At 40.9% G+C, this 72089-nt stretch overlaps 1 protein-coding gene and 1 pseudogene across 1 annotated transcript; both read right to left on the bottom strand.

Moving 5' to 3' along the window:
• Positions 1-1158: 1158 nt before the first annotated feature.
• Positions 1159-6387, bottom strand: LOC129036073 (solute carrier family 2, facilitated glucose transporter member 3-like; annotated as a pseudogene).
• Positions 1159-31487, bottom strand: PANK3 (pantothenate kinase 3). The gene is made up of 7 exons (XM_054486979.2): positions 31131-31487; positions 21312-21664; positions 18722-18975; positions 16568-16744; positions 14066-14189; positions 11719-11844; positions 1159-10322 (listed from the first exon to the last, which is right to left on the bottom strand). The coding sequence occupies exons 1-7, from the start codon at positions 31156-31158 to the stop codon at positions 10272-10274; spliced, it is 1113 nt and encodes a 370-aa protein (XP_054342954.1). The 5' UTR covers positions 31159-31487; the 3' UTR covers positions 1159-10271.
• Positions 31488-72089: the final 40602 nt, after the last annotated feature.

Genomic DNA, 72089 nt, shown 5'->3' on the forward strand with positions numbered 1-72089 from the left:
GCCTCAAGTGATCCACCTGCCTCGGTTTCCCAAAGTGCTGGGATTGTAGGTGTGAGCTACTGCTCCTGGCCACTTTCAAAATTTATATAGCACTGTATATTGACTCCAGTACAGACTTTTCCCTCCTTGGAAAGTTTATTTAACTGAAAGACTTAAGTGTGTAGCCTTGAATGTATGCTCTTTAGGAGCTTATTTCTAAGTGCTTGCGACAGCAGTACTTCCTACATTTGAATAGCTAACCTACACCTCAAATCTCTTCCATACTGCATCATGTTCTCCTTTAGTCCAGATCTTAAGATTTTTTTCATCCTAGTTCTTGCTAATTTTTTTTTTTTAAATAAAGGATATGTACTTCACATGTCACATGGTAGTCATGTTCATGTTTTCAACCATTCCTCTACGCTCCAAGTAAAGACAATAATATGATTTGAAAACTATGCCTGGAGCCACGACAATCATACAATTTGAAAACACAGCCGTCAAGTTTCCAACTTACTGCCTCACATATTAAGATGATTTTTTTAAACAAACTTAACAGGTGATGGATACCCCATTCTCCATGATGTTCTTATTTCACACGCATGCTTGTATCAAAACATCTCACATACTCCATAAAGCCTGTAATCCCAACACTTTGGGATGCCAAGGTGGGTGGATCACTTGAGCCCAGGAGTTTGAGAAGAGCCTGGACAACATGGTGAAACCCCATTTACACACACACACACCACACACAAACAAAAAGAAACAAACACCTAACCAACAAACAAAACCATAGCCAGGCATGGTGGTGCATGCCTGTAGTCTCAGCTAGTTGGGAGGCTGAGGCTGCAGTGAGCTATGACTGCACCAACTACAAGCCAGCTCAGTCAACAAAGAGACTATATAAAAAAAACAAACAAACAAACAAACCCAAAACCAAAAAGCCAACAATATTCATTTCTGATGCAGGATAACATGGTCTCAGGGGGGCAAGTTTTCACATCTTAATATATCCAAGTCCTGAATTTCATCAATGCCTTCTCTGTGCCAGGTACTGGGGATCTAGAGGTGAACAAGACTTTACAAAGTTCCTGCTCTCACAGAACTAATCACAACCTTGCATTTAATCGAAGTGAAAATGTGGGAATACATAAGGTAAATAATAAAAAGGTACACATAGTAAACAACTTAGATAATTTATTTAGAAAGTAGAAAATAAAAAGTATGATTCGAACATCTATTTAGAATATGAACAAAATTAGAAATGGTTAAACTACAGAAAAAAAGGCAGAGAAACTGAAGTTGGCTTAATGGTTATCCAATACAAACAAGCAAAACCCAAGTTACCTTCATGCAAATAAGCATTAAGGAAAAGAATACGGGAATGTTTACAGAATGCGCCATGGCAAACATTTTTCAAATTTACATAAGATACTGTACATAAATGAAAAAATAAATTAGGTAATTTACAAGAAATGTTTTACAGATTACAATAGGCTATAACTTAGTTTATTATGAATAAAATTTATGGCACATCATACATTTTTACATCACAGATTCAGTGTTAATTCAGACATGATAAAGCTTAGACTTGACAAGAATGATGTAATAGAATGAGGCAACTTAAACTGAAATGGCATGTGTAAGTAAAATTAATCCCCAAATTAAAGGATTCCTTAGATTGGGACATAATAACATCTTCTGAGTACGATTTGGTCAATAACTGGTCATTAAGATAAACGCCATTCAATTTTAGTTAAAAAATCAGTTTTTCGCTGTAGTTTAAATAAAAAGTAAAAGCACACAGTGTACAAAAAATAGTAAAAACCATCTTAACATCACTTACATCCTAATACTATTAATTATATTCGGGGCAAGCAGACTAGGATACCGGTGTTACTTCTATAAAGTTACCTTCTATTTCTAAGTGCTGTAAACTAAACTAAAACAGGTTACCCAGAAAAAAGTGGCAAATTCCAAAATGGCTTAATACCTGTGACAACTATTGACTGAGCCAGGTACAACATCGATGAAATTCAGACATACAATATAAAGTTGAGATAATCCCAAATTATTTTACATTATTTATGTATACTTTACAAATAACACAAACATGGAAATGTTTTCTTGGAAAGCTGTTGGAACTGTAAGCACTGCAATGTATTAAAGAAACATATTTAGAAATAAAAAACTCAGTAATATCCTACAACTGAATTAGTTGCTATTTATACCATTCAAAATCTTGATTTTAACCTCATTGACTCCTTTGAAAAATACATTCCTCTTTTGTTCTTTTAAATGCAAAATTAGTGGTAGGTGCAGCAAAAACACCGAAATTCTGTAAGAAAAAAACTGATTTACCCCAAACATATCATTCAGCACAAACTGTGGTACCTGAAATCCCAGTATCAGCTCATAGCACATTCATTCATTCATTCATTCATTTTTGAGACAGTCTCGAAAATTCATTCATTTTTGAGATAGAGTCTTACTCTGTTGCCCAGGCTGGAATAGTGGCATGATCTGCCCTCTGCCTCCCGGTTCAAGCAATTCTCCTGCCTCAGTCTCCCGAGTAGCCGGGACTATAGGTGTGTGCCAACAAGCCTGGCTATTTTTTGTATTTTTAGTAGAGACATGATTCTTCCCACATCTATCCCCCCTCACAATGATCAGAAATAAGAAACAGCTTTTTAAAAAGGGCCACTAAATATATGTAACACAAACAGTCCGACTTAAAAATGGTTTGACTTATGGTTTTTCAACTTTATAATGGGGCAAAAGCAATACACATTCAGTTAAAAATTGTACTTCAAATTTCGTATTCTGATATTATCCTGGGCTAACGATATGTGGTACAATACTCTTATTTGAGATATTAAACACTTCATTATAAAATAGGTTTTGTATTAGATGATTTTGCCTGGCTAAAGGCCAATATTAAGTGTTCAGAACACATTTAAGATAGGTAGGCTAAGCTGGGATGTTCAATAGGTTAGGCGTATTAAATGTATTTTCAACTTACGGTATTTTCAATTTACAATGGGTCTACTGGAACATAACCCTATCGTAAGTCAAGGAACACCTGTATTTCAACATTTATGAATAATTTTTTTTGTACAATGAAAAAGTCATAATGCCCATATAATTCTGAAGTTAACACAGTAAAAATTCCAGATAACCTTTACAGATTTAAAAGTATAAACATTTTAATATACATATAAAACCTTTCATATTACTTTAAGGTATATCTACCTGGCCATTACAGGCAATGACATATTAAGAGAGAATACCATTCTACTGGTTTGGTGAGAATCCAATACCTAGTACCTACAAAATATATACCAATAAAAATTATGTAATAACTTAAAAATTATATAAGCACGAAATATTAACTCCAAAACATGACACCAAATACCTGAAAAAAAAAATTACCTTAGTTATCCCAAACACAGCCATGAATGAAGCAGCTTTCTCAGGACCCTGAAAACTGACTCATTTCCCATCATAACAAACCAACTCCCTCATTTTACAAATGAAAATAATGTTCAAAGAGGCAAGACCAGTGACCAACACTACTTCTAATACGATACCAAATATGACCTCACATTCACTGAATATACAGGACTAACGCAAATAGTAGTGACTGCTCTGAGAAAACACCTGAATTTTTTGGAAGTGGAAATTAATTATTCAAAATTTAGATATGTCAGAAAAGCTGGGATGATTCATTTTCATACCGCCATTATCGTGAATGGGCTATCCAAATACTCTTAACAGAAGGAAAGAATTACTCACTTTTTTAGGTCTTTAGTGATTACTACCAGGCTCAGTAGAAACCAGAAGACAATTATTCTCTTAAATATTGAAAAGAGGCAGTAACATAGATAAAACACACTATTTTCTGAGATTATCTGATGATAGAAACAAAGTTGGCTGAATTCCTTAGGTATTAGAATAAACATAAACTTGATCATGGATACCTCATGGCAGATCACTTTAAGTGAGGTCACAGAGTATTATCACAAAAAGATAATATATTTCTAATGTTTTGTTTACACCCACCATAAAACAGTTAAGTTAAATTCAAAATAATGTACACTCATTTTCATTATCCTCTATCAGTTTTCACATGGCTTTAAACAGTGAAAGAATTTCTAAACTACGTTCTCAAATGCAATAGACTAAAATGCATAAAGTGCTCAACAGAAAAGGATACAATAAAATATGAAAAAACTTTGCTTATAATATACAGAGTGGTTATAAAGAACATATGGAAATTACTATCCAGCTAAGCTTTCCATCCAAGAAAACAACCTTAAAAATCAAGGCAAGATGTAATGGACTACTCTTTGAAGGCAAGAATACTGCTGGAATAAGAGGAAAACCTTTTCACTTTGTGCTACATCATTCTGATTATAAAAACAGTCTTGAAGGGACTGGTATTTACATTATAGCAATCACATGTACACTCAAAGGTAAAAGAAAAAAAAACCTCAGAAATTTTTATAGAGTCTAATATTTGGCAAATAATCTGAACCACTTTAAGGGCTTTCAATTACCATGTATATTACTGGCAATAGTACTGACTTTACCCAAACTAAGAGACCACCTAATTTCCAACTTTATTAGAGTAGCTGAGGAAGGAACTGCCATGTCAAATTACATGGCAAGTTTACTAATAGTCTTTGGAAAAGATGAGTGTAGAACTTAAAAGGCACTAGTTCTACAAGTCTCTAATTAAAAGGCAATCTTCTCGTGGGGTCAGGGTGGTGGTGATGGGAAATTCTGTATCTTGTGTTGTTTGCCTAGCCTCACAGCAAACTGACAGTGCTCCTTGCATTTGAAAAAGTTACCAGATTTTTTAAGAATGAAAATTAAGCCCAAAAGTTACAAAGATTTTTCTGTGTACAGAGGTCTACAATGCATTAAAGTTTCTTTTTAATCCTTAGAAATTGGCTGCTCAAAGTCCAATTTTAGAAATGAAGTCAATGGAATCATGAGATCTGCTTCAGTGAAGTACGTATGTATTTTGGGTTGTTGGGAACTGTGCCCAGTTGATTCATACTATTTCAAATGTGGTCTACTGGAAAGATTCAGGTCCCCTAAGAGAACTTGGCATAGTACCATGGTCAGATGGTAACAGAAATACATAAGCATGCCATGACCCTAAAGCAACAACACATTTAAACTAGATAATAATTGTTCAGGAAGAGCAATCCAACTAGAAAGTTGGAGGTCCAGTTGGAGCAACCAGCCACTGCTATTGCAAACTGAAGAGTGTGGCCACAGTATTCCAGGGAATGGAGCCTGGTCCAACTTCAGAGAAGGCCACAAAGACCAAGATAGCCCCACTACAGACAAAGCTCATCCCACCATACTCATCCTTTAATAACAAAGAAACAATCATGAGGACAGAACAAAACGCCATGCCTCAAGACCTATCATATGTAAAGTTTTTCCTGCCCTTTCAACCAGTAACAGTGAGACTACAGTCAAGAAGATATTAACCACTCCTGCACGAATCTATAGATTGGCTTCTCAACATCTGCATCCTTGAAGATTCTCATTGAGTAATAGAAGACAACATTGATTCCAGAGAGCTACTGAGAGAGCTGGAGCATGATGGAAATGACAGTGGGTTGTTGGTAGCTGGGTACTCTAAAGAGCGCCAGTGTAGTGACTTGTTTTTCTTGTATCATCCTAGCACTCTTATCTCCTAGATGTCCTGGGACACATCCTGAGTCCCGTACAATTGCTGAAGGATCTCATTAGTACTCTTCCTTTCTGTTAATGAGCAAAAACTTATGACTTTCAGGGCAAAACGGAAGGGCTACACTTTATAGGACAGCTGGAAGGATGGTAAAGCCCAGTATCACTGGGCATAGCTCTTCAGACCCCAAGATGAACTCCAGACCAAAGATCTGGATCTCCAGAATACCAACAATGATGCCCAGCTGGTTGAGAGCACTAAAGGTACTCCAAAGGGGAGTAGGCGAGATCTCTCCAATGTACATGGGCACAAAACTTGTGCAGAGTCCGCATTATAAACCAGTAATCTAGTGGCCCAGGATCAGCATTTCAACCAACTCAGCTTTTTTGCAGAATCCCGTAAGGCAACCAGTGATAGCCAACAAATTATAAGCATTGAATTGCACCTGCCAAAGTGGTCGACAAAGAGTGCAACAGAAAGGAGTCAATCATATCACCATTGGGGAAGATGGCCACAGACAAGGGCCAGGGGGACATGAGCAACACCTCAGAGGGAGAGTCTTCTGGCCTCTCTTTCAAAGTGTAACTGAGAAAGTCCGGTATGACTGTCTCAGGAGCACTGATGACACCAATGTTGTAGCCAAACTGAAAAGAAGAGGTGGGGTGACCTGGGTCCCCATGGCCCTTATCTAATTCTTTTCAAATATTCAAGAAGAGCTAGGAGTGGGATTCCAGAGACACTTCTTCCGGCCAACAAAACCTTCAAAGAATCCTTGGCAGCGAGTTTTCAGGTCCTCAGTAATGCTATAAAACTCACTCACCATTACAGCATCTCTGCGTTCTTGCTTTACCACATTTATCTCAGGCCCAAACTTAGTTATTTCTTTGTATTACATCTGAACCATCAAAGCTAAATATTTTATTCTATTATGAACAGCAGCAACAAAACCATGTTTATCCCAAATAAATGTTACAGGAATCTAATAGATGAACTATTTTGAAACTTTGTGGGAGTCTGAGGCAATATTGCAGAATTACTACAAGGATCAATGTTTAGTAAACAAAAGCATAATAGTTCCAAAATTTGTAAAGCCTTTTACCTGGGAATTTATTCTCTCTTTTGTATTTTTGATAGTGATTACAATGTTTTTCAGATTTTTATGTTGGCAAGTTAACACTGGAGGTCTAAGTTGTTTTGAGTCTCTTGCTAATGGTTTAGGAAGTAGAAATGCTTGGGGATAAAACTGACTTCTATACATTACCAGTAAATCTAGATGTACTTTAAAGAGCTTAAAAAATTGTTTACATTACACAAGGTAAGTATCACTATGGGTTTTTTTTTTTTTTTTTTACAGACCACAGGTTTACTTAATAGAGAGTCTTCAGTAGACTATCAAGAGATGCATGATAAAGACATTTCCCTATGTAGTTTTCAAATTTTATACTCAAGTTCTTATATTCGATTACAGGCATGAACCACTGCACCCAGCCTCAAGTATTTAAAATTCAGTTTTCTTTACCTAAAGACATGAACGTATGAATTATTAGAGTGGTTATTTAGGAGGAAAAGCATGTAAAGTTTTTATAATTTAGACTGTTTGAAACTCTGAATTCATGTCAGTCAGTAGTCATTTTAAAACCCTACAATGACTTCATGCTCCTTGCTTTAATATTTCCATTGTAGTGACTAAATATTTGAGCCAAAATTCCATTAGTTCAATTTATTTTAAAAGTTTCTGATTTATATATCTGTACAGATAAGAATCTTAATTGAATGATAGTAACTACAAGTTTTATACCTGTGGCAAATACTGTATTAACATCTATAGATTTATGGCAATCTTTAAGAAAAAATGGAATGGTCAGAGTCTAAGTTATTTCATCACTGTACTTTGGTTAATGTGAACTATGATTCATTATATTTTATCCTTTCAAACTGAAATTACCCGCTAGAGTGAGCAACCATCTCACCACTGTGGCTCTTAGCTTTTCCCATATGTAATCTAGAATTACTGGAATAATAAGAACACAAAATCATAATGAAGGCTGCCAAAGATTATAATTTTTTATTAAGATCTCAAGTAACTCCCTGTAAGCTCACTGTGGTAAATAGATTTGGTTCTAATACCACAATGCCTCAAAGCTCTATGTTCTTAACGGTGCTATCTTAATAGAAATAAAATGTGAACCATGTGTGATTTTTATCTTTTCTAGTAAGCACATTTAAAAATAATTGGAAACAGATGATACATTTTTTTTTTTTTTTGAGACAGACTCTTACTCTGTCACCCAGGCTGGAGTGCAGTGGCAAAATCTCAGCTCACTGCAGCCTCCTCCTCCTGGGTTCAAGCAATTTTCCTGCCTCAGCCTCCCGAGTAGCTGGGACTACAGGTGCACACCACCATGCCTGGCTAATTTTTGTATTTTTAGTAGACAGGGTTTTGCCACACTGGCCAGGCTGGTCTCAAACTCCTGACCTCAGGTGACCTGCCCACCTTGGCCTCTCAAAGTGCTGGGATTACAGGCGTGAGCCACCACGCCTGGCCAAGATTCATTTTAATTGTATATTTTTCCTTAACCCAATATTTCCAATGTTAACATTTCAACATGTAATCAATACAAAAAATTGGGAGATATTTAACCTTTTATTGTCCCTTAGAGCACATCTCAATTTGGACTAACCACATTTCAAATGCTCAACAGCTACATATGGGTAGTGGCTACTGCACTGGACATCGAGGTTCTAGAACTATCTCTTACAAATGAACACTATCACTGTCGTTGAAAACTTTCTTATTTGAGCTAGTTTATTTTATACAAACAAACTGTATTTCTTATTATTCCTGAAAGATCTCATATTGGCATCCTGCCATTTCATTGTAGTGCCTATCATTTTTCCATTGATACTGATAAAGTTGTCCAAGACACATCTTCCTACATAGAGGAAATATGAGGAACAAACCCCTTTTGGATAGAATCTATTAAAACTCATTCCACTATCCCTATATACATAAATAACAATGCCTCTGCTGAGTGGAATTTGCATTCGTTACTTCAAAATTCAGACTCATCTACCTTTCCAAGTTAGACAGTTGGGGAAAGAACTTCCTAAATCTTAAGGTTGAAGGCAGAGGGCTCAACCCCACTCCAGATTCAGGCAAGTGGAATAGGAAAGAAAGTGCGAGATCAGAGCATGGTGGCCTCTTGGGGTCCCTTGATGGGGGCTGTTGGGAAGTGGAAGGCATTCTTTTAAGGGGATAACAAGCAAATGGAAGACTTGCTCCAACTCTAGAGTTTTCAGAGAGTTAGAGGAGGTGGACAGATTTACTCCTGCCATGGATCATGTGCACTTCTACCATCAACTCCTGGTTTTGCAGTATTTTTATAAATGGAGATTGAACGTTGGTGACACTCAGCCTCTCTTCCCCTTTTCCTATGTTGCTCAATCTTCCTTTCCCTCCTAGGTTCTTATACATTTCAAACCCTTGCCAATAACAGTATTTTAGTTATCAGTTCTCATCATTCCCTCTAGTTGTTGAGCCTTTGGATAAAAATCCACATGGCTATGGAGTGGGTTTTATTGGAAAAAGTGACCTTCCTCTAACTGCACCTCTATTTCTGGCTCCTCAAACAGCAAAGGGTAATAATAAGGCATGGTAGAGGTTTTCCCATTTTTCAGTGACTAGATTGTCAATATTTCCAGATGAATTTTCTATTATTAATGTTATTGTGGTTGTTTTAAAATAAAAGTTCTGAATGTATATATGACCAAAACAAACAAACAAACAAAAAGAGCACAGTGAACTCAAATCATATTCCATTACAATAGTCCCAGGACTTCATTGGACAGATTCCCAGTAATTAAGCCTCCAATCTTAAAATATTAAACATTTCAATATGTATTGACTAATTCCTGTAAAATACAGAAAGTGCAACATCACCAAATGTGCATTTCCCAGGATTCATTTTAGAATTCTCATGAAAATTTAATAATAGTATTTCAGTTAATTATGGCATTTGAGAAAAAGATACTAATGGGGAAGGATCACATACATGCTTTGGGTGATACGTTAAAAAAAACCTACAATAATTAGTAGTATTGCCTTAACATTTCTAAAATCACATAAAAATGATCATCTTTGATTGCCATTTCAGTAATTTTGAATACAGGGTATGTTATTTTCTGCTCACTAGTAATCAAAACACATAAAACAGACTTGTAACAAATATTCAGAGTCGATTATTTTCATAAGCTAAACATTTCTGAGACGTTAAGATTTGTGTTTGAGCATACAGTACTGCAATGTTGGCTACATAAAATAAAAAAATCTTTTTAAGAGGAAGCTCAATAATCAGAGGCTGTATTGCATTTAAGGATTTAACACTGGCTATATACAAAAGGGAAAGCATTTCAATGAGAAATACTTCACGTTACCAAGTTCTCTCCTTTAATATGGCAACATTCAGCAGCTTATGCTACTCTTTTATCCTTTGGTTCCCAGTGACAAACAATGCAGTAATAATGCCTCTGGTTTTAGTTCCTCTTGGATGACATTTATTAGCAGAGAGAGAGACCTGATGCTTTAGCTGAAATTTGGCAGCCCAAGAAGTGCACCAACTGCTCCAAAGTATCCCTGTATAATTTAAAAATAACTGTTATGTAGTACAGCTTTTAAGTTAGCATATAATATTAACCACTTGAGAACACACAACTATGCACAATCTATTTGTTTAATAATATTTGGAAACCTACCCATTTCTGCGTTGTTAGCTATTATAAAAAATTTTTTGAATCTGTATTCTTGATATCTACACACCTTTGAAATATGTATTTTTATTTATTATTATTATTTTTAGAGACATGGTCTCACTATTTTGCCCAGGCTGGCCTTGAATTCCTCGGCTCATGTAGTTCTCCCATCTCAGCCTCTTGAGTAGCTGGGACTACAGGCTCACACTGAAATATGTATTCTAAAAGTGTGGCCTTTAGACACTAAAGCTTCCAGGACTGTAACAGCAATTCTGCACCCTCTCCCCTTTACTTAATAAACAAACTAACTTCCTGTGGCTGTGCCTGACACTCTCACTGCATGCCATGTGGAATTGCACAAGGGCACACCATTCTGATTTGTATTGTGTGAGCAACGACAATGAGACATGGAAGCTTTTTTTTTTTTTTTTGAGACAGAGTCTCGCTGTCGCCCAGGCTGGAGTGCTGGAGTGCAGTGGTGCGATCCTGGCTCACTGCAGGCTCTGCCCCCCAGGGTTCACACAATTCTCCTGCCTCAGTCCCCCGAGTAGCTGGGATTACAGGCGCCTGCCACCTCGCCCGGCTAATTTTTTTTGTATTTTTAGTAGAGACGGGGTTTCACCGTGTTAGCCAGGATAGTCTTGATCTCCTGACCTCGTGATCCGCCCGCCTCGGCCTCCCAAAGTGCTGGGATTACAGGCGTGAGCCACCGCGCCCGGCCAAGACATGGAAGCTTTTAAGAGCAGAATAATTTGAATCTCTGTTACTAATTTGTAATAATACAGCCATTTGACTTTGATCACAAAATGATTCAAGTTAAGTTAATCCAAAACATTATGTGGACTGATAATTGCTCAGATCAGAATTTAACTGCATGTAGTAAATGAATACAAAAAAATGTGGGGGTGCCTAACAGGTTATTGTAATTCTCTTCCCCACAACTGAAACTGACGTGAAGGAACCAATATTCTACTACTAAGGCTGGGCACGGTGGCTCACACCTACAAAGGATTGCTTGAGGCCAGGAGTTCCAGACCAGCCTGGGCAACAAAGAGTGATCCTGTCTCCACAAAAAATATTAATAAAAATAAATTAGCTGGGCACAGTTGTGCATACCTGTGGTCCCAGCTACTTGGGAGGCTGAGGTGGGAGGACCCAGGAGGAAGAGGCTGCAGTAAGCCATCATTGTGCGACTAAACTCAAGCCTGAGTGACAGAGCAAGACCCTGTCTCTTAAAAAACATGCTATTAAAATTCACAAAAAACATTTTCCTACCATACCTCATGTTCTAGAAACAATGCTTTTAGTTGACCTTTTGACCAGTAATCCAGTGCATATGCCAAAAGTTTCATTGAGAGGGTATTGACACGTAAAAAGTTTCCAACAAAGACAACTCTGTTTATCTTCTAAAAGAAAAGAACAAAGAAAAAACTTGTAAAAATAATAGATTTTACAATATAAAAGGCTTCTAAATATTTATTTAAAAATGAAAAAAAAAAAAAACCAACTACCCTTTATTAGTATAATACCTACTACATTCCTGGCATATAGCTGTATAATCCTGAGTATTTAAAAATTAGTTCTGCACACATCATCCAAAATCCACAAAACGTGTAACACCAAGAAAGAACCCTAAATTATGGACTTTGGGTGATGATGATGTGTGCACACGGTTATGGACTGTAACACATGATCACTCTAGTATGGGATGCTGAGGATGGAAGTGGGCTGTGTGTGTATGGAAGGTGGTATATGGGAACTCACACTGAGCTTTCCACTTAATTTTATTTGAACCTGAAACTGATCTAAAAAATAAACTCTACTTTTAAAAAAAGGTTCCAGAAAGACCCTAGCAGATGATTTCAGGTGAGATCTGTTTTGGAAAATGGCCAATAAATAGCCCCCTTACAAAGTCATTTGGAGACACATTATTGATGTGATAAAAAAAAAAAAATCAAAACATGGTAAGTACTATAAAATGCATTTAGTTGATAAGTAGCAAACTTGGCCCACACATTGCAATGCATGTTGAACAATGACATGCAAGTGTGGATTCTATAGAATTGGAGAGTAATACTGACTGGGGTACTGGCATGTGCATTCCCCTAGGATTCTAGCATTCTTTATCTGTCCCCTGCCTGATTCATCAAATCATTCTCTCTCTGCAAAGATTCCACACTAATTTGGTTTCTTAGATCATCTCTATGATTAGGAAATCTTAGACAGGGGAACTGGTGTTTGAATCACCAGAAAACTTATTTCGACTCTCACAATATATTGACTTTTGAGTAGAAATCTTTGTACATAAGTTGGGATACTGTAAACCATGGCCTAAATTATTGTTAACTCAATTGGTCAGTGGAAATTTAGACATAAAGGGCTAAGAATAAAGGTCTCAAATTGTTGTCAGCTCCCAACATGGCCTACTAGTAACTCCATCAACCAACTAACACTTAAGTTTCTAAAACTGATGAGATCAAGTTCTGGATTTAAATAAAGAATAATTCAGAGGATTTGCATATTTGTTCTCTCTGCTGGAAGCTTTCTCCCCAAAATGTCTACATGCACAGTTTCCCCCTCACCTCCTTCAAACCTCTGCCTAAGAATCACATTTTCAATAAAGCTTTCCTTTAACCACTCAATTACTTGGCAATTTGTCCTCTACCACTCTCTGCCCTATTCCCAATCCTCTTTATCCTGTTTGATGGTCTCTTTTTAAAAAAATAGCATTTATCACCTAATACACAATACACAATTTACTTAATATGTCACTAGAATGAATGCAAGCTCCACAAAGCCAGATCTTTGTTTTCTTCATTAATATGTTCCAAATACCCAGAACAATGTCTGGCATCTGGTAATCAGTAAATATTTACTCAATGAATAAATGAATGAATGAACAAATGAAGGGTTCCTTCGAAAAGCATACTTCCCAATCCTTTTAAAGTATTTGATATTTATAAAAATTAAATGGGCAAATATATCTATTATTATATAAGGAAGCTAGAATTAAATATATATATTCTCTTCGAAACAAAGAATCCCAACTATATGGTCAATCTAACAGTATATGCTTTTCACACTTTTCTTGGAACAATAAACACCACTCAAATATCATGAAGAACAGGTCTCAATGCCTTCATAGCCCTGTACAATGCTGCTTGATCCATATGCAACAAGGCAGCACTGTAAAGAAGCCGAGGGCAGTAAGAAAACTTCCAAGAATTTCACTAATCAAATGCAACATTAAGCACTGGTGGTATAGTGGTGAGCATAGCTGCCTTCCAAATGCAAAATTAAGACTAAAAAAAATGCTTTCACAAAGTATCTCAAAATGTCTTCTGCTTAGAACTTTCTTTTACATCCTCAAGGGATTTAGGTTGTGTTTTTCTGAAAAAAATTTCTGAATAAATTTCTCCTATTTCAATTTGAATTATCTGCTACTTTCTTTAAAAGTAATGTAGCAACTGGGTACGTGACATATATACCTAATGAGTCTTGGCATTTAATGGGGTACATCTCAATCCCAGAGGCCTCCTTAGGGAAAGTGAAGAAGCCCTGCTAGGTGTATATAGGACTCCAATTCACATTTTTGATAATTCATGTTTTGTTTTTGTTTTTTTTTACCTCATTAACAGCACACATTCGTGCCACAGAACCAATGTTATTGGTGATAGTAACTAAAGTAGCTCTTGCCAGATCTTCTTTACTAACAGATTCTCGCTTCTCCTTATAAATCATATTCCCAAAACTGCAGAAAAATGAAAAATAAAGTCAAATCTGCTGATAACAAGCAACATTTTACGTATTAACAGACATATCTACAACCTGGATATTTTTAAAAAATTAGGACCAAAAAGTAGGAACACATAGGGATAAGATCAAAACAAACAAACAAAAAATCTATGCAAGAGTAAAGTAATACCTTTCAAAGAATTAAGGTTAAAATGACGTCTCAAAAAAGGCATAGTTAGTTATTATAAGAAAGCAAAGATTACTAAAATATCTTCATTTAAACCTGATTCAAAACAAATTAACGAAGCCAAAATTACAAAATGTTTCCAAAAGTATCTCAGCTTTAACTTCAAATTCTTTTTCATTCAGTCACAAGAAACATTTATGACATACCAAGCTTTGTGCTGGAGACAGATAGTCCCTCAAACAGTGAATTAGTCTAGTGCAGCACTGTCCAATAGAAATAAAATACGAGTAATATATAATTTCATATATGTTCTATTAGCCACATTAAAAAGGTAAAAATAAACAAGTGAAATTAATTTTAATTGCACATTTCATTTAAGCCAATATATCCAAATATCGTCAATTCAACATGTGGCACTCATATGCCAAGTGCCTTACGTGGCTAGAGGCTACCGTAATGGACAATGCAGGCCTAGATACAAAAGACAGCAACAGAAGCGCTAACAGTAACAGGGAAAAAAACAAACAAAGGCTAACCCCAAACAAAGGCTAATCTTGGAAATACAAAGAAAAAAATATCTTTTATTACAGTGGTGGGAGAAAGAAGTTAAGAAGGTATGAGGCAGGGCTTTTCAGAGCAAAAGGACCAGAAAAAGCCAGAAAACAAGAGAAGGAAAATCTTAGGCAGAGGCAACTAAAGGTTAAAGGCAAACAGAAATGAGAAATGAAAACATCTATGAAATCACAAGATGTTTGGTCAGAGTGAAGCGTCTATGTGAGGGAGAGGCAGGAGATGTTATTGAAGAGAGACAAAGTCCACTATCAAAGGGCACTGGATTCCCTGACAAAGAACTTGGGGTGCACAAGCAACAATGGTTAGGAAGCATAATGGGAGACAAGACTGATAAACAACAGAACAGTCAATTTAAAATATTTAGGAATCAATTTAAAAAGCCAAGTATGGACATATTTGGAGAGGCCTTTTTAAATGTGTGAAAGGCACAAAAGTAGCCTTAAACAAACAGACAAGCTGAGTTCTTCAACAGCAAGACTTACTATAAAGATAACATTTGTCCCTAAGTTAATATGTAAACTTACTGAGATTCCAAAAAAACTTTTTGTAATAGAGAAAATGCTTGCCAAGTTCATACAGAAAATCAAGCAAAGGGGTGAAACTAGCCCTTCTAGAGATTAAAACATAGTTTTTATGCCTCTATAAAGCCGAAAGTATAATGCTGGTACATCAACAGAATGAAAAGCCAGCATATGTAAAAAAAGCCATCTCAAATCAGTGAAATAAAGATGGATTATTAGACATATAGGGCTTTCTGAAAAAAAAAAAACAACCTGAAAAATGAAAGCATGATCTGTAACTCACAAAATACCCCAAGATAAACTATAAGTAAATCAAAGATTTAAGTATAAAAATACCACCATTAACATATCAGAAGAAAACAAGGGTTTATTCCTTTATATATTTGGAATGTAGAAGACTTACTTACTATGAATCAATATCCAGAAGCCATAAAAGAAAAGACTGATAAATTCAACTGTATAACAATCCAACAGAAAAGTAGAACATGAACAATAACTCACAGAAAATAAAATATGCAAGGCTCTTAACCCCAGTGTTGGTAGGAGAAATGTAAATTAAAATTACATAAAGATACCATTTCTCCATCTGATTAGCAAAAATGCAAAAGTTAGCACTCTACTGGTGAAACAGGCACTTTCATTTACTGCTGGTGAGAGTGAAAAACAGTACCGCTCTTTTGCATAATTAACAATATCTCAAAAATGCATCTGCAATCCAACTTTTGGGAATTTATCCTACACCTGTATAAAATAAGGTCAACAACATGTAAAAATTTCTATACGGATACTTTAGAGTATATATAGTATGCCATATAATGGCAGATAACCTTTTGTATATGGGGAGAAAAGTAAAAATACGTATTTGTATTTGCATAGAGAAACACTGGAAGGACACTCAAAAATTAAAAAAAAAAAAAGTTTCTTATAAGGGCACTCAGGGTAAACTTCTTAATGGATACTTAATTTTTAAATGACATCAATGTTCAAAACTTGGAACCTAAACTGGGTAAGAGAAAGCACCCTTACAACTTTCTGTTACATTGCTTTCCAAAAACATAAGCAACTTGAATTACTTAAGTTCTGTAACTTAAATAACACAAATGTTAAACTTACCTAGATGCTACAGCCCAACCTGGCAAACCAAATCTTTCATAATCTCCTCCATAAATATCACGGACCAGCTTGTCAGCTTGTGTGCTATCACCTTTGGATGCCATTTCAAGAGCCTCTTCGAAACTTTCACAGCCAGTCAATAAACTGCATAAACCCAGAAAGGTACCCCCTCCAAGGCTAAAGAAAATAAAGAAACTTGCTAAGTTGCATTTATACATTATATTCTTTCTCTAAAGTAAAAGGGTGGATCGTTCATGTATTCAATGAACACACAGAAAAAAAACCTATGACTAATGCTAAGTGCTGAAATAACATAATGAAGGCAACAAAAATTGTTTAGTAAAACCAAACTTGTTAGATCAAAGAATAAACCAAAGAAAAAAATCACTTGGTGGAAACATGAGGAAAGGAAAGACCTATTAAATATCTCCCAAAGTTCTCACCTAATACCTTACACTCCGTAGTTACCAAAAATAAATTGTTGTGTGTGCATTAAAAAGGAATAAATGTTAAAAATCAGTACCATATTAATTACAAAGAGAAAATATGTAATTTTTCTTTTGAGACAAGGTCTCACTCTGTCCCTCAGGCTGGAGTGCAGTGACCATGATCATAGCTTACTGCATCCTTGAACTCCTGGGCTCAAGCAATCTTCCTGTTCCAGCCTCCACAGCAGCTAGACTACAGATACACACTACCACACTGGACTAATATATAGGTATATATTTTTGTAGAGATGGGGGAGTCTCACTATGTTTCCCAGGCTGGTCTTCAACTCCTGGTCTCAAGCAATCCTCCACTTTGGCCTCCCAAAGTGTGAGAATTACAGGCATGAACTACCATGCCCAGCTTTGTAATTTTAAATGGTTTCCAAGAAATGATTTTGGGAAAAGCTTCTTTACTTGGCCTGACATGGGTGAAATCAATTCAATGTGATACATTAACATTTCACATGACCTACATATAAATACAATGAGTAAATTTATGTCCAGCTGGCCAACATGTCAATTACAGAAATTTATTTGCTTCTATTATTCTTCTGGATATGCTCACAGAATGAAATCATATCTAATTCCTAAACTCTAAACCTTTGCTTCCTAGTCTCATCTAAATTTCTAGCAAGTTCTACCCCTGAAACACTGTTGGATTTAGTTAACAGACTGAACTTCTTTTAGAGTTAACCGAAGAAGGTAATAGTAGTGTATAATTCTTTGGCATAGAGAATTACAACAGAGGTGAACTTTTAACCACCATAAAAATAAAGTACTAATTAAATTTAAGTATAATTTAAACAGAATTACTACTTTAAAATTAAAATGAGTTTTTTTCACAAATTAATCTAAAGTATTTGAAAATCTTTCTTCCTTAAACTGGAATCTTCACCTCTCTGTAAAAGTTGATAAAATACATAGAAGAATCATGAGTTTTAAATCTTATTTCTCATTCGTATTTCAGGTATTACAGAAAAGTATGTGGGCTACTTGGGAACATTAATGTTATCACAAAAAGAAATCACATTAATTCATCCTATAAGAATAAATTACAATGTTCCCCAATACTGCAGTTTAAATGGTAATCTATTCAGCACATGGCAAGCTAGAGGTTTACATATATTAATATCTATTAAAAAGTCAAAAAATAGGTAAAGAAGAAAAATGCTTTGGAAAAAAGAACAAAATATAAACATAATAAAGTTTTAAAATAAATAGAACACTGTTGCTTCCAAGTAAATGCTCCAGTTAAATTCTAGAAAAAATGTTACTAGACTCATTCTAGATAAAAATTCACTTTACCATTATGGAAATTTTGATCCCAACTGACGCTGACTAATAAACATTTAATAATTTCAGTTTGAGTCTTGACATACACATCTTATAAAAATACATTATCTGTTGGCTGGCGAATGCCTGTAATCCCAGCACTTTGGGAGGCCGAGACAGGCAGATTGCTTGAGCTCACAAGTTCAAGACCAGCCTGGGCAACATGGCACCCTCTTTCACTTTAAAAAAAAAAAAAAAAAAAAAAATTTTTTTTTGCTGTTGTGCAAATACATGCACATGGCGTGCATGGCGAAAATGGCGTTATTATACTGATTTCATAACTTCTGTGTATAAAACAATGTGAATGCAGCAATACAACCAAAAAAGTCACTACCTTGTCCCAGTCACTCGTTTATAGTTGTCTTTGGAATGGACTGCTAAAATACTGACTCCTGAGCCAATGTTCACTACAAGCAGTGGATAGGGATCATCCAGGTTAAAAGGCATCTTTTGGCATCGCTCAGGTTCTGAGGCATTAGCAAAATAATAGCACTCGGCTTGTCCATTGAAACTGACAGAGTCTATATACAGCAAGCCCTTTACAAGGCAGTCAAGTTCATCCAGTTTGTGCAGGTGGAGGTTTCCAATCTGTTAAAACAAACAAACAAACAAAAACAAAAAAGGATGACATTCAAAAACACTCGACTCAACTATATGATTTTCCTGTATTACTTCACAAAAATTAAAAATGATCTATGACCCCCACATTTTCATTTTGTTTCATGTCAAAATCTCTTTAGGGATTTCATCTAGTCCACTGGTCCTCAGTGAGGGTGGTATCACCTCACTGCTAGTTTTCTAAATGATGGGGAGGAAGGAAGGACCAAACTGACATTTAGTGGGCAGGGACTTGTGATGCCAGACATCCTTAATGGATGGGACATTTCTGCAAACCAAAAAATTATCCCATGTATGCATTATCTTTGAATGTTCTGCCAGTCATCTTTATAGTGGCAGTAGCAAAATTATTTAATAATTATCTGAGGCTAGAGAAGAACAGTTATTTTAGCTATCTGTCTGTGTATACAAATACAAAAGTATTCGTTCCATGGATTCACTCACTCATTCATTCATTCATTTTTGAGACGGAGTCTAGCTCTGTCACTCAGGCTGGAGTACAGTGGCATGATCTCGGCTCACTGCAACCTCCACCTCGTGGGTTCAAGCGATTCTCCGCCTCAGCCTCTCAAGTAGGTGGGATTACAGGCGCCCACCACCACGCCTGGCTAATTGGCCAGGCTGGTCTCCAGCTCCTAACCTCAGGTGATCTGCCCACCTTGGCTTCCCAAAGTGCTGGGATTACAGGCGTGAGCCACTGTGCCCAACCCACGTAGTTTTAAATATATACTAAATTTGCTAGGAATTGAACCACCATATAAAGCAAGGGAATATTGTACTTCTCACTGTTTGGAATTTTACCAAGTGTTTGTTTAGCATGTTGGAGGGTCATGTCACTAACAGCAATGCCATTTATGGTATCTGATTTTCCAATAGAACATACCATATCTATTTGGCATGTGCAGCTTTGGTATTCATGATCAATCTATGCATAGGTGTAAGCATATAACTACTTCATGATGTCCTCTGGAATGATCATACTGTTTGTTAATCTACCCACGGATAGATTAATTTCTGATTAATCACTGATACCTTAATCTCCTGTCTTTATATTATAGTTTGAGTACTAGTTTGAAATGATTAAATTCATCATTTCAGGTTAGTAAAAAGTGTATAATAAGATATCTTTTATAATACATTGCAGCTTAGATATCACTTCCTCTGGGAACCTCTTCAACTCTCTAGCTGTTGTTACTCCTCTGTGTTCCCAAGGCACCTCTTTTCATACAGTACTACAGATCTTTACCTCAAATTATAAGGTTCTCCCTTCTATGAGCCATTTAAGTTATTTATATTCCTTCTGAGACAGGGTCTCATTGTCACCCAGGCTGGAGTGCAATGGCTCAATCACAGCTCACTGCAGCCTCAATCTAAAGAGCTCAAGCAATCCTCCCACTTCATCAGCCTCTTGAGTGGCTGGGACTACAGGCACAGGCCACTATGCTGAGCTAATTTTTTTATTTTTTATAGAGACGGGGTCCCACTATGTTGCCCAGGCTGGTCTCAAACGCCTAGCCTCAAGTGATCCTCCCACGTCAGCCTTTATATTCCATTAACAGTATTTTCTTATGATTTTCAGAAATTATTCACATTTACATTTTCAAGAAAAACAAATTTCAGTGGTCCTAAATAGAGCCATTCTTTATTCTAATAGAAAAGACTAGAAGCTTGGCAAACCACTCTTTGAACTCTCATTCTAATGGAAAAGACTAGAAGATGGCAAACTGCTAACAGCACATAACTCAAACCAATACTCATAGTTTTCCTGCCAGATCCATTCAAATCACCCCATTTGACACAGGACCACGGCAGGATTAACCGTGTAAAAACAGAAAAAAAAGGGTAACAGATTTTCATTCAGGTGTCCATTATACTAACCAAAAGACATTGGTTTCCAAACTTAGGGTTTGGGAAGGAGATGGCCCTGGAAGATTAATATTATTTGAATAAGTAATATTCCAAAAACCATGTAAATGTAGGACAATAGTGAAAATAATTCAAGCTTCATTTATATCTGGCTTTGTACACTGCCAAATTCATTAAAGTCCTCAAATTCCCTTTTTATTGTAGCTTTGTAATACAGCCCTAAACAAGTTTTACCAAATATTATGTGCAACAACATGACCAAATCTGGGCAATTTTTAGTCATCTCATAAACGTGTTTAAAATGCCCCAAGTGAAAGGCAACCATGGATACATATTTCCCACTGCATGTGCAGGGAGAATTAAGGAACATGCTAGATGGAAACCTACTCTCATATTTAAAAACAGGTATCAATTTTCAGTTTTGAGTAAAAGATACCTACTGTGCGAAAATCTTTTTCAAACTTGTAAGCACCACCTCCTGTAGCACATAGCACCGTTTGCAATGTTGAAAAGTTTTTATCTCTTCCCATTTGGATAAAAGTAGGCAGGTCCTGGGTTGGAAACCTGATAAAGTGCAAGTTCCCTCTTCGGCCAAAAAGTGTTAAATCTTTCAGTTCAAGGTGTACATCCCGAATGCCAGTGGATCCATATGCCACGTTAGAAGTCAAATATTTCCGAATACTTTTTAAACTCTCAACTTCTTCTTGTTCTTCCTCTGCTGTAATATCAATAGGTTCAAAGTACGAGAGCTTTACTAGAGTTCCCCCAATGTCCATGCCAAACCATGGGAAAGCTATGGGAGGAAAAAAAACAAAACAAAACAAAACAAAACAAACAAACAAAAATATATATATATATATCCATTTTAGAAACACAAATTAGAAACTAGTTAGCCACAAACTTCATTTACTCTGAATCATGCATTCAGGCAATAATACGTACTGGGTAAGACACATGTTCCATGTGGAACTTACCTTTTTCCCTTCAATTTTTTTTTTTTTTTTTTGAGACGGAGTCTCGCTCTGTCGCCCAGGCTGGAGTGCAGTGGCACGATCTTGGCTGACTGCAAACTCCACCTCCCGGGTTCACACCATTCTCCAGCCTCCCAAGTAGCTGGGACTACAGGCGCCCGCCACCACGCCCAGCTAATTTTTTTTTTTTTTTGTATTTTTAGTAGAGACGGGGTTTCACCATGTTAGCCAGGATGGTCTCGATCTCCTGACCTCGTGATCTGCCTGCCTCTGCCTCCCAAAGTGCTGGGATTGCAGGCGTGAGCCACCACGCCCGGACCTTCAAAGTTTTATTAATATATTTTCTAAAAATGTATAGGGTGCTTAGAGTTGACATAGGATCTTTTAATTCCTGGCCTGGTAGGCAACTCCTTTTCATTTACTAAATACCATGTGCTCCAGGGATGAGAAAAAATTCAGATCATTTTTTTTTTTCAATAAATAGGTCATCACTAAGGGCATGAAAACCTTTGTTTCTATAAACATTTTAGTACAATAAAACTGGCCTATAATCACTTCAAGTAACCCAGGAGAAAAGCACCTCCTTAAAAAGCAATTCCTGCCGGGTACGGTGCTCACACCTGAAATCCCAATACTTTGGGAGGCTGAGGTAGGGGGGATTGCTTGAAGACCGGAGTTTGAAACCAGCCTTGGCAATATAACAAGATCCTGTCTCTGCAAAAAATTTAAAAATTAGCTGGGTGTGGCAGCATGCACCTGTAGTCCCAGTTACAGGAGGCTGAGGCAGGAGGATCACTTGAGTCCAGGAGGCTGGGGCTGTGGTGAGCCATGTTTGCACCACTACTACACTGCAGATTAGTTTAACAGAGTGAGATCCTGTCATAAAAAACAAACCCAAAAAGCAATTCCCTTCAGTAAATAATCATTATCTCCAGGCCAGGCGCGGTGGCTCACACCTGTAATCCCAGCACTTTGGGAGGCCGAGACCGGCAGATCACGAGGTCAGGAGATCGAGACCGTCCTGGCTAACACAGTGAAACCCCGTCTCTACTAAAAAAAATACAAAAAATTTAGTCGGTCGTGGTGGTGGGCGCCTGTAGTCCCAGCTACTCTGGAGGCTGAGGCAGGAGAATGGCGTGAACCCGGGAGGCGGAGCTTGCAGTGAGCAGAGATTGCGCCACTGCACTCCAGCCTGGGCGACAGAGACTCCGTCTCAAAAAAAAAAAAAAAATCATTATTTCCTCTACACCAGGAAATAGGAATGCATATGAATAAGATAAAATACCTGCCCTGAAGGAGTGCTCAATGTAGCAGGGGAATATACATAAAACACATTAAGAACAAGATATACAAAATAAAATTTTATACAAGTATAGATTAATAGAAGGAATGATAAACCCTATGCTTGTGTTTGACCGTAGAAAATACTAAAACAACAAAAAACCCCATCCAAAGGCAAAGAGGCATACGTCAATACGGTTAAGGAACTAGAAAAAGGGGGAAGTCTGAGGAAATAGATAGAGGACCTTGTACACTTAGCTAAAGAGCTTAGACTTGAACTTCTTAGACAATGGGAACACTACTGACGTTCTAAGTAAGAGAGTGGCACAGTCTACCTTCATATTAGAAAGCAAACAAACTTTCTACTTTGGCAGTGTACAGGATGATATAAATGAGCTGCTTAAGATGTGCCTGTAAAGTAAGGCCAGCAATAGAGGCCATCTTAAGTAACACCCTCTTGAAAAAAATGGTATAGACCATTTACAAAAACCGTATCATTTAAAAACAGATTCCTGACCTCTTACCTCAGAGGCACTGGACAATAATCTTTAAGAGTGAGATATGGGATGCTATTAAAAATTATATACTGTATATATTCGGAAGATTATACTATAGTCAGATCTAAACGGCATTTGAAAATAACTGGCTTTGGTCACCTGATTCCTTCAGGTTATGAAATTCAGTTTTACAACGTGATTTCCTTATATTTATTGGCCACAATCCTTATACTGACACAAAGGAGTATTTTCCAATTGTTCCCAAGGAAGTCAGTATTATAATATTACGAATTACAAAATTCAAATTTTTAGAATTAGTTTAAAGCACAACTGATTCAGTTCTCCACAGAATTACAGCTAACATTTACTGAGTGCTCACTACCTGTCAGATACAGGCTCATTTAATCCTCAGTACCCCCACTATAAGATTGCTCTATTAGGTGTACCACTTAGACAAGGAGGCAAAGCAATTACAAACTTGCCTGAGGTCAAACTGTTAAGTGACAGTGCCAAGATTCCATCCTAAAAATACATATTTCTGTTCTCTGGGATCTTAACTATTATGACAGAGACTCAAAAAGAGTTTAATACTCAAGATACATGGATTAAAATGTCTGGCAACAAAATATATTTAACAGTTTTTATGTAAAAGTTGTCAATAAAAATTATTTCTAAAATTCTACTTTCTTACTCATTTTACTTGATGTGTGTGTGCCATTACAAAACCAGGAACATATAATTCAATGAGAAAGAAGTCTATACATTTCTCCATTTTATAATTTACACATTTACTAAAATTAGTATATAATTTTGAATATGAGGAAGGAGTAATCCTCATTATCTTCTTTTGGAGAAACAGCTCGTTTGTCTTTATATTTGAAACTCAAATTACAGACCTGGAGCTACATTACAGATAATCTTAAGAAACACTATTCTGTATTCTGGAAAGGTACTTCCAGTGTAGGAAAAAAAGTTTTTTAAAAAAGTAAAATGATATTAGAACATAATTTGGGAAGCCAGGGGCAGCTTAGAGCTCAAACGCAATACTTTCATCATGTCACCTATAAACAGGTATAAATAACTAAGCAACATAAGCAGAAGAAAGTGACTAAATTTTCTCAGTTTTGTCGAGTGCCTAGCAACATAGGCCATCTTTTTTTTTTTGAGATGGAGTCTTGCTCTGTCGCCCAGACTGGAGTGCAGTGGCATGATCTCTGCTAACTGTAGCCTCCACCTCCTGGATTCATGCAATTCTCCTGCCTCAGCCTCCCAAGTAGCTGGGACTACAGGTGTGCACTGCCACGACCAACTAATTTTTTTATTTTTAGTAGAGAAGGGGTTTCACCATGTTGACTAGGATGGTTTTGATCTCCTAACCGTGTGTGTGTGTGTGTGTGTGTGTGTGTGTGTGTGTGTGTGTGTGTGTGTGTGTGTGTGTGTAACAAGGCTGTTTATTTCACCTGGGTGCAGGCGGGCTGAGTCCGAAAAGACAGCAAAGGGTGGTGGGATTATCATTAGTTATAGGTTCTGGGATAGGCAGTGGAGTTAGGAGCAATGTTTTGTGGGCAGGGGGTGGATCTCACAAAGTACATTCTCAAGGGTGGGGAGAATTACAAAGAACCTTCTCAAGGGTGGGGAGAATTACAAAGAAGCTTCTTAAGGGTAGGGAGAATTACAAAGAACCTTCTTAAGGGTGGGGGAGATTACAAACTACATTGATCAGTTAGGGTGGGGCAGAAACAAATCACAATGGTGGTATGTCATCAGTTAAGGCTATTTTCACTTCTTTTGAGAATCTTCAGTTGCTTCAGGCCATCTGGATGTATATGTGCAGGTCACAGGGGATATGATGGCTTAGCTTGGGCTCAGAGGCATGACATTCCTATCTTCTTATATTAATAAGAAAATCAAAACAAAATAGTGGTGAAGTGTTAGAGCAGCAAAAAACTTTGGGGGTGGTATGGAGAGATAATGGGCGGTGTTTCTCAGGGCTGCTTCGAGCGGGATTAGGGGTGGCGTGGGAACGTAGTGTGGGAGAGATTCAACTGAAGAAAGATTTTGTGGTAAAGGGTGATATTGTGGGGTTGTTAGAAGGAGCATTTGTCCTACAGAATGATTGGTGATGGCCTGGATACGGTTTTGGATGAATTGAGAAACTAAATGGAAGACACAAGGTCCAAATCTAGTCTACTAGAAATGTGTTCGTTCCTTGAGTGCTGTTTTTAAAGAAAGGTAAACTAGAGAAGCTATCCTGCAGATGATGACTTCATAGGAACCATAATATGCAAACCAGAAAACTGCAGGCTCCTTCTATTATTTCTAGCATATATCAGTTATGACAATTTTCTCCTTAAAATCAACAAAGCAGGGACTGAAAGAGAAAACTCAGCCCTGCTATAACTTCAATTAAGAAAAAAGAAAAGTTGGTGGCTGGTAATGGCCACCTTTTACACTGAAATCCTTTCAATTCAATAGACTTCAGAAATTAATTTCTTTATGCCAGAAAAATAATCACTATTAAAAAGCACGAGATGCAGAACCTCAGCAAGCCAAAAAAAAGAAAAAAAAAAGGCACAAAGAAGGCAGCACAAACAGAAGAGACATAAATTCTCAATTATGATACACTCCTATCATTTAGTAAGTGGTCTAATTACCAACATATATTTTCCAGTATTATCTACAAAATACTTATGATTGATATATGTCACCAAAATAAGGGGAGGGCCTGAAGCTCAAACTTTATTTATTTGCAATGAAAATATGAATAAATATACAGATATTAAGTACAACCACAGGTCCACCTAATAGTTCCATGAGGTAAGAAAAACACCAGTTTCCTGGCCGGGCGTGGTAGCTCACATCTGTAATCCTAGCACTGTGGGAGGCCGAGGTGGGTGGATCACCTGAGGTCGGGAGTTCGAGACCAGCCTGGCCAACATGGTGAAACCAAGTCTCTACTAAAAATACAAAAATTAGCCAGGCTTGGTGGCATGTGCCTGTAATCTCAGCTACTTGGGAGGCTGAGGCAGGAGAATCGCTTGAACCCAGGAGGCAGAGGTTGCAGTGAGCTGAGATCACACCACTGCACTCCAGCCTGGGCGACAAAAGCGAGACTCCATCTCAAAAAAAAAAGAGAAAAATATCAGTTTCCTAGGAAATCAAGCACGTATCTACATATTTATAGCTCTGTTGCTTCTAGCCAAGGGACCCTTGAAAAGTAGGTCACCAGTGCATAAGCAGCCTACTTAACGGCATATAACCTAAACATTTTTTTTTTCCCAGAATAAAACATTCCTTGCTAAGGTGAAAAAAAAAGAACCAAAATACACATTTAAAAAGCAAAACAAAACACACATTACACAAATATAAGCACTTTGATGATGGTCAATATACAGTCCCAGACTGTGAGAATTATTAGAATCTCTCATAACCTGTTCATTATGCCTTTAATAAAATAACAGCTCTTATTCTATGTCTCAAGTGGTCTTATGAGAGTTGACGTTAGTTCCCCATATGTAGCAAAAATATCTCAAACTACTACAAGGATGAAGTGCTATGTCTTACCAGACACATTATATATGCAAAAGGAGAAATCTTCTTGTCCAATCACCTTTTAAAATACTAAACAGCAGAAGCTATCTAGCCACAAGAGCAGACTGTTAATTTCTAACAAGGTGTGATAAACTTGGTATCCTACTAAGTGTTTGCGAAGGAAGCAGAGAACAACACTAAAATAACTATTTAATTGCTACTGGTACCATGCAGATTTCAGACTAAAGGGATCCCGGCCAGGAACGTGGCTCATGCCTGTAATCCCAGCGGGAGGGTCACTTGAGCTCAGGAGTTCAAGACCAGCCTGGCAAGGGCAACATGGCAAAACCCCATCTCTGCCAAAAACACACAAAAAAAAGCTGGGCATGGTGGCAAGCACCTGTAGTTCTAGCTACTGGGGAGGCTGATGGGGGAGGACTGCTTGAGCCTGGCATGCCAAGGTTGCAGTGAGCTGAGATCGTGCCACTGCACTCCAGCCTGGGTGACAGAGTGAGATTGCGTCTCAAAAGAAAAAAAAAAAAAAGAAATAGGGGAGGGGGGAGATACTAAACTAAATCAGTACTTAATTGTTCTTTAGGCATAAAGGGAAACCAACATGAAAAATGCTCGAAACATAGGGTATTTTAAAAGAACAAAATTATAAAGTGAGCATGTACGCTGGTATATTCTAGATAACGCTTCAACATCCTGGATAAGACATTTCACTATTCTCAATAATCAGTCCAAACAAAAATGGTTTTTGTTCTGAAATAGACTAAGAAAACAATCATCTTCACACCTTCAGTACTGATTCCTTAGGACAGCTTCAGGTAAGTGGTTTTTTCTTTAGTAAATTAGTTATTTCTAAGGGGAGCTATATTAGAAACTACTACCCCAACTATCTACTGGGAGTGATGACTCTTACATTACAACTGAGTTTACAACAGGCCAATCAAATTACACAGACACAAACTACAAATACATGCTATACCATTTTCTCTGGTCTTAAAAATTTCAAGTACCTTACTACTTGAGTTAATAAAGCACAAACTCAAAACCTACATCACACCACACTTAAAATACATGTATCACCTTTTACTATCACCTTGTTAATCCAGTTACATGCTATACAGGTAACCCAAACACAATCTTAAAAATCTGTACCCTAAGAAATCATGGCAGGCAGGGAAGAGTAACACAGGATTGACTTTCTCCTTCCTTCCCCTGGCGTTGAATTAACACATAATTTCAAATGCTAATCTTCCAGTTACACAATTTAGAGGATGAAACTAATTCCTTTTTAAATTTTCTGGTTAATATATGCATTCGGGTTTATAACCTGTTAAGATATTGGTAATATATTTAGAAGAAATATTTTCTAACACTTAGGTAAATAATGTAAGAACACATGTGAAGCCAAGGTCACTTGTTTAGCCAATATAATATACAGCTTCTTCTAGTATGCAGTTAAATGATGCAATGCACATAGAAAATGCCATACACATACTATGTGATCAATAAATGTTATGCCAAAAAAAAAAAAACCCATACAGGTATTCAAAAACAAAACAAATATATCTTTTGTTAACCTGAGTGATTTAAAGTTAAAATAATATTAATATTATTATTTTTTGAGACGGAGTCTCGCTCTGTTGCCCAGGCTGGAGTGCAGTGGCGTGATCTCGGCTCACTGCAACCTCCGCCTCCTGGGTTCCAGCAATTCTCCTGCCTCAAGCCTCCCGAACAGCTGGGACTACAGGCGGGTGCCACCATGCCCGGCTAATTTTTCTATTTTTAGTAGAGATGGGGTTTCACCATGTTGGTCAGGCTGGTCTCGAACTCCTGACCTCGTGATCCGCCCAACTCAGCCTCCCAAAGTGCTGGGAGTACAGGCGTAAGCCACCGTGTCCAGCGTTATTTTTTATTATCCGGGACAGTTCGTGGTTGAAATACCTTCTTTCCCACACACAAAACGTCATGTTCCTTACTTTTACTACAAACAACAGACAGTAAAGTTACCTTTTACATATAAAAATGTTAGGCTTCTACATCATAGTAACTGGCCAGATTTTCAGCATGATTCAATTTTAAGATTAATAATGGTCTCACAACGTACCACAATGTTGTAATAATCAACTTATTTGGGGAAAAACGGGGGGTATTCTCTAATTTCTCAACCTAATGTGTATTTTTAAGACTTTAGCTGGGACTACAAGCGTGTGCCACCATGCCAGGCTAATCTTTTTATTTATTTATTTGTAGAGATGAGGTCTCACTATAGTGCCTAGGTTGGTCTCGAACTCCTGGCCTCCAGCGATTCTCCCGCCTCGGCCTCTCAAAGTGCTGGGATTTCAGGTGTGACCCACCGTGCCTGGCCCTATTTTATAAACTTCTCATAATAATCTTCATAATTTTTCCTAAAACCTTTAAAGGAGGTAGTACTCATACCTGATTATCAGTTTGTTCAAATCTAAGTAATCAAATCACTATCATGACAAAAGAAAATAATCACCACCACAAGAATCAGAATTTGAGTTGGTCATACACTGTTCACCAAATGGAGATTCTAAGAGAAGCAGAGAAAACGTATGCGTGAGGGAAAATGTCCAAGCGTTCTAGTTACTGCACCTGTTCAAGATGCATTAGTTTAATTCAGCAAATGTAAAGTCTCTCTATATTACTTTTCATTTAAGCCTTCACATCACTATTTTATAGACTTCTTGAACAACTATGACAGGATCTATTCAGTTATCATAAATAATTTTTTAAAAATTTTAATTAACAGATGAAACTACCAGATAAAGTACTTAGACAATGTTCTATGGGTGCACTGCATTATGAGTCAGTCCACTTAGAGTTATGAACCTGATAGCACATGGTTGGTATATGCTTGGAAAAGTTACTCTGGGGCTAAGTTCAATTTCCTTACCTGTAAAGTTAAGACCAAATTACTTTACAGTTAAATAGCAATTTGTAGTTTTCACAGGGTTTTGGCTTGTTGCCTCTCAGGTGAGCTTTACATGAACCCGATAGGCGGGCAGGGAAGGTGTCAGCGCCCTGTTTTATAGTTGTGGATTTCTTAACAGTTAAGAGATACATGAAACACTGTAAAAACAGCAAAAGTATCGATACGACTCTAAGATTAGCATGAATCCCCACGTTCCTAGTCCTTCTGGGAGGCTATACTTAAAAACAGTGACAATCACAATGGCTGAGTGATTAAATAAGTCAATTACTGGAATAAAAAGTTTTTAAAAGACTGAACATAAAAGGAAGCAAATGAAAGTCGACCTTTCTAAAAGTATAGTAAGAATTTTTTTTAAGTACATGTATAGAAAAGTCTCTACGGGTTTTCACCATAATATTAATAGTGGTTCGCTCCGGGTGCGGGGAATACGGGTGACTTTATCTTTCTTGTTTATCTGCGTTTTCTAAAACAAACATGAACTAGTTGATATTCTAAACAAAAACAAACCAAAGCAATTACACACTGGCAGACTGCATGCACGTACGTTTGAAAGCTCCAACTGTAACAACAGTGACAACTCCCAGGAACCCACCGGCATTTCAAGGACACAAGCAGGAAGCCCGGAAATCCCTAAAAACAGGTGCTAAAAGCCGCCAGCGCAACCTGACAGCCGCGACCGTCTCTTTTCAACCTGAATTCAGGGGGAGCTGGGAGAGGAGACTAGTCTAGTTTGTCAAAAATCAGAATCAGAAATTCCCTCTGGCACCTCCCAGATCTCGAAGAGAAAGTGGGAGGAAAGGCTAGGGGGCGGCAGGCATTCACCCTGCATGAATAGGGGGATGGGGAGGACGGAAGCCTCGAACTCGTGGCTGAAATAGTCCCTCCGCCCCCATACCGGACTAGGCGCCGGCGAGGAGCGACGAGCTTGGAAGCACACCGCCCAGCCAAGGGGCTTTCAGACGGGGCCCTAGGGTGCCCTCCCAACCTGGCGGGCCCCAGCCCCCATCTTACAGGGTTTCTTGGCATCTTTGATCTTCATGGCGTCGGCCCGAGGGGCGAGGGACGGCCTCGGATCCGGAGCCCTGAGAGCAGAGGCGGCGACTCCGGCGGTGGCTGGGCCGCGCGGCGAGGCCCGGCCGGTTCCTCCCCTCAGGCCGGGCGGGGCCGGACTAGGGCGGGGCGGCGGCGCCTGAGGAGATGCCCGGCCCAGGGGGCGGCCCCCCACCCCCGCGAGGGGCGGCCGGGACCGAGCAAGCTGGGGAAGGCCGCCGGCCTCGCCGCTCCGGGGCCCCCCCGCAGCCGCTCCGAACAAAAGGCCCCGGTGCCGGGAGCCGCCGCCACCGCCGCCGCCGCCGCACTGAGAAATAGCCCGCCCAGGCCGAACGCCCACGTGACGCGAGCCCCCCTCGCTCCGCTTCCGCCCGGCTGCTGGGGATTGTAGTTCTCCGGGTCGTGAGGCCCCGCTCTCTGGCTGTAGTTGTGCAGGTGGACTACAAAGCCCGGGATGCATCGCGGCCCCTCCTCCGAGGCCCCTCAGCTTCCGCAGATCGCCTCAGAGTGGTCCCAGCGAGAAGAGGGCCGGGTCTTAGTCACGCCAGCGAGGAGGCGACCAATGGTGACTGAGATGGGCGTGCTGGGGAAGTCGGGCTTAGACCTCCGCAGCTCTCGGAGAGAAGGGGGAATGAACTCTTCCAGGGGACTGTCATGGCTGTTCGACCCTTCTCAGATTTCCCCTTGAGACAGGAAAGCTGGTCGTCAGGCCATGGAAAGCGCTAGAATCAGGGCTCTAGAGCTGTGCTTTAGATAGACCCTTCAGTACATTGGCGGATTAAAGTCATTCACAAAGGAATCCTTTTGCTTAATAGAGACACCTTGAATGTTAGGGTCGGAATGATGACAATAGCAGGAATAGAGGTAACATCTATTGAACGCTTTATGTTCATGGGACTCTGCTAAGCACTTTGTGTGATTTACTTCAATTCAGGGGCCTTGTGGACCACGTGCAATTATTCATTTTATTGTCACTCATTTTGAAGATGGGGCACGGTCTGAGGAGTTAAATTACTTGCTGAGCATTCTTTTTGCCACCGATCCATATTCCCCTGGGGCCCTCCAGCCCAGCTCTCTCCTTCTAAAGGGAAAACTGACTCCCAGAGAAGAAAATTTAGATGCTCCAGTTCTCACAGTAAAGCCAGGACACCCTTTCCCCTTACCTCCTAGAGTCTTAGTCCTCCAGCTGGAATGGGAGAAGATGGCATTGGGTATCTTCTCTTGGCCTTCACTTTTGTTGCCCAGTTAGATGGCCAGGAATTCTGTAGTTTTTACAATAGATGGATAGAGGGTTGGCAGTAGAGGATTGGACATTCCAGTCAAAGAAGCCCGCTTGCCAAAGAGCCTTACTGGCCCTTCTTGCAGATGATAAGCCAAGGGATGTGAAGAAGGACAGGAGAGGACACAAACTACCATTTATTGAGTACATACTAAGGGCTGACACTTTGCAAAGTGGCTTACTTTTAAAATTTAAATTTAATCCTCCCAACTACTTTTTGAAATACAATTATTAAAAACTAAAAAAACTTGGTGGGCGCAGTGGTGTGTGTCTGCAGTCCCAGCTATTTGGGAGACTAAGGTGGGAGGCCCAGGAATTTGAGGCTGTATGTGATAGAGTTTGTGACTAGCAACTGTGTCAGAGGCATTTACCAGAGCGACTCCATCTTGAATAGGGATTGGATGAAATAAGGTGGAGATCTACTGGGCTGCATTCCCAGGAGTTTAAGGCATTCTTAGTTGCAGGATGCGATAGGAGGCTGGCACAAGATACAGGTCACAAAGACCTTGCTGATAAAACAGCATGCGGTAAAGAAGCTGGCCAAATCCCACCAAAATCAAGATAGCAATGAAAGGAACCTCTGGTCGTCCTCACTGCTCATTATATGCTGATTATAATGCATTAGCATGCTAAAAGACACTCCCGCCAGCACCATGACAGTTTACGAAAGCCATGGCAAAATCAGGAAGTTACCCTACGTGGTCTAAAAAGGGGAGGAACCCTCAGTTCTGGGAATTTTCCACCCATTTCCTGGAAAACTCAAGAATAATCCACCCCTTGTTTAGCATATCATCAAGAAGTAACAATAAGTATAAGCAGCTGAGCAGCCCATGCTGCTGCTCTGCCTATGGAGTAGCCATTCTTTTATTCCTTTACTTTCTTAATAAACTTGCTTTCATTTTACGTTCTGGACTCTCCCCAAATTCTTTCTTGGAAGAGATCCAAGACCCTTCTCTTGGGATCTGGATCGGGATCCCTTTCTGGTAACAACTGTACTCCAGGCTAGGTGACATAGTGAGACCCATCTCCAAAATAAAAATGTTAAAAGTTAAAGAAGAATTCACACAAATTCAAATATTGGTCCTATCACTTGTTAACAAACATGGGCAAATTACTTCATCTCTCTAATTCTTTAAAAAAATTTTTTTTTTAAAGATGCGGTCTCACTCTGTTTCCCAGGTTGGAGTGCGGTGGCATGAGCAAAGCTCACAGTAACCTCAAAGAGCAATCTGTGGATGGGGCGGTGGCTACACTGTAGTCTCAGCCTCCTGAGTAGCTGGGACTGTAGGCATGTGTTACCATGTCCAACTAAGTTTTTTATTTTCTGTAGAGATGGGGTCTCACTTTGCTGCCCAGGTTGGTCTTGACCTGCTGGCTGGCTTCAAGCAATCCTCTGCCTCAGCCTCCCAAAGTATTGGGATTACAGGCGTGAGCCACTGTACCTGGCCATCTCTCTGATTCTTGTTGGAAATAATAATGCCTACATTTCACGTGTTTGAGATGGGGATTAAGTGAAAAATGCGAATAAGGTAACATGGCAGTCTGAATGTTTGTATTCGAACATGGTCTGAATTCAGTATTGAGAGGTGGGGCTTTTAAGAGGTGATTGGATCATGACGACTCTCCCCTCATGAGTGTATTAATTCATTCATGAATTGATGGTTTAAGGAGTTAATGGATTAATGGATTATCACAGGACTAGTGGCTTTATTAAAAGAGGCTGAGGCCAGGTGCAATGGCTCACACCTGTAATCCTAGCACCATAAGAGTCAAAGACAGGCAGATCACTTGAGCCCAGGAGTTTGAGACCAGCCTGGGCAACGTGGTGAGACCAGGCATGATGGCTCATGCCTGTAATCCCATCACTTTGGGAGCCCAGAAGTTTCAGACCAGCCCCAGCAACATAGCGTACCCAGTTTCAAGTGTTCTGTTAAAAGCAACAGAAAAGGCCGGGTGCGGTGGCGCATGCCTGTAATCCCAGCACTTTGGGAGGCCGAGGCAGGGGGATCACGAGGTCAGGAGATCAAGACCATCCTGACTAACACGGTGAAACCTCGTCTCTACCAAAAATACAAAAAAATTAGCTGGGCATGGTGGTGGGCACCTGTAGTCCCAGCTACTCGGGAGGCTGAGGCAGGAGAATGACATGAACCTGGGAGGCGGAGCTTGCAGTGAGCTGAGATCGCGCCACTGCACTCCAGCCTGGGCAACAGAGCAAGACTCTGTCTCAAAAAAAAAAAAAAAAGCAACAAAATGGACTATGATGTATGTAACATATTGTCTGGCATATATTGTCTGGCATATATGTGGTGATCAGTAAGTAATGATTATGTTTATTATTTGGATTGTTATTCTTTTTTTTTTTTTTTGAGATGGAGTCTCACTCTGTACCCCAGGCTGGAGTACAGTGATGTGATCCTGGCTCACTGCAACCTCTGCCTCCTGGGTTCAAGTGATTCTCCTGCCTCAGCCTCCCAAGTAGCTGGGATTACCAGCACGTGCCACCATGCCTGGCTAATTTTTGTATTTTTAGCAGAGATGGGGTTTTGCCATGTTGACCAGGCTGGTCTCGAACTCCTGACCTCAAGTGATCCACCTGCCTTGGCCTTGGATTGTTATTCTTATTGTAAAGTAAAGGAAGAAAGCTTTTGTATTTAGACATTTTGCCTAAGGTCACTATTTGGGATCAGACCATAGGTCTAATTAAGTAAAAGATAAGGAACCACATGGCACCAGTCAGAGCAGATTTTGATTCTAGATTTTATGTTTGATTTACTATTTTGATTCCAGATTTTATGTTTGTTGTTTAGAAAATTTTTTTTTAGGGACGAGGTCTCACACTGTCGCCTGAGCTGAAGTGTAGTGGCGAGATCTCACTCTGTCACCCAAACTGAAGTGTAGTGGCATGATCATTGCTCACTGCAGTCCCCAACTCCTGGGCTCAAGGGATCCTCCTGCCTCAGCCTCCTGAGTAGCTGGGACCGTAGGCATGCACCAAAACACCCTGCTAATTTTGTTATTTTTTAATTTTTTGTAGAGATGGGTTCTCACTTTGTTGCCCAGGCTGGTCTCAAACTCTTGGCTTCAAGCCATCCTCCCACCTTGACCTCCCAAAGTGTTGGGGTTACAGGCATGAGCCACCTTGCCTGGCCTTTATTGGTTTTGTTTTGTTTTGTTTTTTATAGAAACATCTTTCTGAGCTACCAGGAATATGACATGGCGAGTTAGAATCCTGAATGGTAGACTTAACCTGCACTTCCTCTTTTATTTCCTGTTATTACTGTATCCCACACAGAACCTTAGATATTCTAGAATGGTCCTGTTTTCCACAATTTTATTGGATGAGAGTCATGATTTCTGATCTGACATGGCTTCAAAGAATACTCACTATCTAACATGATTTACCTGCTGCTTTTATAAATCTTATGGGCACACCAAGTTCTCTGACAACATATATCTTTTGGTTGTTTCTGGCTTCTCTTTGATAGTATCAGCTTGGAAGTCAAAGGGGAATTGATACATATGTCTTGTGATAGTCTGGCCATGGTCTGAAAGGAAGAAGAGCTAGAAATTAGAAGCCATAAAAATTTGGGTAAGTTTTGGGCACAGGCTCTTGCTAGTTTCTGTGGCCATAGAGATGAGTGTACACGTGGATGACTTACCTTAAAAGTTAGGCTACACACCTGTGATATTACTAGAGTTAACCATCTATTTGCTGTTTGTTCAAAGATGAGACTACTCTTTGGTCTGTTATGCCAGAAAATCACTGAACTTTGAATAGTGAGAATTCCCGTCTCAGATCAGCCGTAGAATTGCTGTGTGACCCTGGGGAAGTCCTTTTTCTCTCTGGGCTTCAAATTACCCATCTGCAAAATGAGATGACTGTTGGAGATTTTTTTTTTCTTTTTTTGAGACGGGGTCTCACTGTGTCGCCCAGGCTGGAGTGCAGTGGCATGATCTGTGCTCACTGCAAGCTCCGCCTCTCGGGTTCACACCATTCTCCTGCCTCAGCCTCCCCAGTAGCTGGGACTACAGGCACCCACCACCATGCCTGGCTAATTTTTTATATTCTTAGTAGAGATGGGGTTTCACCGTGTTAGCCAGGCTGGTCTCGATCTCCTGACCTTGTGATCCGCCTGCCTCAGCCTCCCAAAATGCTAGGATTACTGGGATTACTGGCGTAATTCACCGCGCCCGGCCTAACATCCGCCTCCCGGGTTCAAGCGATTCTCCTGCTGCAGCCTCCTGCGTAGCTGGGATTACAGGTGCCTGCCACCACGCCTCCCTAGTTTTTGTATTTTTAGTAGCGACGGGGTTTCACCTTGCTGGCCAGGCTGGTCTCAAACTCCTGACCTCAGGTGATCCGCCTGCCTTGGCCTCCCAAAGTGCTGGGATTACAGGCATGAGCCGCTGTGCCTGGTTTTTTTATTTTTATTTTTTCGAGACAGAGTTTTGCTCACCGTGGCATGAGCCACAGTGCACAGCCCAGAGATTTCTTTCATCTCTACTTTTTGAGTTTCACTAAGAACCTGTTCCCTTTTCAGGACCAATGTGAAATGTGTTTAGCCATGTGTTTCCTAAAGTTTTCACCAGTGTGATTGAAACTGACAGGTCATCCTGTTTTAGTTTGTGGCCACTCTTCCTTCTGCAGCCTGCGTTGGCTTTCAGCCCCAGTGCCTCCTCCTAGCACCATCTGGTTAATTGCATTTTCTCTCTTTTCTAGCATGTCCTTAAAACCCATTCCTGGCAGAGTGAATGCAGAAGCTGGGAAAAGCATCTAAAGGGGCCAAGAGACTGTCTTCTTGTCTCAATATTTATTGTCTACGAAACACAATAAATCCAGCCCATCATGCAAAATGATAGAGGAGACCTGACACGTCTTCATTTTGCCTTTACTGAGCGGGTATCCACAGAGACAGTGGTGAGTTGTACCTAATGATGACTATAGGTCTCCTGGTATGAATAAACACACACACACACACACACACACACACACACACCCCCTACACACCCTTCAAAGCCCAGATGAAGCTTTTAACAGTGGATTCTGTCTCTAATTAAATGGTCAAGAACATACTTTAGTCAGTCATTGGATCCACAAACTCAAATAAGCTAGGGGAGAACATCATAAATATTAGCATCCTCAGTCATCATCCTTGTCATCATCATTATCATCATCATCAGCAGCAGCATTGTCATCATCACTATCATGATAGTGGAAGCACAATTTAATTCAAAAATACCAATTAAGCTTGTACTATCTTCCAGGCACTGGAGTACCTGCTGGGGGTGGAGAGAGGTGAAAAAGAGAGAAACAATAATTAACAAATCAATAAACAAGAATAGGCTATAATAAGTGATGTGAAGGAAATAATCAGGTTGATGTGCTAAAGAGTGGCTGGGGCTGTGGAAGATTGGTTGGGGGTGCCGGCTTTATTCTAGATTGGATGGGCCAAGGAGGATAATCTCAGAAAGTGGCATTTAAGCTGGGACCCATGCAAATTGCTGGGAAAGAGTGTGCCCGACAGAGGTGTGACTGGTCCTGAAGGTAGCTTTTTTTTGAGGAAAAGAAGCAGCAATGTGTGAGGAGTAGAGAGTGATGTGTAACGTGATAGGAGATTAATCAAAGAGTTGAGCTTGCTGGCCCTTGAGGGCCACCTGAAAATTTTAAGCAGGGAGTGACTTGTCCATGAATTTAAAGGATTATTTTGGCTGCTTTGTGGAGAATGATTGGATGGGAGAGGAGTTATGACTTGGAAATGAAAAGACTAAGAGACTCCCATCCTTCTCAACCCACACAGAGTCAGTCACCAAGTCTGAGGGGTTCCCGGAGCACTCCAGGCATTGTACAGGGACTTGAATCATTATGGGAGCAGCAGAGATGGGGAGAAGTGTTGGATCAAGAATTTCATTTAATAGTTGGGTGTGTTGGCAAGTGCCTGTAGTCCCAGCTACTCAGAAGGTCAAGGCAGGAGGATCATTTGAGCCCAGGGGTTTTAATCCAGCCTGGGCAACATAGTGAGATGCCATTTCTAAGAAAAAAAAAAAAAAGAAAAAGAGAAAAAGAAAAAATTAAGAATTTATGTCAGGTATTAGTGAAGGGTGAATATTAGTAAAGCTGAAAAAGGTTTGAAGAAGGTTACAAAAAAATGAACTTCATTTAATTCACGTTTATTGAGCTCTGACAATGCACCAGGCACTGTTCTAGGGATTAGGGATATGGAGATGAATGGGATAAGGCCCCTGCCCTCCTGGAGCCTACGCTCCAGAGGCAACATAGGTAGTAAACAAGCAGGCAGCAGTATAATATAATTTTAGATCATATAAATGCTATGAAGATGATACGGCAAGATAAGGGGACCAAGAATGATCGGGACTGTTTGAGATGGAGTGGTTGTTGAAGATTAATTAGATTAGATGCATGGGTATGGGGAGAAGGAGGCAGGAAGGGTAGGTTTTAGGGTTTGGGCTTGCACTTTGGAGGAGACAGGTAGTTGTGTCATTTACTAAGAAAGGAAGCCTGGAGAGTAAATAAGTGGTTGATTCTCCCAGCCACTCCTCACCTCAGGTTGAGGATGCCAGGCATGTCTTGCCATAGGAGTCAGCTGGTTTCAGCAGTTGGTGATTTTCACCTCAGAGGCCCCCAGCGTGGGTGTCACAGACTTCTGCTCTGCCCAGGAATGCGTCCTACCAGGCATTTCCTAGGGAGCAGGGAAGAGCCTCTCCCTGGAGTTCTCCTCTGCCTGCTGATCCCTGCCTCCTGGCACCTCTACCTCAAAAGTCCAGTTTCATCATTCTCCCACTCCCTCTTCATTTCCCTAAAGGCCCTGTTTCAGCTGGTGGTTCCATCCACCACCCACTTGCCCAGCACAGAAAGTTAGGAGTCATTCTGGACTCCTCCTGCCCCCTCACAGTGCACATCCAACCAGTCACCGAGTCTTCCTGCTGTTACCTTCCTGTCTCTTCCTTTCTGTCCAACCTCACTGCTCTCAACTGAGCACCAGCCTCTGCGTCTCTCATTTATACTCTTAAAGACCCTTTCTGGTGGGCATGGTGGCTCATACATGTAATCCAGCACTTTGGGAGGCTGAGGCTGGTGGATAATTTGAGGTCAGGAGTTTGAGACCAGCCTGGCCTACATGGTGAAACCCTGTCTCTACTAAAAATACAAAAATTGCGAGGCACGGTGGCACGCACCTGTAATTCCAGCTACTCAGGAGGCTGAGGCAGGAGAATCGCTTGAACCCGGGAGGCAGAGGCTGCAGTGAGCTGAGATTGCACCACTGCACTCAAGCCTGGGCGACAGAGCCAGACTCCATCTCAAACAAACAAACAAACAAACAAGACCCTTCCTGGCAGGTGTGATGGCTCATGCCTGTAATCCCAATGACTCAAGAGGCTGAGGCAGCTGAGGCAGGAAGATCAGTTGAGGCCAGGAGTTTGAGACCAGATGGGGCAACATAGCAAGACTCTGTCTCTAAAAAATAAGAAAAGACCCTTCTTGCCTCTTGCCTGGCTTCATCTGACCCACCCTCTTTACCCATGCCAGAGAGAGTTTTCTCAATAGCAAACCAGAATGTATCATTTTCAGGGCTTAGGACCATGTCTCTTCCTGACATGTTGTCTTCAAGATAAAAATCCCAGCTCCTGAGCCTAGGGTATAAGACCAGTCATGATTGGCCTCTATGTATCTCTTTAGCTGCATCTCATGCCTCTACTCACCCTTCATTATATGTTCCAATCAGACAAAAGCAGCTTCTAGCAAACTAAGTGCTTGCTGTTGCCTGATGTCCTCACTCCTTTCACAAGTGGAAGACTCTCTTTTTGAGTTTCATTGAACACTTATTTCTACTTTAAAACCCAACCTAGAAATCCCCTCCTCCAGAAAAGCTTCCTCTCTTCTATGCTACTTCTGGTCCCTGCATGTGCTTCTAGTTTTCTCACTTACTGCAAAATAATACAGTGATCCATTTACTTGCCTGTCTCTTTCACTGCCAGATGAGCTGTTTGAAGGCTAGCATTGTGACTTATTCTGTTCAATGTCCCCAAGCCTAGCAGGGGATCTACCCCCAAATGGGGACTTAAAAATAATTAAATTGGATGGGTGTTGGCCCAGGTCCTTCAGATGCAACCTGGAAAGTCTTATTCTTGTAGAAACTTCTAGAAACATAATGACAACAAAAGCAGTCTAGCACCTCTTGTAGGAATGAATCACGGTATTTTAGAAGGGTGGGACTAGACAGTGTGGCCTAGGAGCCATCATGTACTTCCTCACAGGATATTTAATCAGGGGCAGCTCTAATTACAGGTGGCCATCTTCCTGGACCTGGGATGCCTAATAGTGTATTTATCAAGGCTTTCATCAGGTTAGAGTAGAGTGGTTAAAAACTAGGCATTGTGATCAGGCAGAATTAGGTCCCAATCCCTGACTGGTTGTGCAACTTTAGAGTGGTAATTTTGCTTCTCAGTTTTCTCACCTATAAAATGGGGATAAAAATGGCTCCCTTGCCATTGAGCCTTTGTGAAGATGAAATCACTTCATGTATCTAAAGTGTTTAACTCAGTACTTGGCATTGGGAACAAAAGAGTTGGCTTGATGTTGACTATTAGACAAAAATTCATGATGACATTTTAAGTCTCAATGTAAGTATCACTTCTGCCTGCAAACAGATTAGTTTACTTTCTCAGATAAGTGCCTGCTTTACTTTCTCAGATAAATTATTTATTTATTTATTTATTTTTGAGACAGTCTTGCTCTGTCGCCCAAGCTCTGGTGCAATCTCAGCTCACTGCAACTTCCGCCTCCCGGGTTCAAGCGATTCTTGTGCCTCAGCCTCCTGAATATCTGGGATTACAGGCATGCACCACCACACCCAGCTAATTTTGTAATTTTTAATAGAGACAGGGTTTCACCATCTTGGCCAGGCTGGTCTCAAACTCCTGGCCTCAATTGATTTGCCTGCCTCAGCCTCCCAAAGTGCTGGGATTACAGGTGTGAGCCACTGTGCCCGGCCCTCATAGAACTTTAATACTTTTATTTATATCATTCATCGTGATGTCATTTAGTCTTACATCCTCACTCAGCTCAGAAAGCTTCCAGAGGGCACGGCTGTCTTTTTTATTGTTTACCATTGTGTTCTTAACTTTTAACACAGTTCCTGGTACAGAGACAGTTCCGATCGAATATTTGAATAAACAAAAGAATGAATGAGCAAACCTTTCCTAACGGCTGCTACCACTAAAGATCTTAGCATGGTGTGTGTGTGCGTTTGTGTGTGTGTGTGTGTGTGTGGGTGTGTGTGTGTGTGTGTGTGGTGGGGCTATTCAGTGAGGCTAGAAATGAAAAAGCTGGTAGAAAGCCCATGGTGATGGAGAATGGAGGAAGACTGATTAGGGAGCTCCTCAGCAGTATAAGGAAGGACTAAGAGCACACAAGGACAGGATCATAGAATTCCGCATCGCAGGATTTTTGAGGCTGCCACTGCCTTAGCTGTGAGGCCAGTGCATATAAGAATAGTTTGCACAGTTCTGCTGTGGAAATCAGGGCTTTTACTGAAAGCTTAGCCAACTAGCCAGCAAGAATAGCTTTCTGGAACTTAGAGCCTTGTGAAAATTCCCAAACTGAGGATAATTCCAAAAAAGGTTTTCTTGCTGGCTTTGAAAAGTAGGATATACTTTTTAAAACCCCTTCTTCATCTATGATACAGATTATCTGACAGTTCCTGTGCAGAAGTCCACAGAAGGCAGGAAAGAAGGGGCCAGGAGTAAATCAGGTGCCTCATATGAAGACCTCAGCTAAGGAATAAGAAGAGTAAGAAAACAGCACATCTTCAAATAACATCGTTTCCTTCAATGCCATTTCATTGTAATGTTAATGAGAAAAAAAAAAATCTCTTCCCAGCTGGGGCCACCGTGTGTGTGGAGTCTGCACATTCTCCCCACGTCTGCATGGATTTTCTCCAGGTACTCTGTCTTCCTCTCACTAGGATACATCCTAAAGATGCACACCTGAGGTTAACTGGTGTGTCTGAAAGGTCCCAGTGTGAGTGAATGTGGGTGTGTGTATGAGTGCGCTCTGCAATGGGATGATGTCCTCTCCAGGGCTAGTGCCTCCCTTGCGCCCTGAGCTGCCAGGATAGGCCCCAGCCACCCAGGACCTTGAACTGGATCAACTGGGTAAATAATTCTCTTATCTCTTTTTATTAATCTTTCCTAAATGTCTGTATAGCTCACATTTGTTTCAATGTTTAACTTTTAGAAGTGTTTTCCGTCTTTATGTAGAAGTTTAGTGATGATTTTGTTACCAGAACTATGCCATAGGAATTTAACTCGTTTGTATCAATTAGCCTATGGCCAAATTGGTTTCCTTATACATCGTTTTGCTTGAAGTCGCGTTTCCAAGATTTTATTGACAATGTTAAGTGAGGACTTACTGTACAGCGTGGGGGTCAGATTAGAGCAATGCTATTCAAAGTGTGGTACACAGATGGCTGCTGATCCCCAAACAGCTTTTGGCTTCCAACAAGATATGGAGCAGGAGGTAAGTCAACTGCATCACTAATCATACTGTTTGTAGTTCAGCTGGTATTTTTTTCACAGTAAGACTTTCTCCATGAAGGTAGCATTGCATTGATTTACATTTTGACCCAGGCTGTCACTGCCCTAGGCTTGGACCGTTAACAAATAGTTCACTGTAAAGCTGCTTTGAGCAGCTCTGGTTTGGAGCATGGACTTTGGAATCAGTCAGAGTGGGCTCTACCACTTAAGCAAGTTCCTTAAGCTGCCTGAGTTCCCTAGTAGGACACAAGGAAGAGTGTGGATTCTATTCCAAATGCAATTCAAAGCTACTGGGAGGTTTCAAGCCAGATCATAAAGTTTCTTGTGAACCATGTTAGAGTTTGGACTTTGTTCAAGGAAAAGGGACCCACCAAAGATTTAAAAGCAGGGGAATGTCAGGATTAGAACTGTATTTTAGAAAGTTTGCTCTGGCTGTGGTAAAGATAACAGCTTAGGCGGGACAGGAGGCAAAGAGACCAGCTAAGGGAAGGCATTCTGGTGGTGGAATGAGACAATAAATGCAAGAATGAGTGAATTCATAGCATTTACTAGATAACAAGCTTCCTTGTGGCAGGAGCCTCACCGCCTTTTGCTTTGGATGTTCTTCAGCACAAACTTTCAGTTTTTGTGGAAGTCAATTTTTAATTAACATTTAACTGGCAAAAATGACTAGCTAATATAAAATCAAGCTAGATTCTCTGTCCATTCTAGAGAAGTTGAGCCTTTGTGAGCAAGGCTGATCTCGCTCATGATACAGAAGTCTGTCTCTTTTACCTTGTTCACTTTTTGCCTGTTTACCTTCACACCCACTGATCCTCAAGGTTAGCAGATGAGTAAGTTTCCAATAGCAGCTGAACTGGAGTGATTTCTATCTGGAACCAAACAAATAGCTAGACTCTGGAATTTCTGCTTCCAGAGTTATCCAGCCACAGAGCCTGTTGCACAAGGCAAACTGGCACTTGCCTAGCATGCTTAATAGAATTCTTAGTACTCTTACCTAGAAGTCCTATTCATTATTTGAGGCCATGCCAGTCAACACCAGCTCAACCAATATCAATGACCAAGTAACAATGAAGACAGCTATTTGTTGAGCACTTACTATGTACCAGGCACTGAGCTAAGGGATTTACATGCATTTTCTGATTTTTTTTCCTTGTCACACAGAATGTTTTTATTCCTGCTAATAGATTCTTTATGATTTGAGATACATTTAGAATGTATATATTTTTATTATACTTTAAGTTCTAGGGTACATGTGCACAACGTGCAGGTTTATTACATATGTATACATGTGCCATGTTGGTGTGCTGCACCCATTAACACATCATTTACATTAGGTATATCTCCTAATGCTATCCCTCCCCCATCCCCCTACCCCACGACAGGCCCCCATGTGTGATGTTCCCCACCCTGTGTCCAAGTGTTCTCATTGTTCAGTTCCCACCTGTGAGTGAGAACATGCGGTGTTTGGTTTTCTGTCCTTGTGATAGTTTGCTCAGAATGATGGTTTCCAGCTTCATCCGTGTCCCTACAAAGGACATGAACTCATCCTTTTTAATGGCTGTATAGTATTCCATGGTTTATGTGTGCCACATTTTCTTAATCCAGTCTATCATTGATGGACATTTGGGTTGGTTCCAAGTCTTTGCTATCATGAATAGTGCTGCAATAAACATACGTGTGCATGTGTCTTTATAGCAGCATGATTTATAATCCTTTGGGTATATACCTAGTAATGGGATGGCTGGGTCAAATGGTATTTCTAGTTCTAGATCCTTGAGGAATCGCCACACTGTCTTCCATAATGGTTGAACTAGTTTACAGTCCCACCAACAGTGTAAAAGTGTTCCTATTTCTCCACATCCTCACCAGCACCTGTTGTTTCCTGACTTTTTAATGATCGCCATTCTAACTGCTGTGAGATGGTATCTTATTGTGGTTTTGATTTGCATTTCTCTGATGGCCAGTGATGATGAGCATTTTTTCATGTGTCTGTTGGCTGCATAAATGTCTTTTGAGAAGCATCTGTTTATATCCTTTTCCGACTTTTTGATGGGGTTGTTTGATTTTTTCTTGTAAATTTGTTTAAGTTCTTTGTAGATTCTGGATATCAGCCCTTTGTCAGAGGGGTAGATTGCAAGAATTTTCTCCCATTCTGTAGGTTGCCTGTTCACTCTGATGGTAGTTTCTTTTACTGTGCAGAAGCTCTTTAGTTTAATTAGATCCCATTTGTCTATTCTGGCTTTTGTTGCCATTGCTTTTGGTGTTTTAGTCATGAAGTCCTTGCCCATGCCTATGTCCTGAATGGTATTGCCTAGGTTTTCGTCTAGGGTGTTTATGGTTTTAGGTCTAATATTTAAGTCTTTAATCCATCTTGAATTAATTTTTGTATAAGGTGTAAGGAAGGGATCCAGTTTCAGCTTTCTACATATGGCTAGCCAGTTTTCCCAGCACCATTTATTAAATAGGGAATCCTTTCCCCATTTCTTGTTTTTGTCAGGTTTGTCAAAGATCAGATAGTTGTAGATGTGTGGTGTTACTTCTGAGGCCTCTGTTCTGTTCCATTGGTCTATATCTCTGTTTTGGTACCAGTACCATGCTGTTTTGGTTACTGTAGCCTTGTAGTACAGTTTGAGGTCAGGTAGTATGATGCCTCCAGCTTTGTTCTTTTGGCTTAGTATTATCTTGGCAATGCAGGCTCTTTTTTGGTTCCATGTGAACTTTAAAGTAGTTTTTTCCAATTTTGTGAAGAAAGTCATTGGTAGCTTGATGGGGATGGCACTGAATCTATAAATTACCTTGGGCAGTATGGCTATTTTCATGATATTGATTCTTCCTATCCATGAGCATGGAATGTTCTTCCATTTGTTTGTGTCCTCTTGTATTTTGTTGAGCAGTGGTTTGTAGTTCTCCTTGAAGAGGTCCTTCACATCCCTTGTAAGTTGGATTCCTAGGCATTTTATTCTCTTTGAAGCAATTGTGAATGGGAGTTCACTCATGATTTGGCTCTCTGGTTGCCTGTTATTGTTGTATAGGAATGCTTGTGATTTTTGCAGATTGATTTTGTATCCTGAGACTTTGCTGACGTTGCTTATCAGTTTAAGGAGATTTTGGGCTGAGACGATGGGGTTTTCTAAATATACAATCATGTTATCTGCAAACAGGGACAATTTGACTTCCTCTTTTCCTAATTGAATACCCTTTATTTCTTTCTCTTGCCTGATTGCCCTGGCCAGAACTTCCAACATTATGTTGAATAGGAGTGGTGAGAGAGGGCATCCCTGTCTTGTGCCAGTTTTCAAAGGGAATACTTCCAGTTTTTGTCCATTCAGTATGATATTGGCTGTGGGTTTGTCATAAATAGCTCTTATTATTTTGAGATACGTTCCATGAATACCTAGTTTATTGAAAGTTTTTAGCATGAAAGGCTGTTGAATTTTGTCGAAGGCCTTTTCTGCATCTATTGAGATAATCATGTGGTTTTTGTCTTTGGTTCTGTTTATGTGATGGATTATGTTTATTGATTTGTGTGTGTTGAACCAGCCTTGCATCCCAGGGATAAGGCTGACTTGATCGTGGTGGATAAGCTTTCTGATGCACTGCTGGATTCGGTTTGTCAGTATTTTATTGAGGATTTTCGCATCGATGTTCATCAGGGATATTGGCGTAAAATTCTTTTTTGTTGTTGTTGTTGTGTCTCTGCCAGGCTTTGGTATCAGGATGATGCTGGCCTCATAAAATGAGTTAGGGAGGATTCCCTCTTTTTCTGTTGATTGGAAGAGTTTCAGAAGGAATGGTACCAGCTCCTCTTTGTACCTCCGGTAGAATTCGGCTGTGAATCTGTCTGGTCCTGGACTTTTTTTGATTGGTAGGCTATTAATTATTGCCTCAATTTCAGAGCCTGTTATTGGTCTATTGAGAGATTCAACTTCTTCCTGGTTTAGTCTTGGGAGGGTGTATATGTCCAGGAATTTATCCATTTCTTCTAGATTTTCTAGTTTATTTGTGTAAAGGTGTTTATATTATTCTGTGATGGTAGTTTGTATTTCTGTGGGATCAGTGGTGATATCCCCTTTATCATTTTTTATTGCTTCTATTTGTTTCTTCTCTCTTTTCTTCTTTATTGGTCTTGCTAGTGGTCTATCAATTTTGTTGATCTTTTTAAAACAACCAGCTCCTGGATTCATTGATTTTTTGAAGGGTTTTTTATATCTCTATCTCCTTCAGTTCTGCTCTAATCTTAGTTATTTCTTGCCTTCTGCTAGCTTTTGAATTTATTTGCTCTTGCTTCTCTAGTTTTTTTAATTGTGACATTAGGGTGTCAATTTTAGATCTTTCCTGCTTTCTCTTGTGGGCACATAGTGATATAAATTTCCCTGTACATACTGCTTTAAATGTGTCCCAGAGATTCTGGTACGTTGTGTCTTTGTTCTCATTGGTTTCAAAGAACATCTTTATTTCTGCCTTCATTTCATTATTTACCCAGTAGTCATTCAGGAGCAGGTTGTTCAGTTTCTGTGTAGTTGTGTGGTTTTGAGTGAGTTTCTTAATCCTGAGTTCTAATTTGATTGTACTATGGTCTGAGAGACAGTTTGTTGTGATTTCTGTTCTTTTGCATTTGCTGAGGAGTGGTTTACTTCCAACTATGTGGTTAATTTTGGAATAAGTGTTATGTGGTGCTGAGAATAATGTATATTTTGTTGATTTGGGGTGGAGACTTCTGTAGATGTCTATTAGGTCTGCTTGGTGCAGAGCTGAGTTCAAGTCCTGGATATCCTTGTTAACCTTCTGTCTTGTTGATCTGTCTAACATTGACAGTGGGGTGTTAAAGTCTTCCATTATTATTGTGTGGGAGTCTAAGTCTCTTTGTAGGTCTCTAAGGACTTGCTTTGTGAATCTGGGTGCTTCTGTATTGGATGCGTTTGTATTTAGGATAGTTAGCTCTTCTTGTTGAATTGATACCTTTGCCATTATGTAATGGCCTTCTTTGTCTCTTTTGATCTTTGTTGGTTTAAAGTCTGTTTTATCAGAGACTAGGATTGCAACCCCTGCTTTTTTTTGTTTTTCATTTGCTTGGTAGATCTTCCTCCATCCCTTTATTTTGAGCCTATGTGTGTCTCTGCGCATGAGATGGGTCTCCTGAATACAGCACACTGATGGGTCTCGACTCTATCCAATTTGCCAGTCTGTGTCTTTTAATTGGGGCATTTAGCCCATTTACATTTAAGGTTAATATTGTTATGTGTGAATTTGATCCTGTCATTATGATGTTAGCTGATTATTTTGCCCATTAGTTGATGCAGTTTCTTCCTAGCATCGATGGTCTTTACAGTTTGGCATGTTTTTGCAGTGGTTGGTACCAGTTCTTTTCCATGTTTAGTGCTTCCTTCAGGAGCTCTTGTAAGGCATGCCTGGTGGTGACAAAATCTCTCAGCATTTGCTTGTCTGTAAAGGATTTTATTTCTCCTTCACTTACGAAGCTTAGTTTGGCTGGATATGAAATTCTGGGTTGAAAATCCTTTTCTTTAAGAATGTTGAATATTGGCCTCCACTCTCTTCTGGCTTGTAGAGTTTCTCCCAAGAGATCTGCTGTTATTCTGATGGGCTTCCCTTTGTGGGTAACCAGACCTTTCTCTCTGGCTGCCCTTAACATTTTTTCCTTCATTTCAACTTTGGTTGAAACAAACAAACAAACAAACAAAACAACAACAAAAAAAAAAGAGAGAGAAAACAGGAGGTGCACAGCAGTTGCTGGTTTGTGGCAATTATGAAATCCAGTCAGGCACGTGTTGCTGGTTCCTTGATCACGGTCCAGTTCTACTCAATGATTCTCTAGGGCTCTGCCTTCTGGGCTCTTGGTTCCAATTTCTGAATTTAATCTTCCTTTTTCTAAAATGTAACCTATATTTCCCCCTGGGTGGTTTTCTCAGCCTCCTTTCTGCCCATAGAGGTTTTGAGATCCAAAGCTCCCTTTTCACCTTGTACTGTCTCCTTCCCTTTTAGTCCAAGCAGCTTCTAAAACACTGAGAATTTTCTATGATTCTTACTGGGGTTTCCTCCATTGGGAAAAAAGCTGTAAAGCTGTGACCTCACATCTTTTTGGCTCATATGAGTCCTTTCTGCCTTAGGTTCCTTTTGAGGCTGCTGTGGGACAATGCCCTTAATATTCTTAGAAATCCAATTGTTTAATAAAGAGAAACAGTAAGCACCCCTTAAGCTTCTTAGAAGGATTTTGTCTGTTTGAAAGGGTTATTGAGTTAAACCTTTCTGTGCTCTTAACAAGAGATGCTGTGCCCAACCTTTGCTGGGAAGCTATTTCTTAATTTGAGAATAGTTTGCCCTCTGGAGAGGCTGGGAGTAAGAAGCAATTTCATTTTCAAACCCCAAAAATCTGGACTTTTTTTTTTTTTTTGAGACAGGGTCTCATTCTGTCACCCAGGCTGGAGTGTAGTGGTACAATCCTGAGTCACCGTGACCTCCACCTTCTGGGCTCAAACAGCCGTGCCACCTCAGCCTCCCAAGTAGCTGGAACCATAGACACATGCTGCCTCGCCTGGCTAATTTTTTTGTATTTTTTGTGGAGACCAGATATAGCCACGTGGCCCAGGCTGGTCTGGTCTTGAACTCCTGGGCTCAAGAGATCTGTCCACCTTAACCTCCCAAAGTGCTGGAATTATAGGCTTGAGCCACCTTGCCCAAGCTCTTTTTTATACCCTCTAAAATTTGCTTGAAATCCAAACAGTTTCATTTTTTAAGCTGCTTTTTTTTTTCTTTCTTTCTCATCCTCCGACTCTCGTAAGCTGCTTTTTCTCATTTGCCTGGTACTATATGCAGCTTGGCTGGATCATCATATTCATTACATACATTTCCTGCTTTCCCACATCACAACTGACAACAATGCCTCTACCTTCCACCACCTCTGAGGGTCTCCTTTCCCTTCTTTCCAGTAGCATTTCCCTCACTTCCCTGTAAGGTGTCCACAAGACTCATTAGGCTTCACTAACATTCATCAAGGCCCCTCAGCTTCTACCTGCTGGTAAAGCACAAGGATGATGCTACATGTTTAGGTGTCTGTTATAGTAGCAACTCACTTCTAATATCAATTAATATCGGGTTCCAGTTATCTGTTGCCATGTAACAAATCACCCCAACCTTAGCTCCTTAAAATAACAACAGTAATTTGATTTTTATTGCTTCTGGTCCTCAGGCTTGGCAAGGTTCATTTAACCGGTTCTCACTCAGGGTCTCCTGTGAAGTTGCAGTTGTCTGGCTGGGGCCAGTGTCATCTTGAAGGTTAGCCCATGCTAACTAGTTGAATTTTTCCTTTGGGAATTTGTAACTGAGATATTGACAGACTAACCTGATTAATAAGGGGAGCTATGCTGAGAGGCCATGTGGACTTTTAGAGTTAAAATAGGGCTGCATTTGTTATACTGAGCCATGGGTAAGATGGCTACCCACAGGAAGTCATCTGTTAGGAGAGAAAACTGAGATGCAGCGATGACAGAGACCACAGGGCACTCTGATTCCTGGTGACTTTGTAACCCAATAAGTCCTGGCTGTGTTTGGTTTCTATCATACCTCTGCATTCCTACCATAAACTCCCATTTTGACCTGAGTTAGCCTGAGGAGGTTTCTGTTCCTGGCATGCAACATACTGCCTTCCGTGGAGCCCTAGAAGGACATTTTGAGGATCTTCGTTATTCTCAAGGAGTGGTGGGGAGGAACAAGCATGGACTTCAGGGCCATTAAGTCATACATTGATTTATTAATCCATTAATTCAAGAAAGTCTTTATTGAACTTCAGTTAAGTAATAACTTCTGCTAGGCACTGGACACATAGAGGTGAACAAAATGGACAAGGTCCCTGTCCTCATGGAGCTTACAGTCTAATGACAATCACCCAAAGCCAAATTCAATTGCCTCCTCTGCCAGTTACTAGCTGGATGAAATTCCCACTGAATTAAGGATTTCATTTTGCCATCTGGGAAATGGGCATCACTTTGTGGAGTTGGGATGAAAATTAAATTATGCATATGTATGCATGTGTGCGTGTGTGTGTGTGTGTGTGTGTGTGTGTGTGTGTGTATCATGTGGCACATGGAAAGCCCTTACATATTTGAGTTTTATTTCCTGTTCCTGTTCTCTTAAATCAGGGATGGCATCTTGGGTAGGGTAATTCTTTGTTTTAGGGCCTATCCTGTGCATTGTAGGACATTTAGCGGCATCCTTGGCTTCTACCCACCAGGTGCTAGTAGTTCTACCCCCCAGCACAAGTTATGATAAGCAAAAATGTCTCCACATATTGCTGGGGTGGAAGGCAAAATTGCTCCCAGTTGCAAACCACTGCTTTAGATAAAATGCCAGACCTTTATGCCTAAAGCTGCAGACCCCAACATACACCTTTGCACTTCACTTCCCAATTCGTATTACAGGGTGAGGTGTCAGAGCCCCAGCATTGAGAAGTAGTCAACTCGCGGGTTGGTAAAAAGAATTTACCAACCACAGTATACATTTGAAAAAGGAAGGTTTATTAGAAAGAAAGAATGCTGCAGAAGGGTGCAGCAAGGCGCCTCAGTGATTTTTCCTTAGGGATATTTATGGACCTTAAAGTGGGAGCTTAAGGGTAATTTGGACCATATTAGCTACATAGGTCATGATGAAAGATTACATTTGTAGACATTTTGGTGCCTTAATGTCAGCAAGGGTTGCAAAGTGAGTTTCGGCATGGCATTCCAGAGACGCATAGAAATTCTAGTTTTACTTATAAGTTTTTTTGACGGGGAAAGAAATCTGCAACCAATGCCTGCTTTAGATACTAGGGAAGTCTAATCACTTCTAATTTTCCCCAGGTAAGGAATTTTGCCTTCGGATGGCCTGTTTGATAGTCACCAGGTGGTCTTTGCTCCCTTTTAAATTCCTCAGGTTAGGAGTTTTTGTCTTGGCGCCTGTTCAGTGGTCACCAGGTGATTTTATTCTCCTCACATATGATTCCTTTTCCCTAGGTTTTTGCCTCCTAAACAAGCTGACATGAGGAGGAAACTAGACACCAATGCCAATTTTGTAGTGCTAGCATTGCAGAAAGGAAAATCTGTATAGCCTCCTCCCTCCTTCCATCTCTGAGGCCAAGCCCAGTCCTGCCCTCTTAATTACCTCCAGTGATTTCAGCAGACTGGGACTGTTGATCCACCCTGGCATAAAAAAACAACAGGCTTGGCCAGATCCGATAGGGCAGAGAAACCCGAGCCTTTCCCCTGTGCCTTTCACATGGGCCCCAGCTGGGAGTTGAGGGTCATGGCTTTGGTGGCTCTTAGTTGCAACACACTAGTTACTGCCTGAGGGAGAGGGGGAAGGGGTTCTGCTTCCAGAGGCTGCTCCAGAATTTCACAATAGGGGGGCCATGGGCATAGCAATCTGATTTTGGTAGAAACTGAGTTGGCTTGGTAAGCACATAATTGACCCATAGATTGTGTTATATGACTATAAAAATATCTTAGTTTTCTTTAAAAAAAGGCCTTTGTTTACACTTTATATAAAATTGAGAAAAAAATGTTTGTGTTAAAGATTATGGCCGGGCGCGGTGGCTCACACCTGTAATCCCAACACTTTGGGAGGCTGAGGCAGGTGGATCACCTGAGGTCAGGAGTTCAAGACCAGCCTGGCCAACGTGGGGAAACCCCATCTCTTCTGAAAATATAAAAGTGAGCCAGGGGTGGTGGTGCATGCCTGTAATCCCAGATACTCGGGAGGCTTAGGCAGGAGAATCATTTGAACCTGGGAGGGAGAGGTTGCAGTGAGCTGAGATCATGCCACTGCACTCCAGCCTGGGTGACAGAGCGAGACTCTGTCTCAAAAAAAAAAATAAAATAAAGATTATTGTGGTGGTAATAATGATTTCATCTGAGGTTGGGACTTTTTTTCTGCATTATTCTACAATCAGACCCTGTAGGGTAGGACTGGCATAGTTCTGTGACACTCTATTTTGCCACTTTCTCCTTTGTTCATTTATTGACCATCTTGCTATTTCTTGAACACCAAGCTCCTTCAGGACCTTTGCACTTGATGTTCCCTTTTCCTAGAATATACCCTGTCTTAGTCTGGTCAGGTTGCCATAACAAAATACCACAGACTGGGTGGCTTAAATGGCCAAACTTATATCTCAGTTTCTGGAGGCTGGAGGCCCAAGATCAAGGTGCTGACAGAGTAGGATTCACTCTGAGGCCTCTTCTCTTGGCTTGTGGTGGGAGGAAGGTGAAGTGATGGGCCACTCTAGTGTTTTTGCTTATGTAGACACTGGTCCTATTGAATCAAGGACCCACCTTTGTGACCTCATTTAACCTTAATTACTTTTTTTAGAGGCTGCATCTCCAAATACAGCCACCCTGGGGGTTAGGGCTTCAGCACTTGAAGTTTGGGGGGACACAAACATTCCTTTCAAAGCACTCCATGTTAGACCTTCACCTATCTTTGTTCCTACCTTGATTTAGCTCTTCGCCATCTACAGTACATCTTCTCCTGTTTTCCTGTCATTCTCTTTCTTCTCTGCTTTTACTGCCTAGTGCTACCTATAATATCCCTACCTCCTAGGTTCGTGTTAAGGATTATACAAGCTAGCCTAAATAAACTATTGATTTAACAGATGTCCATTAAGTGCCTTCAATGTGTAAGGCACTACTGTAGGTTCTAGAGTTACAGTGGTGAAAAAAAGGGAGACATCCTCTCTGCCTTCACATAGGTTATAATATTATGGGAGCATTCATTGAACCCTTACCGAATGCCAGGTTTGGTACTGAGAGTTCACTTAGATTATTTTGTTTGGTCATAAAAAAAAAAAAATCCTATGAGGGAGGTCCTATTGTACTAAATTTATAGAAGGGATGATTAAGGGCCTGAATTGATGAGCCACTTTTTCAAGTTCATCACTAGTTCAAGGTCTAACTAGAGCTGGATCTTGCAGTCTGACTTCAGAGCTGATACTCTTGACCAGCACGCTAAACTGCAAGTAGAAGTAGGGCACAGAGCACATTTGAGAGGATGAAACAAAGTCATATATAGCTGTAACCTCAACATTGGAAAACATTTGGCACTGATTATTCTCATTCACCATCAGTATTCTGCATCCACAGATGCACTTCACTATAACAAAATTTGCGTATAAAACTTGCATGTACAAGATAGATATTTTGAGGGATTATTAAGAATGTTATTAAAAATCATTGCTGTGGGATTCCTTTACTTTAGAGTGTGCAATAAAAAAGCACAATGGGAGCTTCAGAGGTGGACAGACCTGGTTTCAAATCCTTACTGTACCACTTAATGTCTTTGGAATCTTGGGCAGCTTCTGAGACTCAGTGTTCTTATCTGTGAAATGGGGATAATAATACCTAGTTCACAGAGTTCTAAAATATCCCTGCAAATAGAGGATGCTTAATAAAAACTAGCTACCATTTATTATGCTATCATTTTCACAGTGCATTCAAACTATTATTTGAGTTTTAAAAATACTGACTTTACAGAAACATCTGTATTACATAAAGTGAGGCCAATCTGGAAGAGTGAGTTGCATAAATTGATCACTTGGAAGCATCTTTTCCATCAGTTCCCCTGAGCACCTCTAGGTAATCCCATCAGTCCCCAATTCCCTTTCCCCTGAAAGTGTCTTTGGGACTGGTGCCCTACCAAGGTTCTGGGGGGGTGGAGGAATCCAGGTCCCTTGGCATACTGTGTGACTCTTTTCTTTTTGCTTTCTGTTTCAACAGGAGGGAGTCTGCACCAGTGTTAGTAGGTTGGGTAAGAAAGTAGTGAGAAGAGGGAAAAAAGAAAGATGTGAACTCATATCCAAGTCATACCCAGTTCTCATTGGAGCTGCAGAAACTAACTCCTTTTGGTCAGGACCAAAAAATAAAAAAATAAAAAAAAATTAGAATCTCACCATCTTTGGGCTTGTCAGACTGCATTGTACCCTGCCTTTTTTTCTTTCTTTTCTTTAATTTTAAGCTCAGGGGTACATGTGTAGGTTTGTTACATATGTGTCATGAGTGCCCTAGTTTTGTCTGTGGGTATATAGAAGGCAACTGTGGGTTTCATCTATCCAATATCCATTCTTACTTCCTGGAATAGTAACTTGATTTTTTTTTGGGTTGCGGGGGTGGTGGGGAACCAACCCTCTCCTCTCAGGCAGATAAGTGTGTGACCAGGCCTGGCAATCAGCATGTCCTGTTTCTCTGGCCACAATGATTCAAAGATGGCAATGTGAGCCAAAGCTGGGCCAACAAGGCTCAATTTTGATGCTTTTACTAGTCTTTCTTTTCCCCAGGGATGCTAAACCATGGGGATGAAAGCTGCTTCTCCTGCTTTAATCCTCTGGAGAGAGCTTATCTTGGAGTGGAGCCAATGAGACAACAGTAGGACCAACCAGATGAGAGACCCATGCTCATAATACCATTTGAATTCTTCCATCTTGTTTTCAGTTACTTGAGCCAGTAAACCCAGTTCCTCTGGGTTTTGTTGGTGGTATTCTTTTGTGTTTGTTAAGTCAGTTTGATTTTGGTTTATGACACTTGGAATCAAAAGAGTTCTGAGTCATAGATCTGACTTTCTGAAAGTGGAGTGTGTGGAGGAGGCAGCCAGGATGGGAGGAGGTCTGAAAGCCATGCCATAGCAGGAACTCTTAGGGTGCCTAGCAGTGTTAGGCCTGAGGAAGAGGAGATTTCCTGTCTAGAGGGGCTGTCACTGGGCAGCCTGTCTAGTCTGGGTAGGTGTGCTCCTAGGGAGGCAGAAGTAGACCAAGGAGCCAGGCGCGGTGGCTCACGCCTGTAATTCCAGCACTTTGGGGGGCCAAGGCGAGTGGATCACTTGAGGTTAGGAGTTCAAGACAGGCCTGGCCAACATGGTAAAACCCTGTCTCTACTAAAAATACAAAAACTAGCTGAGTGTGGTGGCGGGTGCCTGTAGTCCCAGCTACTCAGGAGGCTGAGGCAAGGGAATCACTTGAATCCTGGAGGCAGAGGTTGCAGTGAGCTGAGATCGCACCACTGCATTCCAGCCTGGGTGACAGAGCAAGACTCCATCTCAAACAAAAAAAACAAAACAAAACAAAACAAAACAAACAAAAAGAGACCAAGGAGAGGAGGTTAAAGAGGAGCAGATTCTAAGGATGTTACTTCCAATAGTAATTGCTGGAATAAAGATGGGATTTCCAAGTCTGGGAGGTTACTAGAGCTGTGTGATAGGAGCTGGACTGATCTAGCCAGAAATGTGACAACGCTGGGAGGGGCACATTTGGACTGACTTTGAGCTCCCTTTCTATTTGGGAGTTTCTGGTGGAATGCAAAAATGTTTGACAATATCATTAAGCCTGGAATATGTGTAAATAAGCCAGTATTTCACTAATACAAGGTCCCTTTGTAAGGACCGTGTCTTGTTCTCTCCTCCAGCTTCAGTGGTAGCATAGGGCAGAAAGAAGCCGGGTAGTATGGTAAAGGCCCGTGAGTCTAATCTTGAGTTGTCATTTGCTAGATGAGGCCCCTGGGCAAGGAACTTCCCCTCAGTGAGGTTGAGTGTCCTCTCTGTAACATGGAGCCCCTGTTACCCACGTTTAGGGTGGACCCGGGCACTGGCCGTAAGGTATGGGAAGCACTTGCCAGATGTGTGGGCCCTACTCTGTAAATGACAGCTGTTATTATAGGTGTTTCACACCTGTTTATGCAGTGGATGGGCAGAGGTGTCAGGGAAGCACCGAGGAGACAACTCCTGACAACTGACAACTAGTTTCAGAGAGGAGCTGGGGTGAGGGCAGCTGGGTACTGCTCTTGCTGCAGGACCCAGTGTCCTGGTTCTTGCTGCTTTTGTGATTTTTGTCCTTGGGAATTCTAGTTTTTCTTTCCTGATTAAGTTGGACCCAGTTAAGCTTCCCTAAGAAGCAGAGTCTGACGCAGGGACTTATGTTCCAGTGATGCACTGTGTCGGTGCTTTCAGGGGGTGGGGAGGGAGCAGGACCAACTACCTAATTTGTGAGGTCTAGAGCAAAATGAAAATGAGGGACCCCTTCAAGAAAAAAAAAAAGAGGGAAAAAGAGTGTCTTTTTTCTTCTTCTTCTCAGAAGCACGGGGCCCTTCTGAACAGCTGGCCCTATGTGACTGCATGGGTCTGATGCTTGTGAATCAGAGAGAAGGGGTGAGAGAAGGGGTGAGAGAAGGGGATAGGGCAGAGAGAAAAAGCTAAGCAAGAATGCTGTCTTACCCAAAGACTAGCTTCAGTCTGATCCCATGGGGAAACTGAGTGCAACATACACCACAGTGTTAGTCCCTACTCCAGGCAAGGGGCTGGCCTCCGGTACTTCCGGACCCTGCAGTCATTGACCATGGTCTCATAGGCTGTGTGGGGTACAGCTTCCCTAGAGAGATGGCTCCTACTTGGCTGAGGGCAATTCTCCAGTGAAGGGAGCAGTTATCAGGTGTTATCAGCTAACACAGAAGCTGGGAGTAAGTACCCAGGTCCAGGAAAGGGCATCTGGATTGGGCACCAAAAGCAACCACTATAATCCACTTCTTGTGTCAATTCAAATCTACTTGCTTCTCACGTGAATTTTCCCCATGCCTTCACAGGATCCCTGGTTGGTCACAATTCTGGAAAACACAGGGGAGGCTGAGTGGGAGAAATCACAGCACTCATTTCTGTAGTTGTTTCCCCGGGCATCACAGATACTCATCATCTTTTTCCTCCACCACTATATTAGGTTTCCCACCCCTCTGACTGGCACATCTGCTGGTCTGAGTGTCTCTCCTGGTGGGTGTGAGTTCCTGGTTACCATGCCATTGTCAGGCCATGGTTGCTGTTTCTATTCGCAGCTATACCAGGACATGGGCACACACAAGATGCCGTGGAGCACCTGAGTGCCAGGCATGTTTCTTCCTGCTCCTGTGATGTAGCAGCAGTCCTACCTCTTCCTTCTCATCAGGGACATTTACCTCTGCCAATGTGGCAATTCCTTTCTGTGTCTGCTGGTCTCTGGCCCAAGGAACCCAAAGTGACCAGGCAGCTGTAACTTGAAGTTTAGTGGGACTTTTACTGTGCTCCTTGGTGGAAACATTTCCCCACTTTGTAAACAGGACTTGTAGACCTACAGAGAGTAAAATTTCAAAAACAGAAAGCATAAATTCCCCAAGTGAATCCCTGAGAGTGGTGTCATTCTTTGTCTGAAGACCCATATTTCCTACTTGTGGGGGACATGATACCATATAATAGCCACTGTTTTAAGGTATGTGCCATGCCCCATACACACAGGATTTAAATCTCTAAGCTGGTGTTTCAGTTGCATCTTCAAGTGGCCATGCCATTACTCCATCAGGCTGGCAGCTTCTGGATGGTGTGGCACATAGTAGGACCTCATGGGCCCACCATAGCACCTGCTTTGCTTTAAGTCTGCTTGTTAAGCAATATTATTTGGGACTCCATGTGGGTAGATCAGACAGCCTATAAGCCCCTAGATGGTTGTACTGGCTAAGACAGTGCGGGAAGGAAAGGCAAACCCATTCTTGGAGTTCTGTAACAGCATCTCCTGCAGAAAACAACCACTGTTGAGCTTCTCATGACACTGTTGGCTCCTTGCCCACACATTTCCTATCTCCTTGGTCAATGGAGAGCCCTCCTGGCCTTCCCAGGGACATGGTCAGCTGGTGGGTTTTTCTGTCTCATCCAGGAGGCCCATTCTAGCATGCCCATTTCTCTGAGCCTTTTCATCCTTCCCTCCACTTTGCAGTGGTAGTTCTGGCATCTCTACATTGTTCAGTGTGGGTCATTACTTTTTCCATCTTTTAAGAGCCATCTGGGCAGCACATCTGAACCATCCCCTTGGGCCCTTGCCAGGGTGTTAGGATCCTGTGACACTGGAGAGAGCCCCTGCACATCCACAAACTCTACCTTACCCAGTTAATACTTCACCCCCCTTGAGGCATCCCCCAGAATCCTCCACAGTCACTCCCATCCCACCCCGCCATTGCAAGTTTGGGCTTGTACATGTTGGTCAGGTCTGATATACAATCCCTTTCTTTCCATAGCAGGCCCAGTATTTCCTGAGTTGATCCAGGCAGACACTTTTCGCCTGGGTTATCAGTTTGGTGGCTAGGAGAAAAGGTGGGGCCAATCCCGAGGGAGGTCAGCATTGTTTTATAAGGCACCTGCCCTATTTAAGGCCTCTGCATGGTATTCCAGTAAGACGCATGGAGGTGGGGGCTCTATCATCCAGCAGGGGTTACAAGGACACTTCTGCAGTTTCAAAGGGTTCAGGAGTACCTGGAGATTCAAAGTTCTTAAGTTTATACCTTTAAATAGCCACTCCTTAGGCTCAGGGCCTCCTCTCTCGATATTAGAGCCTTGTGTTTGGTATAAAGACACATGCTTTGCTGGTAATTGGCATTTGTTGAAGTCCTGCCACTCTTATAATGCAGTCCTGTGCTTGTTCTTCAACTGTGCCCACCTTCCAGCTGCAGGGGATGAGGGTCTCCTTAAATGCTGCCAAGTGGGCCTCTGACTCTTAGACTTTGCTTTAAGTTGTTGTCCAACGTGTCTATCATTTTTTCTCTTCAACAAATCAGCAGTGCTTAGCAAGCCATTGAGTTCCACACTCTTTGTTCACAGTACCCCGCCCCTGACCTCTCAAATGCAAGAGAGGCTGTATCAGCTCTTGCACCCCTTCCAATGTTACCTGACCCTGTTCACCAGGAGTGAAAGTCTTAGCCCCCTGCGCACTGTGGCACACCAGGGACTCTCAACAGTGCCACCAATGATGGGTGCTTACTGCCATCTTGTCAGAGAAGGACCTAACCACAGAGTTTGCTTCTCAGTCACTCCTGGTACTGATTCGTCTTGGGTTGGTTTTCCTGAAAGCAGAGCCTAAGATGGGGATTTTTCTTAAAGTGGGTTTTTGTTTTTGTTTTCAAAAAACAAGGGGAATGAAGGAAACAAGATTAAGCTGGTGAAAAGCTAAGCTTTTCAGAATGTGGCCTCAGTGGGAATCTGGTTTTAGCCTGGTTTCCCTGTGACTCTCTGGAGCACAAATGGTGCCACAGAGATGGCCCCAACTTGAGGTAAGGGAGCCTGCCTTTTCTATCTCCCAATGCCAAGCAGTCATTGGCCCCCTCTCCTGCCAAGGAGCACAGATTGTATTGTTCCTTTCTTCTTCAAATCTGTCATAGGAGAAATGAGATCCTCAGCCTCAGGGTACAGAAGCTCCAAGAAGAGGGTTGGCCTTTGGCCCAATTTCTCTGGAAAACGCTTTCAGGTTTGAAGACATTTTAATTCATTGTGACGCCACGTCACTGATATGCTAGGACGGTCGTTGGCATGAGGACGATGTGGAGGCCTGGCAAATGTGGTTGTGGAGCCAGGTTTGCCCTGTGGGATCAATCCTATAGTTAGATAATCACGGACACCACAGGGATTGTGTTCTTTTTTGTCCCTCTCGATTCCTGGGATGTTCACTACATGTTCAGTAATTATTGACTGAGTTAGAGAATCAACATGAAACCTGAAGAACTTGCGGTATAAGCACCAATTTTATGCTTTTCAACCAGATGTTCTGGGTAGGCAGGAGAGGCAGGGATGGCAGGGAAGGAAGATTGTATAGTGTTCAGAGCCTGCTCCTGCAGGCCTGGGTTGAAATCGCAGTGATGACTCTTAGCAGCAGCATGACCCTGGGCAAGTGACAACTTCTCTGAGCCTTGGTTTCCTCTTCTGTTAAATGGGGATGAGAGCTACATCTACTTCATAGAATTGAAATGAGAATGAAATGAGATAATACATGAAATATACTTAGGGATCATGCTAGGCATCTAGTGACTGCTCAGTAAACACTATATGATTATTGTTATTATTATCGAGACAGAGTTCATTCTTGTTGCCCAGGCTGGAGTGCAATGGTGCCATCTCGGCTCACTGCAACCTCTATCTCCTGGGTTCAAGCTAGTCTTCTGCCTCAGCCTCCTGAGTAGCTGGGACTACAGGCACTCACCACCAAGCCTGGCTAATTTTTGTATTTTTAGTAGAGGTGAGGTTTCACCATGTTGGCCAGGCTGGTCTCAAACTCCCGACCTCAGGTGATCCACATGCCTCAGCCTCCCAAAGTGCTGGGACTGCAGGCCTGAGCCACTACACCCGGCCATATTTTTTATGAGACAGGGTCTTGCTATGTGGCCTAGGCTAGTCTCAAACTCCTGGCTCAAGCAATACTGCCTCTACCTCCTGATAATTCTGTTATTGATAGTGAAGAGTTATCTGAATTTCTGGGGGCAGTGGGGATTCTGGAGGCAGCATGATAGAGTGGAAGAAGCCAGTACCTTGAAGTTGGAGAGAACTGGCTTATATTTCTGACTCTACTACTTTCTGGCTGTGTGACTATGGGCAACTTACTTCCCTTCTCTGATCCAAGGTGTTCTCATCTACCAAGAAAGAGTCTTACAACTGTATTGCAGAATTTTGGTGAGTAAAACATCTAGCCCAGGTTATAGCTCACAGTTGGCACTCAATTAATGCCAATTATCTTTCTTCTTCTCATTTTACAACTACATATTTAGCCCACGCCTCTATTTACTGACATGTGGCTTGAGGCCAAAGCTGGCAATTAGCCTTTTAAGTTTCTCAAGGATAGGAAGGTAGGGCACAGAATGAATGAGAGCATTCATTAAATGCTCACTTTAGAAGGCACAGTCCTCCTGCATTCCAAGAAGCTATGTATTAATTGGAACAGAAATATGCAAGATGAAATAAACAAAGACAAGAGGCTTGGAGCTGCCATCTTAACAGCAGGAGATGTAACCAATCCTTAGGAATGTCTGCTTCTCCTAATCCTTAATTTTGACGATGATGAAAGGAGGGAAGATGACAGCAGCTAGTACTCATTGAGCACTTATTCTTTTCTAGGCAAGGGGCTACCACTTGACATGCCATATTTCTTTTAATCTTCTTAATAACCCAATGAGGGAGATATAATCATCCCTATTTTACAGATAAGGAAAGTGAGTCACAGAGAAGGAAACTTCTGAAGTCACTAGCTAGTAAGAGGCATGCTGGGATTAGGATGGAAGTTGGCCTGAGTACAGAGCCCCGGATCATAAGCAGCACCCCACTATGTCACATGCATTTTCCTAGAGTCAAAAAGCCAAGGAAATGCCCTGTGAGAGGGCTTCTTAGAGAAATATGGAATCTGTTACCACTTTTATAAAAAGGTGTTTACCTATCAGCTATAAATCTCCCCTAAAGGGAATAATTTTTGAAAATCTTTCATACTGTTCCTGAGAGGTTTTGTTTTTTTTTTTTTTTTCTTTGACAAAGTCTTGCTCTATTGCCCAGCAATTCTCCTGCCTCAGCCTCCCGAGTAGCTGGGATTACAGGCGCCCACCACCATGCCTGGCTAATTTTTGTATTTTTAGTAGAGGTGGGGTTTCACCATGTTGGCCAGGCTGGTCTTGAATTCCTGACCTCAAGTGATCCGCCTGCCTCAGCTTCCCAAAGTGCTGGGATTACAGGTCCTAAGAGTTTTTTTTAATGAGTGAGAAAATATTTATTTTGTATGGTTAATAAACTAGACACCTACAGTGGCTTCTTAGTCATATTGAGATATTACTATCTCAGTGGTGAGAAGAAAAAAATCACTTAGAAAAAGAAAAAGCTTAGGAGTGTCATCTCTGGTTATTAGGAAGGATTGTTTTTCTATTTTACATTTTCTAAAAATTCTGTGGTTTTTGTTTCTGATGTCGGTAATCAGGAAGCAAAAAGTTAAAGACAATTGGGGAAAAGGATCTTCTGTGTTGTAAGCAATTAGAGATCTACAGCTGTATGGAGAATAAAAACTTATAGAACCGAATGATGCAGACTCTGGGGCCCAAGAACCTTAGAAGCTTTTCTTGTCTGTTAAGATAGGCTAAAGCCATGAACAAGTGTGCCTTTAGAACAAGAAATTTTCACTAGGACATTCACAGCATTCCTGATGACTGACATCGCTTCAAGTTCAGTGAATTATTCTAACAGGCATAGCATGAGTACAAAGTGACTCAGTTGTGAATACTCAGGGCTGGGATGCCACAAGAGGAAATTGACGTTGGGGACAATCTGTAAGAGCAACATATTCTCCTATAGATGAAATGCCAGGGAGAATGGTGGGCTGCTTCTCACCAGCTAATTTTCTGTATGTCCCCAGAATGTCTAATGTCTTCTCACAGTAGAGCTCTTAAAGAAAAGCTCCGTTACCTTTTATTGAAAATTCTGGGCTCAAATGCTATAATTAAAAGAAAAAAATTAATATGCCCAATACTGACCTTTGAAATACTTGGATGTAGAAGGGAATAGGGTAAGATCTCAGCTGTCATAAAGTTTACATTCTAGGTATACATCATTTTTGTTAAGTCACTAGAGATTGCATTACACGAACTAGATAAATATTCCCTTTATTCAGTCAAAAAGTGTGTTATGACACTTTTTTGCAGTGGTGTGATCATAGCTCACCACAGCCTTGAACTCCTGGGCTCAAGTGAGCCTCCAGCCTCAGCCTCCTGAGTTGTTAGGATTACAGGTGTGAACGAGCGCACGTGGCCCTCTTTTTTCTTTTGTAATTAGCTTTTCTTTCTTGTTAATGAGGTGCTTCAATTTTTGGCATTTGCTTAGTTTTCAAGGTACTTACTGCTTTTTGTTCCCAGTGTTTCTACAAATTTGTCAAATGCCTATCAAGAAGATTTATAAATGTTCAAAGACATCAGATTATCAATTCCATGCTTCCCCCTCTCTCCACACCCCCCAAGAGACCTCTCTTCTGCTTCCCTACATCTTCTTTCTCGAATCTAGCCAGCTGATACCTGCCACATGTGTGAGTTAGCCCTCTATTTTCTCTTCCACCGTGTTACTGCATTCCTTATACATTCTTCATGCTTCCATAAGAAAGATTGCTTGAGAGATCTTGCATAACTAAGTAGGTGGCTGGACTTCACTCACACTTGATTGATAGCTTGGCTTTGCAGAGAGGTCGTGATTGAAAATAATTTTTCATAAGAATTTTCAAGCCTGTTAAAAAATCTGTTGCAATTATGGCTCCCTTTCCTTTATATGTGAGTTTTTTTTTTTCACTCTCTGGGTTCTTTTAGGATTGTTTCTTTATCCAGTAAAGAGATATTTCACAATGATGAACCTTTGGGATGAGTCTTAAATTTGTTTTGCTTGATGCTTGGTAGAATTTTTCAAATTGAAAACTCATTCAATTCTGGGAAGCTTAATTTACAGCAAAAGCTCTGTTAATTGACTTCTACTTAATTGCCTTGCTAGATTAGGCCACACTTTCCACATTTGTTGTAGTAATTATATAAGTCAGTTAAATGTTATATCTATCAATTAATATGAGTATGAAAAGAGAGTTGTTACCATGAAAACAAAGCTGAAAACATTGGAAGAAATTGATGAAGGCAAGTTGCTTATGTAAAAAATGGAGAAAATAGAAATTCTAAAATAATTCAGCACTCAAGATTACTTCGAAGGTAGCTTTAAGTTCTTGCTCTTCTTTAAGTCATCAGAAATTGAAAATCTAAAACAACACCACTGTAGAAAACACACTGGCAGATCCAGTTAGCAGACCCACACTAAAAAGAGAAAAAAAAAAAAAAAAAAGCCTTGGCCTTGAATGAAAAGATTGGTGAGTGAATACACATTAATGTGGTTTAAGGTAAAGAGAAAGTACTAAGATACTAAAAGTGCAGAAAGCTGGCAGATACCACCTTAAGCAAGTGATCAAAGTTGACGTCATGAATACTGGGTGGAGCTGACATTATGTACTTCCTGATGGGGTGCACTGAGCACCACACTAAATCATTTCACTGGTACTTCTGCCAAAAAGGCAAACCTTCAACCTAGTCACAAGGACACATGAGATAAACACAAGTTGAGTGACATTCTACAAAATATCTGGCCTGCACAATTAAAAAATATCAAGGTCAAGAAGGGCGGTGAGCTGGGCGCAGCAGCTCACACCTGTAATCCCAGCACTTTGGGAGGCTGAGGTGGAAAGATTGTTTGAGGCCAGGAGTTTGAGACAAGCCTAGGCAACATAGTGAGATCCCTGTCTCTACCAAAAATGAGAAAACAATTAGCTGGGCATGGTGGCATGTGCCTGTAGTTCCAGCTACTCAGGAGGCTGAGGTGGGAGGATCTCTTGAGCCCAGGAGTTCGAGGCTGCAGTGAGCTATGATAGTGTCACTGCATTCCAGCCTGGTGGGAGAGGGAAACCTTATCTCAACAACGACATCAACAATGGGCTGATTAAAGGAGACCAAAGAGGCATAACAAATAGGTGTAATATGTAATCCTGAACAGTTTTAAAGAACATTTTTAGGACAACTGATAAAATTTGAATATGGGCTGTAGATGAGATAACAAATAGTATCATATCAATGATAAATGTCCTGATTTTGATAATTATACATGATTATGTATAATCCTTGTTCTTAGGAAATTCACCCTGATGTATTTAGGGGTAAAGGGGAATAATGTCTCCAATATATTTTCAAAGAGTTGGGATAAATGATATAAAAAAATAGAATTCTAAAGCAAAGCAAATGGGGCTAAATAGAAACAATAGCTGAATCTGGGTAAAAGGTATACAAAAGTTTTTTATATTGCTCATGCAGATTTGGGGTAAGATTGCAATGATATAAAACCCAGAGTTGTAAAAATGCTTAAGGTAAATATTTATTATGCTAATCTACTCTGACTAACTACTTACATAATCTAATTTTCTCTTAACTGACCAGCCTTGGACCTTCCAGGACAGAGTAGAGTATGGTGCCACGAGTGAATGTTTGGGATCAAAGGTTGCATGTGGGAGAACAGAGCAATGAGATTGAAGAGGGAGGCAGGGACCAGATGGTGAAGATGTTGTACCCAATTTAAAGGACTTGACCTTTGGTGAGCTGCTGGAATGTTGTTAAGCGTGGGAGTGATGTGAACCCATTTATATTTCAGAAAAATCACCCTGGCAGCTGGAGTGCAGAATGAATAGGGGAGGGAAGGGGAAGATGCAGGATCGAGGCTACTGGAGTCATTGAAAAGAGGAATAATTGGGTCTTGCATTAAATCTGTGGCAGTAGGGATAAAATGAAGTGGAGGGATGCATGACCCTTCTGAGATGGAATCATCAAATGGGTAACTGAGGAGTGACCCGGAGGGAGTGGAAGCACTACACGCTGACTCCCAAGTTGTCTTCTTAGGTCACTGGGACATGGTAATACCATTAACCTAGTGATGAAGGATTTTTCTTGGTCACTCTGCGGGCCGGAAACTTCCGGTTGGTGATGCCCCTCATGAGCCTTGCTGGAGTACAGGCCCATGGTAGGAGAGGCCCTGACTACTGCTGGCGCAGATCTTGTGGCCGCAATGACTGCATGCTCAGCCCATGGTGGGAGGAAGTGTGTGAGTGAGCGAGTGTGGGGTCTGGCCAGCCGCTCCAGGAGCAGGCTCCATGTGGGGCTGTGGCTGCATCAGGCAGGTTGCAAGCGACTCCCGTGGTGGACTCCAGTGTCCAGACAAGGGGAATGTGGTGGTCCCAAACAGGGGTGCCTGTGACCCCGAGGCCCCAGAGTGGATGTGATGATAGCTCTTTCAATCCCGCCATCCACAGCCTGATGGATGGCGATGCATTAAGAGCTCTCTGTCAGTCTCATCACCCTGCTCTGGCCATCAGCCCAGAGGCTAGTTCAGCCTCAGCACTACTTCCCGTTGCATGGGGTGGCTGATGGGCTACAGTGTTACTGCCTTCTTCATATGGGCATTCAGCAGGGTCCTGAGTTCTTGTCCTGCATCCAAGAAGAATGAGCTTATGCTGACAGCCACGGGTAAGCAAGGTGAAGAGTTTTATGGAGTGACAAAACAGCTCTCAGCAGAGAGGGGACATGAGGATGGTCCACCACCCAAAGTCGGGTGGTCTCTCTGTGTCCCATTGTGGCTGAGTTTGGGGTTTTTATAGGCACACAATGGGGGAGGTGCAGGCTGTAGGTAGCATTAGAAAAGGCAACATTTGATTGGTTCAAAGCCATTATTCAGAAAGAACCAATTGGGAAAGAGCAAGTAAATAGGAATGCAAGTTCTCACTCTGGTCCAGACTTCATCCGGAAGCAGCAGCTTGGTTTTCAGGCTTTAAACGGTCTTGGTTTGAAGGTGGGGTTTTACCAGGGACCCATCCCTGTCTACCTAGGATTTGTCTGCCTCCTGTCACTATCACTAGTAGGGACTTCAGTAGGAGAAACAGAGTGGGGGTGCAGTGGGCAGGTAGGGCAAGGTGATGACTTCTGTTTAGATCATGAGGAACTGAAGGTTTAGGGGACATTGGAGGAGTGAACATGAGGTTATCTGCAGGCCATCCTCTCCTCAGTTCATGGCACACCAAAAATGTGTATGTTAGAATTGATGAGTGTGGAACTTCTGCCAGATTGCTTTCTGGTTTAGTTCTACTCATTTTCGCTCCCATCAGTAATACAAAAGGATTTGTTGGCATTTCCCCTATCCTTGCCAACACTGGTATTTTCTGACTTCCAAATTTTTGCTAATCTGTTGGAGATATCTAATGTTAGTTTATATTTCATCATTTGTAGTAAGTGTACGCTTTTTTTTTCTTTTTCTATTTTTCTTTCTTTTTTTTTGTGCTTATTAGCCACTCAGGTTTCCTCTTTTGTAAATTGTCTAGGTATACCATTTGATCATTTTTCTATTGGGTTTCCAGTTCTTTTCTTGGGGATTTCAAAAAAGTTTTGGAGTATTTCAGATAGTAACTTCTTATCAACTTTAAATACTACTAGTATCTTTTCCTAATTTGTCATCTGTGCATTTTGCCTGTAAAATCTCTAAGTTTGATGAAGTCAAAATGTAGGATTTTTTTTTCCTAAAAGATGTGTGCTTTTATTGTTTTAACAGGTCCTTCCTCACAGGTCACACAGACATTATTTTCTATTAATTGTATAGTTATACCTTTCCCATTTATGTTTTTAATTTTTCTGTAATTCACCATTGCATATAGGGGTTTGCGAGCATCCAACCTTATTTTTCTAGGTAAACTGGTTTTCCCAACATAATCTCTAAGAAAATCTTTCCATTTTATTTGCTATTACATAACAAATTCTCATGGGCCTATTTTTGAGCTCTCAGTTTTGTTCCATTGGTTTCTTTCTTAACACTGAGGACAGCAAAAATCACCTGGTGACCATACAGCACCAAGGAGACAAAAACTCCTTATCCGAGGAATTTAGAAATATAATGAAGGAAGCAAAGCCCACCTGGTGGCCATCAGGTGGGCCATTTAGAGACCAAAAACCTCCTTATTTGAGGAATTTTAGAAGTAATTAGACTTCCCTATTATCTAAAGTCAGCACCTGGTTCCAGGCCTCTTTTCAACTTAAAATTTATAAGTAACTAGAATTTCTATACATCTCAGAATACCTGCATGGCAAAACTCATTATGCAACCCTTGCTGACATTAAGGCATCAGAATGTCTACAAATATAATCATTTATCAGGTAAACTACCCTTCATCTCCTGCTTTGAAGTCCATAAATGCTCCTAAGGAAAATTCACCACGGTGGGCTTGGTTCTCTCTTGCTAAGGCACCCCCCTGCACCCCATCTGCAGTGTTCTTTCTTTCTAATAAAACTTTCCTTTTTCAAACCTATACTGCTGTCAGTAAATCCTTCTTATCAACCTGTGAGTCGACCACTTTCCGATACCAGAGCTCTGATACCTCACCTGGCAAACACCACCACACTGGATTAATTACTGTGATTTTAAAATATGCCTTCACATCTAGTAAGGTAAGCATCTCTTCCTTGCTCTTTTGTTCTCCCCAAATTTACTTGGCTATTTGTAGACATATATTTTACCAATCACTTATAGGAAACATACTTACTAGATCTTTTTAAAAATAGGCCAGGCCTGGGCTGGCAGCAGTGGCTCACGCCTGTAATCTTAGCATTTTGGGAGGTTGAGGTGGGTGGATCATTTGAGGTCAGGAGTTTGAGACCAGCCTGGTCAATATGGTGAAACCCTGTCTCTTCTTAAAATACAAAAATTAGCCAGGCATTTTGGCACAGCTGTAATCTCAGCTGCTTAGGAGACTGAGACATGAGAATCACTTGAATGCAGGAGGCAGAGGTTGCAGTGAACCGAGACTGAGCCACTGCACTCCAGCCTGGGCAACAGAGCAAGACTCTGTCTAGAAAAAAAAAAAAAGTGGACCAAGCATTGTGGCTCATACTTGTAATCCCAGCACTTTGGGAGGCCAGGGTAGGAGGATCACTTGAGCCCAGGAGTTTGAGACCAGCCTGGGCAACATGGCATAACCCTGTCTCTAAAAAATTAGCTGAGAGTGGTGACACATGCCTGTGGTCCCAGCTACTTGGAAAGCTGAGGTGCGAGGATCACATGAGCCTGAAAAGCCGAGATCATGCCACTGCAGTCCAGTCTGGGCGACAGAGTGGGATGCTGTCTCAAAAAAAATAAAATAAAAATCCAATAGTCTGTCTCAAAGCAGTGAGTTTACTTTGATTGAAACTAAAATTAATATTATATATGGATTGATTTCTATATTACTTCACATTTACTAAACTTTATTTTTTATTTTTTCCTTTCCTGCCTTATATTAAATTGAATTTTGTTCCGTTTTGAAATGTATCATCCTATTTTTAACTAATTAAGACAAATGTGTGTGCCTATCTTGTCTAACTTTTAAAAAACTGATCAGTATTGCTATCTTCTCCTCTTCTTCTTTTTCCTCCTCCTCCTCCTCATCCTCCTTTTTTAAATTTCAGAGGCAGAGTTTTGTTATGCTAGTTACTCAGGCTGGAGTGCAGTGGTGCAATCATAGCTCACTGCAGCCTCCAACTCCTGGTCTCAAGCAATCCTCCCACCTCAGTCTACCAAGTAGCTGAAACTACAGGTGCACACCACCACACCCAACCAGTTTGTTTTATTTTATTTTTTGTAGAGACAGACAGCATTTTGCTGTGTTGCCCAGGCTGGTCTCAAACTCCTGGGCTCAAGCAATCCTCCTACCTTGGCCTCCCAAAGTTCTGGGATTACGGGTATAAGCCACCAAGCCCATCGCTCTCTTCCTTCTGAACAAGACAAATATGTTAGCATGCATTCATTTCCCTATTCTCTCTCTCGGCCCCACTTCATTCCTCTCTCCCTGTCCCTTGCCAGTTATGACAGTATTGTCTAGATTTTTAGTTTTGAATTTCTAGGGATTATAATGATAATGATTTTTTTTTCAGAAAGCATCCTTCTCACCAATATAATTGTTAATTTTATGTGTCAACTTGGTTAAGCCACAGTACCCAGATACTTTATAAAAAACCAGTCTAAATGCCACTTTGAAGGCATTTTTTCATATTTATATTTTTATTTTTTTATATGCAGTGGCTAGCTACTAGATTGAAGATATTTTTTAGATTAACATTTAAATCAGTAGTATATAGGAAACACAAACTTTACTATACTCAACTCTTCTGACACCAGATGTGTGGGAGTTTTTCCTACACCAATTCTGCAACTGTTTAGACATCAAAGGGATATCCTAAACTCAATTATAACACTATTCAGAGTTAGTGCAGACTCCAAGGTTAAGAGCACAAGATTGCCCCCCACTTCAGATGCCAATTGCAATCTGAAGTGTCCCGAGGTTACTCACACTTCTGTCTGATTTAGCTATAAATTGAGGGTCCCCACAACCCCCTCCTCAGCTTTGATAATTTGCTGTGAAGGCTCACAGAGCTCAGAGAAACACTTAATGTTTACCGATTTGTTATAAAAGATGTGACAAGAATATAGAATAGCCAGATGAGGAGGTACATAGGATGCTGTCCAGAAGGGTTTCAAGTGCAGGAGCTTGTACCCAGGGAGTTAGGGCATGCCATCTTCCCGGTACCCTCCCAGCATGTGGATGTGTTTACCAACCCAGAAGTTCTCTGAATCTCTTTGATTAGAGTTTGTTTGTTTATTTTTGAGACTGAGTCTTGTTCTGTTGCCCAGGCTGGAGTGCAGTGGCACCATCTTGGCTCACTCTGCCTTCTGGCTTCAAGTGATTCTCCTGCCTCCGCCTCCCGAGTAGCTGGGATTACAGGCACACGCCACCACAACTGGCAATTTTTTTTTTATATTTTTAGTAGGGACAGGGTTTCACCGTGTTGTTCAGGCTGGTCTCAAATTCCTGACCTCAAATGATCCACCTGCCTCGACCTCCCAAAAAGCTGGGATTACAGGCATGAGCCACTGCACCCAGCCTCAATTAGGGTTTTTGTTTTTTGTTTTGTTTTGAGATGGGGTTTCATTGTGTTGCACAAGCTACATTCAAACTCCTGGGCTCATACGATCCTCCTGCCTCAGCCTCCCAAGTGGGTGGGACTATAGGTGCACACCACCATGCCCAGTTTAGCGGTTTTATGAAGACATGATTAATTAAGTCATTGGTCATTGGTGATTAAGCTCAATCTCCAGGCCCTCCCCTCTTTCTGGAGGTGGGGAGGTGGAGAAAATGGCCTGTAACTCCCAGCTCTCTAATCACATGGTTGGTTCCCTTGGCAAACAGCTCCCCCTCCATCCTTAGGGGCTTTCCAAAAGTCACCTTATTAACATAAACTCAAGTGTGTTTGAAAATGACTTGTGATAAATGACAAAAGATACTCTTTTAACCTTTCACAGAGTTTTAGGAGCTCTGTGCCAGGGGATGAAGACCAAAAAATATATTTATTATTGTATCACAATATCACAAGTTGACTTTGAGTCAAGCAGGTTGCCTTCTAGAATGTGGGTGGGCCTCACCCAATCAGGTGAAGGCCTTGAGGGAAAAAATGATGGTTGTTCCCTGAGGAAGGAGGAATTGCACCTCCAGACTGCCTTAGGACTTGAACTGCAGCATATGTTCTTTCCTGGGTCTCCAGCCTACTGGCTTGTCCTACAGTTTAGATTTGTTAGCTCACATGATTGCATGAGCCAATTCCTTAAAATCTCTCTCTCGTTCTTCACACATGCACATATTCTCACACACACATATCCTGTTGATTCTG

This window comes from Pongo pygmaeus, chromosome 4 (genome assembly GCF_028885625.2).
Source record: "Pongo pygmaeus isolate AG05252 chromosome 4, NHGRI_mPonPyg2-v2.0_pri, whole genome shotgun sequence".
Taxonomy (NCBI): Eukaryota; Metazoa; Chordata; class Mammalia; order Primates; family Hominidae; genus Pongo; species Pongo pygmaeus.

Coding starts and splice junctions, on each gene's coding strand:
- PANK3 (XM_054486979.2), bottom strand. CDS start 31,158: ATGAAGATCAAAGATGCCAAGAAACCCT. Junction 21,665..31,130: donor CAAAGATGCCAAGAAACCCT/GTAAGATGGGGG, acceptor TTCCTCCCATAG/CTTTCCCATGGTTTGGCATG. Junction 14,190..16,567: donor GGTTGGGCTGTAGCATCTAG/GTAAGTTTAACA, acceptor ATTTTTCTGCAG/TTTTGGGAATATGATTTATA.